At 40.0% G+C, this 68322-nt stretch overlaps 2 protein-coding genes and 2 long non-coding RNA genes across 5 annotated transcripts; 1 reads left to right on the top strand and 3 right to left on the bottom strand.

Annotated features, from left to right (window-relative positions):
- The first annotated feature begins 11266 nt into the window (after nucleotides 1-11266).
- LOC131677469 (delta-1-pyrroline-5-carboxylate dehydrogenase, mitochondrial-like) lies at nucleotides 11267-30698 on the top strand. Its single transcript, XM_058957303.1, has 7 exons — nucleotides 11267-11683; nucleotides 27078-27554; nucleotides 27614-27785; nucleotides 27850-28037; nucleotides 28110-28700; nucleotides 28757-28875; nucleotides 29374-30698. The coding sequence occupies exons 1-7, from the start codon at nucleotides 11634-11636 to the stop codon at nucleotides 29487-29489; spliced, it is 1713 nt and encodes a 570-aa protein (XP_058813286.1). The 5' UTR covers nucleotides 11267-11633; the 3' UTR covers nucleotides 29490-30698.
- Nucleotides 12005-37322, bottom strand: LOC131677471 (uncharacterized). Of its 2 annotated transcripts, none has more exons than XR_009303360.1 (3): nucleotides 37238-37322; nucleotides 37008-37188; nucleotides 12005-12257 (listed from the first exon to the last, which is right to left on the bottom strand). It is a non-coding gene; the product is annotated as an uncharacterized LOC131677471 (long non-coding RNA). The 2 variants fall into 2 exon arrangements; XR_009303359.1 differs by having other exon boundaries at nucleotides 37008-37155; nucleotides 37221-37311.
- A 13363-nt stretch (nucleotides 37323-50685) lies between these two features.
- Nucleotides 50686-54636, bottom strand: LOC131695146 (uncharacterized). The gene has a single exon (XM_058983668.1). It carries the CDS (start codon nucleotides 54634-54636, stop codon nucleotides 50686-50688), a length of 3951 nt encoding a protein of 1316 aa, XP_058839651.1.
- Nucleotides 54637-60627: 5991 nt separating this feature from the next.
- LOC131677470 (uncharacterized) lies at nucleotides 60628-62233 on the bottom strand. Its single transcript, XR_009303358.1, has 3 exons — nucleotides 62069-62233; nucleotides 61784-62009; nucleotides 60628-61724 (listed from the first exon to the last, which is right to left on the bottom strand). It is a non-coding gene; the product is annotated as an uncharacterized LOC131677470 (long non-coding RNA).
- Nucleotides 62234-68322: the final 6089 nt, after the last annotated feature.

Here is a 68322-nt window from a genome sequence, read left to right as displayed (position 1 = left end):
TTTGCAGGGATTTCAAATATCTTTACATGCAACAAAGAAATGTCTTCATTTGTCTTCAACGACCAAGATTCCGAAATGATTATTGATTTTGAGCCAGAATTCTGTCAGAAATCAGTCACTCCTTTGGTCCTTTGGGATGGGACAGTGGTATTTACACCTTGTCATGGCTAAAAGGCCTAGGTTAAAGCGCCTTTACTCGCTCTAAAGTTGTCAGTGCTGACAAACTAAAACATAAACCTATAAATCTAAGCAATTTTTGGAAATAGAAATCACAACCCTTCAGTTATTGATTGCAGAGTTTTTGCTTTCATCTGCCACCAAATTCGCGACAATAGCATTTTTCACTAAATTTATATCTTTGTCGTCTTTCGTTCCTCACTGAGTGCCTATCACAGACGCCAGAGAGGTAAAGATTTTTCCACCACTTGGACCTTAGATAGCTGCCCATCAACGCATGGACCGGGACCAATTGATTCACGTCTTCCAGCCAGAAACGTTTTTAAACCTCAGTGACTTGATTAGAGACGTTTTTCGCCTCAGAAAATTCCAACGACCTCGGGCTGGAATTGAACATAGACTCACTGGGGTGAGAAGTACCCGCATAAATCTGTACCATATGCCAATCATTGTATCAAACGTCGAAAAATTATTCTCAATATGGTTCGTTCAACAATAGATTAACCATTGCCTTGTACAATATCGAACATAACCAGTATCGTTTTTCCATGCTCGACCACACAAACAACGGGTCGTTAAGAACAGTCATGTTAAGCTACAGGTTTTTGGAGCAGCGTGAACAGATACGTGAATAACAAAGCCCACCAGAGCAATATTAACCTCAAGCGCAAAAGTACAATGTAGTATACAAATCTCCGATATAGGATACACGGGAGGTATTGGAAATGGTAACTAAAATGAGTATGGTAGTATAATAGTTGAATTATAATGGTGGAATGTATCAGTAGTATTCCCAATATGGTGAGTATTATATGAATAGTTAGGAAATGGTTCCGAAGATTTCTGGAATGGTATTTATTTATACGGGTAGTGACGAGAGGCACTCAACCACCGGCAGGGATGTTATGCACCTCAGAGCAAACAAAGAGAAAAATAACAAACGCTCTTTGCACTTTTCATGCGAACCACCGCTTTTCTCTTTCACAATAAACCTCTTCACTTCGATGTGTGTTGCTCCCACACGTGTATTCTACTCTATGACTACACACCACAAAGAGTAGAAATAAAGAGGCTCTTTAGTATCTTGATCCCACGCCCACGTAAGTAGAGAAGGCAACCAAAAAACATTTTTAAAACGTTCTTCCAATCAAACTTTATCTGAATTATAGTTTGATTCGCCTTCCTTCCTGCTTTCCAGTGAGGGGAGGCACAAAAAAGTGACTCTTCAAGGTGACTCCTTGAACGAAATTGTGCAGCTCTTGGTGCACAGATCTCACTCTTTTTCGTTTTCAAGTTTGTCTTTGTGCGGTCGTTCTGTACATCGCAGTGTTTTTGTGCTGCTCTATTTTTAATCGGTGAATTTCGCTCATTGTGGCTCATTGTGTGAGCAAATAACAGGCCTGACCACCGGCGCACTAAATGGTAAAATATATGAAAGACCCATCGCTTTTAAGGGGTTACATACCTTCTTGTGCAAAAAATGCCCAGAAAGTTTAAATTTACGTAGGGGCATAAATCAATGATTTCATTACATTAAACTTATAGTATTTTGGTAGTATATTTTTCAGTGCAATAAACAAGCATAAGATTATAAACATATATTGATAATTTGCGGAGTCATTGCTTTTTCCCCGACACCGTTTATTATTTAAGAGGTTTGCGGTGATCACGATTGAAAACCAGTAGATCAACTAAAGTCGTAAAACTCAAAAAATTTCATTAATATATGAGTATTGCTCGTACATTAACGATTAGTTGAATAAATAATAATTTGTGCATGCATTCGAGAACGTTTTTCCTAAAAAAAAATCACTGTTTTAAGCTCTAAAAATTGTATGCGAAAATTCCAATCCACAAAACAAAAATTTATGCATGAAAAAGGAATCGTTAAGGTACGAGATAAATTAGTTACGATTGAGTGGTTTTTCGGCAATCGTGATCACGGAAAACCCGTTGTTGGAAACGACATTTCGATAAAAATCGAGTTTAACATTTCAAGTTAGCACTGCTCTTGGTAGATTTCATTGGGTTTTAGGAGCTATGCTTCTGAGCTATACAGGGAGAACGACGATTCAAACTAAAATTCAGATAAAGTACTGTTTCAACATACTTTTTTATTGAATTTACTGGTTCCGTGCGCATGGAACCAAAATGCACAATAAAGAGCATCTTTATTTTTACTTTTTGTGTGCACATGGGAGCAACACATAAGTCAAGATGTATATTATAAAAGAGAAGAGCGGTGGTTTTGTAAGTTTTTCTGGTGCCAGTAACTGACAATATGAATGCGAATCACCGAAAATGAAAATTTTGGTGGAAATATTTTCATTACAGCGTGCTTGAGTTTCGGACAGAAAATTTTAGACGTATCTTTATAAAATTATAATGAATTTATCTATCAACACTATAGTGTATTTTGCGGTTTCTGTTTTTTTCATGATTTATCCTACCTATTTTTCTGATAAAAATAACGGTAACAAATACATATAACTGTATTTTTCATCTTAATTTTCTTCAGAAAGCTAGGTTTCTCACTTAACCCATTCATGTTTATGGTGTCTGTAGAGCACCGTAATTTTAAACAGTTATAGATGTTGGTTTCCATACGATTTGTTTAGAAAGACAAATAAACTTGATAACTGGGGCTATCACTTTGATTTGAGCACCAGGCATTGCATTTATCGCTCATATGAGTAAATGCGTACAGATAATTTGCCACTACGACAATAAAAACTCACATTTTCACACGAAAAGTTATTGGCATTCACACAACTTCTCCGGATAAATACAACGTGTTATTTTTCCGGATAAATAAAACCGCCGGAGAATGAGTTTATCACGGTATCCTTTTTCACTCGCTGTCTTGTTGCCACTATTCCAAAACACGAAAAAACAAGTCTATCGTACTTCTTTGCCGCCTTTCTTTGAAATTTTATGCATGCAGTCGTGATTCGCTGGTTGGGCCACACCTCTGTCCAACTAACGAATTTGATTCGTTAGTTGGACCGACGGACAGATGTCAAAAACTCTCCGAAGCAGACGTTAGGAGTGTAATTGCATCTATTCACATCTCTGAAAATTGTCAGATTGATTGTCAAAGTAAATTTGACATAAGATATTGACATTCAGATGCTTTTTAGTTGGACAATGGTCCAACTAGCGGAGGTCCAACTAAAAAGCGGTCCAGTTAAAAAGTGCCCAACCAGCGAATCACGACTGTATTTTATTGATTTCCACGAAATTGAAATACTGTCCTTCTCCCGTGAGAAGGAAAAAATTAAATAAATTTTATCCGGAAAATTAGTATTATCGGAATTAGTATTATCAGCAGCATGAAGTTATTACTGTTTATTTTTTTTTTTATCTTAAATACGTTTATTTAGGCCCAAATGCTTTAGCTTAACGAGGCCGATAATTCATTTTTTTTTAATTACATGTCACATGTTAGTGGGGAAAAGGAAAGCCGTATTTAGGGGCGGCTTGCTCCCCTCTTATGTAAGTAAAGGAAAAAGGTAGGAAGTGGGATACATATTGTGTAATTGACATCGTCGTTTGCTGATTGATCATTGTGGCGGATATGCACACTTTGTTGTAGTGTTGTAGTTTCCAGCCTGTAATCGCAGGGGCGAGGGGAGGGTCGATATTTCGGATAATTATTGGCACTCTGATACTGTCATGATGTTCTCTATATCATCTGCATGTGAGGTATGTCATGATGTTCTGGGTAGACGGTTATCAAGAAGGGTATGCACCGAAGACTCGTGAAGCAATGCCATATTGTAGATACAGGGATAGGTTGGTGAGATTCTACTGTGAATGAGAGAGGGGAAAATGTATTAAACTTGGACATCAATGGTTTTCAAAAAGATATAGATAAGAAAAATATAGGGGTGGTCACGGCTTGCCAGGACGTCCCGGACTGGCTCATAGGGTGATCTACCTCGGGCCCGAAGGGAATCTATTAGTTGGGACCTGGCAACACAGTACTCTGCGCACAGCCAAACAACATGCTCGATGTCGTGGTAGCCGTTCTCACAAACACAATGATTACTTTCAGCAAGCCCTATACGACGGAGATGCGCGTCAAACGAGTAATGGTTGGACATGATCCTTGACATCGTACGAATAAAGTCCCGGTTCACATCCAACCCCTTAAACCAAGCATTCGTTGATACCTTCGGGATAATGGAATGTAGCCACCGTCCCAGATGCCCATTGCTCCATGAGGTTTGCCAACTATCGAGCGTCCTCTGACGAGAGATACTGAAAAATTCGTTGAAGCAAATTGGTCTTTCGTAAGTGTCGCCTTCTAATGCGCCCACCTTGGCTAAAGAGTCCGCCTTCTCATTGCCCGCAATAGAACAATGTGACGGGACCCAAACCAAGGTAATCTGGTAAGATTTTTCAGATAAAGCACTCAGATATTCCCGTATTTTCCCCAGGAAATACGGTGAGTGCTTTCCAGGCTTCGCCGCACGGATGGCCTCAATGGAGCTGAGACTATCCGAAACGATGAAGTAATGGTCTGAGGGCAGGGTGTCAATGATCCCGAGAGTATACTGAATGGCAGCTAATTCTGCGACGTAAATTGAAGCAGGATCATTGAGTTTGAATGAGGCAGCAAGATTTTCGTTGAAGATACCGAAGCCTGTGGACCCGTTGAGAATTGATCCGTCAGTGTAGAACATTTTGGCGCAGTCGACTTGATGGTATTTGTTATAGAAAATATTTGGGACCACTTGTGGGCGAATATGATCCGGAATTCCACAAATCTCTTCCTTCATGGATGTATCGAAAAATACAGTGTGATCAGAAGTATCTAAGAGATGAACACGGTTGACGTTATACGTAGATGAATTGATGTTCTGTGCCATGTAATCGAAGTACAAGGACATGAATCGGGTCTGAGAATTAAGCTCGACAAGCCTTTCGCAATTTGCAATCACCAATGGGTTCAGAATATCGCATCGAATGAGTAATCGATATGAGAGGTCCCAAAATCGATTTTTCAGAGGAAGAACGCCCGCCAGCACTTCGAGACTCATCGTATGGGTCGAGTGCATGCAACCCAAGGCAATACGCAAGCAACGATACTGGATTCGCTCCAGTTTGATGAAATGTATGTTCGCAGCGGAGCGAAAGCAGAAACATCCGTACTCCAACACTGATAATATCGTTGTTTGGTACAGCCTGATTAGGTCTCCTGGATGGGCACCCCACCATGTTCCAGTTATTGTACGGAAAAAGTTGATCCTTTGTTGGCACTTCTGTTTCAGATACCTAATGTGACATCCCCAGGTACCTTTAGAGTCGAACCATACCCCGAGATATTTGAATGTTGAAGCCTGAGCAATAGTTTGATCCATTAATTGAAGCTGTAGTTGCGCTGGTTCACGCTTTCTAGAAAATACGACTAGCTCAGTTTTCTCCGTGGAGAACTCGATACCCAGCTGGAGAGCCCAAGCAGACAAATTGTCCAAGGTATCTTGCAGTGGTCCTTGCAAGTCGACGGCTTTAGGACCTGTAATAGAGACCACACCGTCATCTGCAAGCTGCCTTAGCGTGCAGGAATTGACAAGACATTCGTCAATGTCATTCACGTAAAAATTGTAGAGGAGAGGGCTTAGACATGAGCCCTGGGGAAGGCCCATGTAGCTAAATCGTGATGTCGATAAATCGCCATGCGAGAAATGCATTTGTTTTTCAGACAACAGGTTTAGCAAAAAGTTATTTAAAATTGGCGAAAGACCATGCTGGTGCAACTTCTCATAAAGAATGTTGATCGAAACTGAATCGAAAGCCCCCTTAATATCCAAGAATACTGATGCCATCTGCTCTTTCTTAGCATATGCCATTTGAATTTCTGTTGAGAGCAACGCAAGGCAATCGTTCGTCCCTTTGCCTTTGCGGAAGCCAAATTGTGTATCTGACAGTAAGCCATTTGTTTCGACCCAATTATCGAGGCGAAACAAGATCATTTTTTCGAATAACTTCCGGATACAGGACAGCATTGCAATCGGACGATACGAATTATGGTCGGAGGCTGGTTTTCCTGGTTTTTGGATGGCGATGACCCTCACCTGTCTCCAGTCATGTGGGACAATGTTACCCTCAAGAAACCTATTAAATAAATTCAACAAGCGTCTTTTGGCAGAGTCTGGCAGATTCTTCAACAAGTTGAATTTGATTCTATCTGGCCCCGGGGCTTTATTGTTACATTATAAGAGAGCAAGTGAGAACTCCACCATCGCAAACGGTGTTTCGTTCGCGGTATTGTAAGGCGACGCGGCGCGGTAGATTTTCTGTGCCGGGGCGGAATCCGGACAAACTTTCTTGGCGAAATCGAATATCCAACGGTTTGAATATTCCACGCTCTCGTTAGTACTGTTTCGGTTTCGCATACGTCGGGCCGTGCCCCAAAGAGTGCTCATCGATGTTTCTCTTGTTAACCCGTCGACAAACCGGCGCCAGTAACTGCGTTTCTTAGCTTTCATTAAATTTTTCATTCGCTTTTCTAATATCGCGTACACTCGATAACTAGCAACTAACCCGTCGTTCCGGAAGGTTTTATACGCGGCAGCTTTCTCCGCGTACACGTTTGAGCACTCTTTGTCCCACCACGGGTTGGGAGAACGTTTTTGGGTGTTCACGTCGGGTACTCGTTTCGTCTGAGTTTGAATCGCGCTATCGAGAATCGAGTTGGACAAAAACTTATATTCTTCCTCCGGGGGAAGTACCTGTGTTGAATCGATAGTTTTGGATATCGCAGCAGCGTAGCTCTTCCAATCAATGTTTCGTGTGAGGTCATAGGGAACATTGATTGGTACCGATGGTCTTGAACCAGTGGTGATTGCAATTACAATTGGTAAGTGGTCACTACCGTGGGGATCAGATATTACCTTCCACTTGCAATCTAACCGTAGTGATGTCGAGCATAAAGATATGTCCAGTGCACTTGCTTGCGCAGGTGGTCTAGGGATCCGTGTCATTTCTCCTGTGTTCAGAATTGTCATATTGAAGTTGTCACAAAGGTCTTGAATTGTCGAAGATCGATTATCGTCGTATAGACAGCCCCACCCCGTACCGTGAGAGTTAAAGTCTCCAAGAAGCAGGAGGGGCGAGGGAAGGTGTTCAATCACGTTGAAGAATCTTCGATATCCCATCATGGCCCTAGGAGGAATGTAAATAGAAGCAATGCAAAGATCTTTGCCTTTGATTGTTGTTTGACAAGCGACAACTTCAATGCCTGGCGTCGAAGGGAGGTTGATTCGATTGAAGGAGTAGCACTTTTTGATCCCTAAAAGTACCCCCCCATATGAGTCTTCTCGATCCAAGCGGATAATGTTAAAATCGTGGAAGTTGAGGTTTATATTAGAAGTTAGCCATGTTTCACATAAGGAAAATGCATCACAATGATTGTAATTTAGCAAGTGTTTTAATGAATCGATTTTGGGGATAATACTTCTGCAGTTCCACTGTAAAACAGTGATCAGATCCCTGATTCCGTCTAACAAGTTAGCCATCGAAGGATACGATCGCTGTAAGGAGGGGCCATTGTTCAGTCAACTGTTTTAAAAATGTTCTTACTGTTGGTAGAATAGCAACCAGCAAGCTTTTCATAGGATCGGTAATGTTGAAAGCTGTGAATATCCAGTCCACAATGTCAGAAAATTTAAGGAATCCCGTTTTAGGGTAAGTTTCTGACTGTAAAATTGGAGCACTTGGGATTTTTGGTGCCCCGGGGAGTGCTGGGAACTCCTGGTTGTATCTCAATTTCCCAAAACCAGGAGGTATTATCTTCGGATTTGTACCAGCACTTCCAGTTGATGAATTATTTTTATTTTGTACCCTTGTTTGGGACAACCTAGGACCCTTACGAGGAAGTTCAGGTGAGTTTTGATTAGGTCTTTTCCTAGAGTTTCCAAGCGGAGCCAAAGAATGCCCCTCGCAAGGGTCGTTAGAGGCGTTATCGTCAGTTGGCAAGAGAGCGAATGGGTTTTCGGAGATAAGTGGAACAGCTCTTTTAAGCATTTCTGCGTAAGAGCGTCTGGAGCGATCTTTGGCGGATCGCTTCAGTTTATCCGCGCGAAGTTTGTACGTTGGGCATGTCAAAAGTGCATGCGGATTCTCCCCACAGTAAACACACTTCTCAGCGGGGCTACTGCAAGTATCATCCGCATGGCGTTCCCCACATTTACCGCACCGTTGCTTGTTGCTACAGTAGGTGGCCGTGTGACCTAGCTGCTTGCAATTGGAACAATTCATGACCCGCGGTACAAACAGGCGTACAGGTAGACGAGCTCCTCCCACTTCAACGTAGCTCGGAAGTGCAGATCCGGCGAAGGTTACGCGAAACGAGTCTGATGGATAGTAATTACCATCTTCGATGGACTTTGAGTGCAATTGCTTGCACTCCAAAATCTTAACTGATTGAAGGTTAGGGTCCTTAAAGCGGCCAGCCCCATCATTCATCAGATCATCGACAGTTAGACCCGCATCACTTACCACACCGTCGATCTCCACATCACGAGAAGGGATGTAGACGCGATACTCCAGCGTAAAGAGGCTATTGCTAACGATATCATTGGCCTGTTTCAAGTCAGTAACGACTACGCGCAGTTTATCTGACTGAACCTTTTTAATCTCGGTTACGGCCGAGTAACGTTTTGTCAGCTCCCGTGCAACAGTTATGCTGTTTAACGGTTTATTTTTGGGCCGAAAGTATACCACCCAAGGACCAGCGGATCCATCCTGGTAAACCTTGACTCGGGGGGGCTGTGAGACATTGGGGGGAAGTGGATCGATCATAACATTATCTGTCTCAGTATCAGATATATGTTCTTCTTCCCCATAATATTCGTCTTCGGAGGGTGATCCTTCTGTTTGTTCCATTTTGTTGCGGGAGCAACACGCTCGACCGCACTGTTTAACTTAAATCAAAATAAAAAATCAAAAGCAATAAAAAGAAAAAAAAATCGATAAGAAAAGTAAAAAACAAAACACTTCACCAGTTGGTTCCTGACGAGCTGGTAGGTGAATTGATCCTTCGTTTGTTTTATCCGTCACCCGCGTGACCTTCACACAATAGAGCTGATATAGCTCGTCTAAACAAAGCCGTCTTTCAGGCAAGAAAACTGTTTAGTAACTTCACTGCACCGATATCGCAGGTAATAACTATCACTCGCGGGACTGTTTATTACTAATGCTTTACTGCAGCCTCTGCCACAGCAAGCACCTTCGTACCACCGAAAAAACTAAACCACACCGGAGAGAACAAAAAGCACTTGTTTCCCGGTACAAAGTTGGGTTACGAATGTTTTGAGCTTACTGTTTATGTTCGATATTATACCAAGGAGTGGATAAACTATTGTTGAACGAACCATATTGAAAATGGTTTTTAAACGTTTGATGGAATGGTTAGCAAATGGTACACATTTATGCGGGTTTCCGATCGCTTGAATATTGCCTTCTCATTAGCTAATAAAAAACTCATAACAAACGGCAAATCAAATTTATATTTATCATTCCAAGGTGTGCTTATTTATTGGGAAACCTTATAATGATAAAAACTATCTTGAATTTAAGAAATATATACCACAGAGAACAGACGTTCATCTTCAGCATTCAACTTGTGTAAAATCTCTAACGGTTTCGAAGGTAGTTTGGATATCTAAACCAGGTGCGCTACTGTCGTCATGTTTTTTTGTGGCTGAGTTCGACAGAATTGACAGCGGTTATTCCTCTACCCAGTCAAACTAGTCCGGAACCGATTCGGTCTTCCAGCATGAATTCCATCTCAAATGCGTCAACCGATTGAGTCGGAATCGGTTGTTTTCTTTGAGCTAGATTCCATGCTGAATCCATCCAGGATTTCGAACCGGTTCCGGAATCGATTTGACGGATAGTTGGGATAGGTTGGTGTGGCGGCGCTAGTGTTTTTAGTATATTAATTCAAATGTTTACACACGTTTTTTAAATATTTTTGTTCGATCATGGATGTCTGTTCTCTGTGTATATACTATCGGTGGAGCGAAACTAAAACTCATCAAACGTTCCAATTTTCTCCCTACCCAGAGTCAATCCGTTGAACATAGATATCAGTCGCCTTCAAATTGGTATAATCAAATATGACCTCAGCAAAGATAAACTCAAGATAGAGTGGTCAGGGATTTTCCATGTACCAATTCAATGCGACCCCTCGACGAAAACGGTTCACCGTCATATTGACAGTTGAGCAGTTTTTGAAACATCAAACGGCGTCGATATACGCGTCGTTTTTATTATTGCAATGATTATTGTAACCAGCGTCCAAATGAATTATTCCACCTGAAAAGACGTAGCTGAGTAAACCGGTAGGTTTCATGGTTTGCAGTTGATGTATCTAGAACTTCAGTGAAAATTGTTTTAATTTCGACAGACGTGCTTAAACAACGATCGTGTTCAATTTAGGAAATCATTTTTTTTCTTTCATATTGTAAACACTCAATCCGCGTAATTTCTTCTGAAGAATATAACCGAGCTAATTTACATGTGAAAAAAGAACCTACCTGCACTAGTTCTAGCCGTTCTCTAGGCTGGAAAAACGTATTTTCCTTATACATTATAAGTTCTAATCAAATCTGACCAAACTTACATGTTTACATCATGTTTTTCACAGTTTGTTTGATGTGTATCCATGGATTTTTGTTGGCGCGATCGACGCTTGTTAACAAGGGGAGAACAAAAGCATACTATTATTGAGTTCACCGGTTCACGGTTGCTGAACCATATTTTGTCAATTGCTTGTATGGGACGTAGTAATCTTGAGTTTATCTTTGACCTCAGTACTGTATATCAAAGTTCACAGTTATTGATTATATCCGTTAGGTATTAGCTATTAATCTACCTAGAAAGGACAAACCAGACATAATATTATGTTGAAATGGCGACATAAAAAGCTCGGTTTGAGCGGACCACCCCTCGGCAATGCATAGCAAAAATTTTTATCCGTTTTTATCCACGTCGTCTGGCCACACTGATCGCAGTAATCCGCCTACTGTCAAAAGATATCGTTCAATGAACGACGAGTGAAATCAGAGAGGAAGAGAGAAAAATAATAGAAAGAAATTGCATCCACATAGGTAAAAGTCTGTCGGTCGCTCGACTGGTTGGTTCTAGTTGGTCAAGCTTACGTAATTTCAGCGATAGATTCAATACAATTTGAATCTTTAAATATAACATCGACTGGAGATCAAAGTGCCGGGCTAGGTTTTACGAGCAAGGAAGTGCATTCGTTCGGGGAATGAGCGTCGCGAACGGTAGCGTGATTGTTCAGTGCTGTTAATTTAGACGAATCATTTCCTGTCTGTGCCGTGCAAGAATTGCCCTTTAGCGCTATCGATTTTGGTGCTACACTAGCGGTCACGTAATCGGAGAAACATCGGAAACAATCCAGAAGGACCTAACAACCTAGCGAAATGTTTGCAGTTTGCAAAAGCGGTGGAGCGCTGATCACCAGTGTCCAAAGGTAAATTCGTTAAACTAGATATAGGTATATTTCGGGCTGCTTTACGCAGTTGGGTATTTTTAATATACCTCCCACCTAAAGTTGAAATTAAAAACTATAAACCTGCGACAAAAATACATTCATTGTTCCAATTTGGCGAGCAACCTGTATTTTTGCCACACAGTTGCATGAAACACCCTTTTCTCGATAAACTCTTTTACTCTCTTGACAAACGCAGCTCCCAAGCACCACCCACCCCAGCTCTCCGTACATCTGACAGATGGGAGAGCAGAATGAAGAATATTGCATCACCTGCTTTGTGACTCTCTTCCAAATGAAAACAAAAACAAACAGGTGCCTAAATTGATAAACACGATATGCTAGGGTATCGAACCTTTTTATGGGGTGGTACTGTTGATTTTTATACTGTATTGTTATTGCAATAATCGGCTGTTCCCTCGTTGGCGTTCAGCGTAAGCCATTTTTTGTGCAACAAGAGGTTTTTGTCCAGACATCTCTGCTCAATTCATCTGATTCACTGCGCTATTTTTTGAAAACCATGTGTTGATGCCGCCAAAACTTTTTTGGTCTGCGTCTGAAAAGTATAGGATATAAAAAATTAAAGCTTTGATATGTTTTATTTGCGTGCCTTAAAATTAAAGCTTTATTGTCTAATTGACCCCAAGTTGGCGTCAGTTGCTGACGAGGTTGCTTTTGAACTAAACCAGCTACAAGGCATTCCAGTTAAAAAGTCAACGGGTAAATCACGATTCTTTATCATTCTGTAAAATTTGGTTTCTTCGAACATTATGCCTTATTGAAATTTTGATTTTCATTATCTACATTAATATTCTTTACAAGTTGATTACAAATTTTCTTTGACCTGATTTACAGACTTTAGCACACTAAAATAAAAAATAAAAACTTGAACATTAATTCTATAATTTATCATCCCAGAATGTTTTTTGTCAAATTTAAATACCGAATCATTCTAAATATTTAATTACCATTGGAAATCACGTTTTGCATACCTAATTCGGCAAAACAATTCATTCGAGAAAAGAGCAGTCGACGAAATAGCCCAGATCCAAATTAATTCGTTGTCAAATATTTGACACAACGTTGAGAAACGGTTGCAATTTGCCGTCTTTGGTTTTATTTCCTCGTCGAGATTAGGACCATTTATTTCAGGATATCGAAGTAAGCGTGAGAAGTTGAAGAGCAATTAAGAATGCTATTTTAATGCTAGTAACCTTCACTACAGATTTCTTCTAGCCTGCTGGGTGCATCGATTTGGAACAGTGAACAGTGAATGTTTTAGAACATTCAACGCATACAGAATTGACTTTTGACAGTTGATAGATGTGCCGTGAGTTCGTAGTAAGTTGGTAGACGAGGACAGCGTATTTCTGCGTATGGTGGAATTTGGCACGTTGTCAGAAGTTTTCAGTGAATTATGTATTTATTTTTAGAAATTCACTTTGCGATGGTACACGATTTCTTTCTCATCTCATTAGTAAGGGAATACACCATTTGATCAGTTATTCGGCATACAACCAATGTATTGCGTTTGAATATTTATCAATACTTTTACTTCGCTGCCATGATGTAGTATGACAACAAATCTATTGAGCAAAATGGTACATAGTACTATTTGAGTCAATGAATTGAACAGCGGTGTGATGAATAGCGGAGTTAAGGTGCATTAAGTAACAGTCACCCTACCTGTTCAGTTGTGTAAGATTTAATTTTACTTCCCGTTGAAATCACTGATTCAGTTCTAAATTAGGGTTCTATTAAAACCTTTCTGAACTTACCAAATACTGTAATTATTCCTTTCACAATGGGCTGCTCCATAAACAATATGGTATAACAGACTGTAATCCCTACTAGTTTTTACTTTGAGATAATATCTGTATGTCACATATGTGGAGATTGCCACATATCAACTTTACCAGCAAAGCGGCACAACATACTTATCAGAGAGAACAAAACAATTTTGTAATACAATTTCCTAGATTATTGTCAATGTACAAAACGATAAGATTGGTTAGAAACAATAATTGTGAGTGTCTGTCGTTTTCCACAGTACCAAAATAACTGCAACTGTAACCGTATATTTGTCCCATGCTCTGTGGGGTATAATATCTACATATGGCTGAATTGCGATTATATGCTGGGGAACCTAATAGAAGTAATGCACAGCGAAAAGAAAACTCGCGAAAGTTGGCACAGATACAGCGTGTAGTGCGTAGACCGGTTGAACAATTTCATCAACTAAAGTTCAAGGTCCTATCCCGCCTCTATTTGATTAGTGCTATTAATGGTCATCAAGTTTTATTGGCAAAGTACCCAATCTTGTTGATATAGCTATCTATCCCTTTATCTGCTTTCGGGTTGATTTTTTTAAACGAAGCATCATTACAAATGTTTATTTTAAGCAGTGCCTATATTTTACTGTCAATAGTGGACGTTGTACGATCAATCTATTGGAACAAAGACTCGCTGGCAAACTGGGACTGTCTGGACAGGTAGCTCCCCTGTGTTTGAAATGGACTGAAGGCACAAGAATGATAAAGCACTAGTCTTAGAAAATCAGCCTGGTGATTTCATGAGCCTCGAACCAAACGAAGAAGTACGCAATATCCGATATGTCCACGGTACAAACTAGAATTGCATTCACAAACGATGATCATCTGAATTACAGAAGCATTACCGGCACCGGCAAAAAAATCCTATCGAGCCTTATAGTGAGATCTCTCCACGGATACTCATCGGGGTTGACCACATCAAGCGTTGCCATGTTACGAAGACCCGCGAAGGCAAACCAATAGACCCGTTTACGGGTGTATTGCAGAAAGCTCGCTCAGCACCAGTGCTACAAATCATCATATGCTCGACATTTGCTCCAAAAATAAAAAAAAAATGAAAACAGAGACTATATACACAATGCAATGAAAGAATACTTTTTTTCTACTGCTTCTGATGTCCACAGAAGATGAGCATTGGCTGCAGATGCTGAACATACTAATTCATTGGACGGGAGATCAATTTGAATCTGATCTTCTCTAGAAATAAGACATGTACTGCTTCCCAATAGTAAAACGATTGGAGCGCCTAGACCTGTGATCTTGAATGATCCGTTGCTGGGAGAAGTCTTGAATACAAAGATAGCGGACTATCTCAGCAAAGGATACATCCGTAGGCTAACTAATGCCTAATCTACCATCCAACATCTGAGGGTATGGTATTTGCCGGTAGTGCTGGTTGTGAACCCCAACAAACCTACAAAGACAAGACTGGTGTGGGACGCCGCCGCAAAGGCTCACGACGTCCCGCTAAACTCTATGCTTTTCAAAGAACTCGAGTACCTGACGCCACTTCTGAGCGTGTACTCTACGAAGACATGCGGGAAATGTACCAGCAACTATTGATGCAAGAGGGAGACCAGAATGGTTAACGTTTTTCTGGGGGCTCCAAGAGAACCTCGAAGGAACTCAACGTTTATATCACGCAGGTGGTAACATTTGGTGCATGCTGTTCACCAAATACTGTGCAGTACGTAAAAAAAACACGCCAAACTGAACGAGAACAAATTTCCCGCAGCCGTTCGTGCGATAATCAAGCAGCACTACGTCGACGATATGCTATGAAGAATCAGCTTCTGTCGTGCTGCAGATCAAATGGATTCACCACAAAGGCTGGTTAGATATGAGAAATTGGCACAACTGAAAGAAAGCCCGGTGACTTGGAAAAACCAGAACGTGAGCAACGGCTTACCTACCGAAAAAATCTTGGAATTTGGTGGGATACTGAAAAGGATAGCTCCATCTTCAAGCCAGGATGACCTATCCGGCCGACACGACCAACTAAGCGAGAAACCCTTCGAATGTTAATGCTAATATTCAATCCCTGTAGTTGTATCGCATACTTTCCTATGTAGGGGAGACCGGGGCTAGTTGGCGTTTGGGGTAAGTTGGCGGAATCCCTTTTTCTCCGTTTCTATCAGACATGTAGCGCTGTCTCGCGTTGTGGACCTCAAGCTATATGAAACCCATTATCCAATGTATTTTTGTTGCAAAACATTTTGTTTTGTAGAAGTTGTGGGCGATATTGCGCAAACCAAGTAAATTTTCTAAATTTTAAACACTTTGTGTTATTTAGGATGATTTTCAATCTATATCCCAAATGATTGCATTTTTTGGTAGGGCGTAAAAAGAGCTTTCAGTATCCGTACAGATATTACATCTATCCACGACTAAAAGTCATTCTAATATAGTTTTTTTTTTTAAATATGCGGTTGGGGTAAGTTAAGTTTTTTTTTCTGAAATTCACTCTAAAGTAATAAAATCTTTTTCTTGTGTATTTCATCAATGCAAGAGACATTTACATCGGCCAATCCCCTGAAAAATTTTTAAAAATTGCTTTTGAATATCAAGTGCGCGTCTAAGTCAAAATGCCGGGGTATTGAGACCGAAATATATTACCAATTGGCGATTCTACGTTGAAACCGCTCGAAGATAGCGCTGGAAGGAAAGTGTTGCTGATTTTATTCTGTTCTGTCATAGTGCATATATTTTCTGTAAACATTGGTAAAAAATGACTTTTAACCGTTGTGTGTCCGACGCGGTACCCGGGTACCTTTTTAAGTTTCAATTGATTAAATTCCTATGTTTTATCCATAGCTGGAAATTGAAACTTTGTGACATCTTAGAACTTTACTAAGTCAAGCTTTTGGGTTAATAATATTGTTGATATAGTAAGGGTGGGATTGAGGAGGGGCTCCTGAATTTTTTTACTACGTAACAGGCCGACGTGGGTACCCGGGTACCCACATAACTAAAATGCCCATAACTAAGGTAATATCCAACCGATTTCGATACTTTTGGCCGTTTTGGATTCAGGAACTTATCCACTTTTGGACTTGGTAAAAATGAATCGGGTTACTTTATTCGGTTCCCGGGAATCCGGGTTTCTGGAAGCAGGTTCCAGTGCTGGGGTACAATTTGCGAACTTCAATGGAATACTAGCAATATGGGTATCAAAATTCTTGGAATTGCATCAGTAGGCTGTATCTCGTGGTTTTGGAACCATTTGGTGGTTTGACCCCGGAACGGACATTCCGGAGCAGGTTCCCGTGGGGCCGTGAGTGGCCATTTCATTTCAATTCCTTTTTTCAAATTGCCATAGGGTCCCGTAACAATAAAAAACAGACTTCCGAGACAATTTGAAAAATTTTGATACTCATATTGCTAGGACATTATTAAAATTTACAAATCATATCCTAGTACTGGAACATTACTCCGGAAAATCCGGATTACCAAAAACCAGATCAATTATTCCGTTTTTATTGTACAGAATCAAAAAGTGGACGAGTTCCTGAATCCAAAACATCTAAAAGTGTCCAAATCGGTTAAAGGAAGCCATAGTTATGAGCAGGGCTCGATCCTAGGCCCGGTGCTATGGAACCTCATGTATGACGGGGTTCTGAGACTGAAGTTCCCTCCTGGGGTCAAGATCGTCGGCTTTGCTGACGACGTAACCTTGGAGGTCTACGGGGAGTCAATTCCTGAGGTAGAACTAACCGCAGAACACGCGATTAGCACGGTGGAGGAATGGATGAGCGCGAGAGGCCTGGAGCTCGCTCATCATAAGACGGAGGTAGTTATCGTCAACAACCGCAAGTCGGCACAACATGCAGTTATCCATGTGGGAGAAGTCGCGATCACTTCACAGCGAAGTCTGAAGTCTCTCGGAGTCATTATAGACGACAAGCTGACCTTCGGCAGCCATGTCGACTATACGTGCAAGAGAGCGTCGACTGCTGTTGCGGCACTATCGAGAATGATGTCCAACAGCTCAAAGGTGTGCGCCAGTAGACGTAGGTTACTGGCAGGCGTTGCCGTATCTATCCTCAGGTACGGCGGCCCGTCATGGTCAAGAGCACTGAGGGTAACCAGTTACCTACAGAAACTGGAGAGCACCTACCGCGTGATGTGCCTCAGAGTGATATCTGCCTACCGCACGGTATCACACGATGCATCCTGCGTGATAGCGAGCATGATGCCAGTCGGGCTGGTCATTCGGGAAGATGAGGAGTGCTTTGAGCTACGTGGAAATAGGGGAGCCCGCGAGCGCACCAGGGCGACCTCGGTCGCCAGATGGCAGCGTGAGTGGGACAACTCCTCGAAAGGTAGGTGGACTCACCGGCTGATACCTAGCATATCGAGCTGGGTGGGAAGACCCCATGGGGAAGTTCACTTCCACCTGACACAATTCCTGTCAGGCCATGGCTGTTTCCGACAGTACCTCCACAGGTTCGGGCACGCGGAGGTCCCAGTCTGCCCGGACTGCCCAGGTTTAGACGAAACTGCCGAACACATACTGTTCGTATGTCATCGGTTCGACGTCGAAAGAAGAGCAATGCTTGACGTCTGTGGCTGGGACACAACCCCGGATACCCTTATTCAGCGGATGTGTCAAACGGTGGAGAAGTGGAACGCAGTCTCGGCTGCTACCATCCAGATTGCCAGTAGGTTACAGGTAATCTGGCGAACCGAGCAACAGACGACGGGCACGGCTAACTAGTGATTAATTAGCTGGAGCGAAAAAGGCCAAGCGCAAAATAAGAGAGTGAATGGTCTGTTCATGCCGAGGTAGGTTGGCGCAGCGAATGGCAACCGCGTAAGGGGTAAACCCAGCCACCCCGAAGCAAGACAGAAGAGTGAGTGTATAGGCGTATAAGTGGACTGCCTCATGCCAAGACGGGAGGGTCGTAGCGTAGTATGTTGGAACTAAGCTATCGATGCCTCATGGCGTGGCAGAGGAGTGAAAGGGTGAGCATCCAAGTCAGTCTCACACGGCATGTTAAGGGTGAGCATAAAAGTCAGCCTCACAGGTATGGTAGAGGCTAGCACAAAAGTCAGCCTAGCAAGGAATGAAAAAGGTGAGCACAAAAGTCAGCCTCGCATGGTATGTCAGAAGTGGGGCCTAAGAAAAATGTCCCACATGGGATGCCAGAGGGAGTGACAAAGGTACAATAGAGTGGCACGATTGAGAGTGAATCAGGTGATAGGGTGAGCACTAGACTGCCCAGAAAAATAATGAATTTTTGAAAAATCAATCGGCCCACCCCTGAGTCGATTCCTAGTCCCACAAGGAGTACTTGCTCCAAATTTGAAGCAAATTGGACAAGTCTAGCTACCGGACCAACGTGCTTGAAGTTTGTATGGGATTTTTTACATGGAGAAAACCCTATTGCTCACAGTTTCGCCGCTAGGTGGCACTGTATACATCAGATTATCATAAAAAGTGAAACTTAAGAAGATAATTTTATTATCTACAACTTTGTTGAAGACTGCAAAGCGATCCGACTCCAATAGGAAAAGTTATTAAGCTTTTAACGAGGTGATGTCTGAGTCAGTTTTGCATGGGGCCTAGCAGTGCATGATAGTGTATCAGTACTAGGTTCTAACAAACTAAACATTTTTGTGGATTAATGGTTAGATTTAGCTGAATAGTATGTTCGGAAGAATTGCAGTACATAATACGAGTTATGTTTTGGTTAGAAAATTTTAGTTCAATCTGTGACCGCATAGATGGCGCCAACACTAACTTTTCAACGGAGAGAGATAGAATATTGAAATGTTTGGAAGAATTACTGCAATATTCTTGTTCTACAACTTTGTAGAAGACACCTAATTTCTATCTCTCTTCGTTGAAAAGTTAGTGTTGGCGCCATCTATGCGGTTAGATGTGGAACTACAATTTTCTAACCAAAACATAACTCGTATTATGTACTACAATTCTTCCGAACATACTATTCAGCTAAATCTAACCATTTTTCCATAAAAATGTTTAGTTTGTAGAACCTAGTACTGATACACTACCATGCACTGCTATGCCCCATGCAAAACTGACTCAGCCATCACTTCGTTAAAAGTTTAATAACTTTTCCTATTGGAGTCAGATCGCTTTGCAGTCTTCAACAAAGTTATAGATAATAAAATTATCTTCTTAAGTTTCTCTTTTGGTGATAATCTGATGTATACAGTGCCACCTAGCGGCGAAAATGTGAGCAAGTTGGTTTTCTCCATGTAAATTGTCGAAAAATCCCATACAAACTTCAAGCACGTTGGTCCGGTAGCTAGACTTGTTCGATTTGGCTCAAATTTGGAGCAGACACTCCTGGTGGGACTAGGAATCGACTCAGGGGTGGGCCGATGGGGGTCATTTTTTTTCTGTCTCTCTAGTGAGCACCCAAGTCAGCCTCACATGGATGGGTAGGGCGAGCACAAAAGTAAGCCTAGCAAGGAATGAGTAAGGTGAGCACACAAGTCAGCCTCGCATGGAACGTAAAAGGTGAGCACAAAAGTCAGCCTCGCATGGAACGTAAAAGGTGAGCACAAAAGTCAGCCTCATGTGGGAGTGTTTGAGAGTGAATCAAAGTGTGATTGAGAGAGCACCCAAGTAAGCCTCATACAGGATGTATGATCGCGTGAGTGAGAGTGAATGAGTACATTGAGTACAGCCATCCCCCCAGAAGTAATACCGAGAGGTAGTTCCTGGGAGGAATGATGGCGGAGCCCAATGGAGTTTAGTCGGTATTAATGGCTGGTCACCATTCGAGTCCGACACGCCCCCAGTGCACCCCGTGTGGTAGATTGGACCCTACCGTTAGCACGTGTACTGGGCTAGGACATAAAGGTCTTCTCCATTGTAAAAAAAAAAAAAAAAAAAAGCCATAGTTATGAGCATTTCAATTTGTGGGTACCCGGGTACCCTCGTTGGCCTGTTAAAGGTGTTTTTTTTTGTTGGGCACATAACTGTTAAACACCAAATTACCGATCAATTTGTTGATAATTGTTTATGAAAATGAAGGAAAACCATCATTTTATAAGATGATGAGTAAACATCTTGCGAAAAGAGTGTAAAACATAGTGGTTTCTAATATTATTCGCAGAGCTATATGCGCGCTGTTTCGAAATGTAATTTGTTGAGCACCGTAGCCACCGCAACAGCATTTCCCATTCGTCCTAAGTTAAGCTAAACCTTCAGGAGATGGTGTAAATTCATGAAACTCTCCAGATCAGGCGAGGAAAGAATATATCCGGCTAATAGGAAAGTGTCAGCTTTGTATCATGCACAGCCGATCCTTCTCTCCGATAGTCTTCACTGAATCTCCTACGTAGTTCAAAATATGAAGGAGTTTGACATTCGTAGGTACTGATTGGGTCTCGGTTTCGAGTTGGAACTTTATTTATGGAACGATTTTTTATAACCACAATAATACCCCGATTACATTTCGAAGAAATGTATGAGTCAAATAGTTGCAAATGGCTGTAATTTCAGAATAATTGCAAATAAAACTAAATTTCTTACTCGTTTCATTCATATTTTGGCTGTGGTAAGCTTTTTCCGAGAAGATAATGAAGATTTTGTTGTAAGCTACGACTCACTTACGGGTGAAAAAAAGCAAACTGTATCACTTTGCCAGTTCATGAGCTGAATCATAGGTGTCGCATGACTAATTTTGGTTTTGCCGCAAATCGCCAATTGTCGGTTAATATACAGTTTTCTTGTTCAGCACGTTCCAAAAGGGGTTTTATCACATTCGCCCGAATGACATTCGCCCGAAAGTCATTTACCCGAATCATGTTCGCCCGAAAACCATTTACCAGAATGGACCATTTACCCGAATGTCATTAACCCGAATGGACCACTCGCCCGAACGTCATTAACCCGAATACCACATTCACTAATATAATATAATATAAAATCGGTAATTGTCTAGTTTAGTGACTTTAGTGATAGAAGTCCGACGTTAATGCGCTTTTTTGCCAAAAGGATGTATTTTAACCTAAATAAACCAAATCCGAGCGCGAAATGTGAAATCTTTAACCAAAGTTTGATAAACTGAACAATAACAAGTGAGCTTATACAGCGGAGCAAGTGTGATGCAGCTTGGTCGCATATCCCAGGCCAAGGATCCGAAGCGGCGCAAAGCCGCTGAGGTTCCGTAGGACGAGGCGTTGATCCACCCGTCACCGGAGTTATAAGCAAACCTGTGATCCTCTTGTTTGCCCGGTTTACTCAAACATAGGGGCTATAACTAGTTTAAAGCCGACTGAGCGGCAGCGAAGTCGGACAGTGCACCAGAAAGCGATATGACGTAGCCACATTAGTCAACCGTACACTGACAATGTGGCTATGCGACATCACTTTTAGGTGTACTATCCGACGTCACTGAGGTTCTGTTGCCAACGCCACAAATGCTCTTCCGGTGCAAACTGATGCATATAGGACGCAGCTCGAGCGGTGAAATCTTGTGATAAACCGGACAAAATAATAAGAAATCTTTCGGAAACACCATCGATCTAGGTAAATATATATTAAGATGTTCCGTTAACGAATTGAATCAATTAAATTAGTAATTATATCTTGCATGGTGGAAGTCCATTTGGCACAACACCGTTAGTAAATAGTAGCTCATAAATTAATATTATGTGGCGAAGCTAGTGTGATGCGGCTTTGCCACAATTACCGAGGTTAAGGAACCGAAGCGGAGGTCCCTACTCGGCAAACCTGTGATCCATTGGTATGCTTGGTTTACTGAAATATAGAGGTTGATTCCTTCTTTAAATATGAGCAGTTCTTTGAGTTTGTATACCAAATAGCCCTCGCAATCAAACCGGTGATCCACTCGTTTGCCCGGTTTACTCACACTTAGGGATTGATTCCTTCTTTTAAACATGAGCAGCTCTTTTCCCACAATCAGGGGTTGATTGGTTCTTTCAAACATGACAAATCCTTGGATCTGCATGCAAAATAAGTTTGCAAAGAAATTGTTGATCCACTCGTCTGCCCGGTATACTCAAATATAAGAGTTGATTCCTTCTGTCAAAACAGCAATTTCTTGAATCTATATACCAAATAGCTCTCTACGTAATATTGGTTTTCGAGACAGGATGATTCTTCCACCTAATTCACGGATGATTCTTCCATCTAAACCAAAGTTTTTTCAGAAAAATAAAATAACTTGGTCGTCAGACAAAATATTCGGAAGATCACCGAATACAACTAATTTACAAACAAGTTGTTGCCTTGGCTTTCTTGCCCCATCAAGGTATTCCAATGGCACTCGAAGAATTGAGTAAAAGTTGTCCAAAGGCTCTCGACGATTTTTTGTGTTACATTAGTAAAATTGTATTTTTGGTAGGAAGGAAACTAATCAAAAAGTTTCTTGATAACCCTTCTTTGCCCCCCGCTTCGTGGTCAGTTTTCGAAAATGTATCGACAAAGATTCCTAGAACCACCAATAATATGGAAGACTAGCACAATAAATGTAACGGTTTGTTAAACCTTGGAAATTCTATGGTGTGTTGAAGAAGTTGCAGCTTGAAGAGAAAAACCCTAGTACGTATGTTTTACGTACACTACAAGCGGTACCAACAGCTAAAAAATCTAAAAAGAACTCACGAAAGGACCTAAAACTGGAAACCCTAGTTAAATCATACAAACCAGGTGATTGGATTAACTATTTGACTGGTATAGCTTTATTGTTAATTTCTTCATAGCATCAAATGTAATAAAATTTGTATTTCATCTTAATAAATTAAATTTTTTCGATTGACATTTCGATGTTTTTCGGGTATACGGAATTCGGGCGAATGGCATTCGGGTTTACGTTGCATTCGGGCGAATGTCTCTCGGGTTTTCGTGGCATTCGGGTGAATGACATTCGGGTTTATGTGACATTCGGGCAAATGTCCTTCGGGTAAATGGCTTTCGGGCGAATGTCATTCGGGCGAACGTGACAGAATCTCCAAAAGGACCCCTTAAGTAATCGAATCTTCATTTGATTGCTTATTTTTAGTGTATCCATACACACCTCCAACTTACCCCGGGTCCGGGGTATAGTGGCGGTTTTTCTGCGTCCCATATTTTCGTCTCTAAAAATGGAAACAATGCATCAAACATTTTAATAAAATTCAGAGAGGTTGCCAACAGTCTGCTCTTTCATGCCACGTGAAGTTTAAGAAGTGGCTGCTGTGGATGAAGGTCGGTCCCAATGTGGAAGACATCTTAATTTCAAGGTGTTTTCGTCTACTGACTTCCGGTAATCTCTAAGACACAGCTGCATACCTTTGTCGACTCGAGCGAGAACGGAGTTACAACAGCAAGGAACACGTGTTTGCAACAAAAAAACAAGATCGAGTGCGCACTTGTAACCGCTAAGACGAGAGTGGCGCCTCTTCGTGGTTTGTCAATTCTCTGAGTCGAACTTCAAGCAGCTGTGCTAGGAATGCGATTGACGAATACTATCCAGAGTGCTCTGGATCCAAGTCAGCGATTTATTTACACCGATTCCAGAGATTTGTGTGAACTCGGACCACAGAAGATACAGCCGATTTGTCGCCTTTCCAGTCAGTGAAATCTTGGAGAGCACCGAGGCGTCTAAGCGGCATTGGATACCGTCCGTCACAGCAGAACGGCGCAGACCTAGGCACCAAATGGAAAGATTTTCGGGATCTTACTCCGCAATGCCCGTGTTTCTGTGGACCCTCCTTTCTGTGGACACACGATGAACAGTGCCCAATAACGTTGCAGCGGTACGGTACAGCCAACAATGAACTCCGTTCTCATCTGCTAGCTGCGCGAAAAACATTGATTATGCCGGAGCAGTTTTCAAGCTAGATAACGTTGTTGCGCTGAACGACAATGTTCACTTGAAACATGTACATTCAACTGGAAAAGACTGGTGACCACTCAGTGGGCCGCTAAGTACCGAAGAACTCGTTCTAGCTGAAAGCTATTTGTATCGCATCGCTCAAGGAGATGCGTTCACGGACGAACTAGTCATCCTGATTATGAGCATCTCTTCAAAGCACAAGAACCGGAGACCGAAAAGTTGTTGGATTTACTGCGTCTGCCCTACCCCGGATAAGCAGAACCAATTCAAGGCACACCGAGTGGAGATTCAACCCTCCTGCATAGCCACAAAAAATAACCTGAATAGTGGTCGCAGTGGCGAAACATCCCCTAGCAAAAAACCCCTGTTTCCCCAAGTATGGGAGCGTCTCATTAGGACAGTGAAGCAAAACTTAAGCAAAGTGATAACGACGAGAGTGATGTCTACCGAGGTACTTGAGAATGCACTGAATGAGGTAGAAAACATTGTCTGCTACTACTAACTAATATTCCGATAGATGACGACTTATCTCTAGTAGAGATGGTCGGGTTCGGGTTTTTGGACCCGAAAGCCGGACCCGACCCGATCCCGACGGGTTTCGGGTCGGGTTTGGCTTCTACATTTAAATTTCTCGGGTTCGGGTCGGGTTCCGGGTCTTTGAAATGCTTTCGGGTTCGGGTTTTTCGATTTAGGAAATTTTGGATTCGGGTCGGGTTCGGGTTTTTAACAGATCACACGCAACCATCTCTTGACGCTGTTTACGTCTATACACAACATCCAGTCTCTTTTTGTAGTAACTAACTTCATGCTGTCGCAACCGACAGCATGAAGTAACAATTTACAATTTACTTTACGCTTGTCCGGACATGCCGTAGACCCAGGTGATTCGCATTTCTAATACCAAAAGATCCTGACTCCTACGGTAGCAGACAAAGGGTTAAGTCGCCGGTAAACTCTAAGCTTGCTCATATGACCTTTCCACGCTTTTCTAAACTTTCTCCCTTCCACTCCTTGCTCTCTCTCTCTTGAGTACTATGGCTCTTAATATTAAAAAATATACCTTACCTTCCAGTCCCTTGCTAATTAAATGCCGTATCAACAGTTGTCCGTTAACATCTTATTCGTAACTTTTTTTGTACAGCCCTTTAGGAATGTCCTAAAATTCTGAATTCTATTGAAAATCGTTGCTCTCCATAAAAGAGGAAAAGTCAATAATTTCAAAACTTCTTGGTGCAAAATTTAAAAAGTTATCGAAGTTTGAAAGTTTATTTTGGGTCATATTGACCCCAATACCTAAATAAGGTTCAAGAAGATACAGGCGTCCGCACTTGGACCTTAATATACTTCAAAGTTGGAATTTACCCAAAGTTTCGTGATAAAACTTTTAATCCCAGAACATATGGTTGCAAGCCATACTGTTCAGGAATTTGAGGATGCTAAGCTACGTGAAGGAGTGTCGATACTTAGCGCATACAGGAACGCAACACAGTTGGTACTATGGAAGCCCTAGAACACTTGCCGGCCGCAGTTGAGCCCTTGCCGCCAGCGTTCAGCAGTCGTCCTGATCCTGTGTGCTTGGGTGGAGAAGTGGTCTTCTAAGCCGCCATTCTCGGAAACTCAGCGTTTGACTCTCGCCGTCAGCTACGACAGCTCTGTTCCTGTTGTCCACATCGCACCATCAAAGCGATATTCAGTCGCCATGAGGTCCTGTGTGTGGGATGGATAAAAGGGTCTCCCAATCTGCCACAAATAGCAAGTATCCGACATCTCGTGAACAGATGTCAACCATTTTTCTCACCGACGACGGCCGTGGTATTCTGGGGCGCAACGGAGTTGATTCGAGATGTCTCAAATTTCCCGCCATAGTCGCTAAAACTACTATCAGCCGTTCCGATACTGCTCGCGGGGTTACTACACTCTTTGCAGAGACCCCGTGAACATCGAGGTTTACTACCAGAATGTTGGTAGCTTAAATTCATCAACGGACAGCTAGCTAGTTGTTCGCGACGAAGGGCTGCTGTATGGCGTCATCATCTTGGCCGAGGTGTTTGGTTCAGCATTTGATATCTACCGCTGTGATAGAAATGACTTCAACAGCCATAAGGCATGAAGTGGCGGTGTGCTTATCGCTATTCGTTATGGTATAAAAGCAAGGAAGTTATCGCGGCCCAGTAACGCTCAACACTAGAATATTGTTCTGTTGTTTAGAATCCGTACTACCAGAACGGGGCTGTTCAACACTGGTTCATCTCCAGTAGCGAAACAGATTTCAGCAGCCGAGCTACGAAAATCGTTATTAGTTAATACAACTCGACACTCTCAGCATCCGTAGGGACTGTTCTCGAACCCTATTCGTCTCGGATTTTCTGTCTCCCAGAGTAGATTGGTCTACAATTTTCGAACGCCTGAATCTTCAAGCCCGCTTTTGAGCTCGACGTAATAACTCTGCTGCGATTACCTTTTTGGGAGAACCAACTATGGTTGCCAGGGCTCTGTTACCGATCTTCAGCCTATTCTCCACAGTGTGAGCTCGGTATTCGACTTCCACTTGAAGATGAATATATTTATGTAACTAGTCTAAACACCACTATTGTGGCCAAATGGTTTGTTGGTGTAGATACAACAAATAAACATGAATACACCCTATGTGCATTAGGATTGGTTTCTAAACTTTTCCCCACTATCCTTCAACAACATTAAATTTTGTGTTTCCTACCCCTTTAGGTATGGTGTGCGCTGTATCGGCTCGATCGTTCCTGAAAACAAACTGTCGGAGTTCCCACTCATCAATGAGCCGGTACTGAGCTACAAGAAAGGTTCAAAGGAGCGCAAAGAACTCGAAGCAGCATTGAAAAAGACCGCTGACAAAACGGAGGATGTTCCGATTATCATTGGTAGCGAGGAGTTCCGAACGAATTCCGTCCAGCACCAGGTGATGCCGCATAATCACAGCAAAAAGATAGCGAAGTTTTACTGGGCTGATAAGAAGCTGGTGGAGAAGGCCATTAAAACCGCAACGGAAACGCAGGTCAAATGGGATCGAACACCAGTAGCCGAGCGTATCAAAATCTGGCAGAAGGCGGCCGATCTTATGGCTGGCCCATACCGACAGGAACTGAATGCCGCAACCATGCTCGGACAGGCGAAGACTGTGATCCAAGCGGAAATCGATTCCGCTGCAGAACTGATAGATTTTATTAGGTAAAAATGGGTTTTCTTTTATCGATCGAACAATTTACTGGAATTACAATTACTTTTAGAATGAATACATTCTATTTGAAAGAAGCCTCGAAGTACCACCCCATTAGCGAAAATATGAAAGTGACGAAAAACTCCATGCGATTCCGGGGTATTGACGGATTTATAGCAGCCGTCAGTCCGTTCAACTTTACTGCGATCGGTGGCAACCTTGCATACACACCGGCTTTGATGGTTAGCTGTTCTCTGTTTATCAATGTTGCTCTGTCTCTAACGCAATGCTTTTCGTTTCTATCAGGGAAATGGAGTTTTGTGGAAACCATCGGATACCGCACTGCTGTCTAACTACATCATCTTTAAAATTATGCGTGAAGCCGGCGTCCCCCCAGGTGTCGTCAACTTCATTCCAACCGATGGTCCAGTATTTGGTGATACGATTACCGCATCGCCGCACCTTGCCGGTATCAACTTTACTGGCTCAGTACCGTAAGTGTTACCTTTGCCAGAAACGTCTGTTTTTTTATCGGTTCCCAAACAACACTAAGTTCAATTCCACAGCACCTTCAATCGATTGTGGCGTCAAGTAGGGGAAAACATTAACAACTACATCAATTTCCCACGACTGATTGGCGAGTGCGGTGGCAAGAATTACCACTTCATCCATCCATCGGCCGACGTCGAGTCGGTTGTGAATGGAACGATCCGCTCGTCGTTTGAATTTTGTGGTCAGAAATGCTCCGCTTGCTCCCGAATGTACGCCCCGGAGTCGCTGTGGCCTAAAATTAAGGAGGGACTCGTTAAGGTTCGTGATACCTTAAAGATTGGTGATGTTACCGATTTCAGCAGCTTCACATCGGCTGTTATTGACGATAAGGCATTTAAGCGGATCAAATCGTATATTGATCACGCAAAGAGCTCGAAAAACTTGGAAATTATAGCCGGTGGCAAATGTGATGATAGCAAGGGCTACTTTATCGAGCCGACGATTGTCCAATCGAGCGACCCGCTCGATAAGATCATGGTTGAAGAAATTTTCGGCCCGGTGCTGAGTGTATATGTGTACAAAGACAAAGATCTAGATCAGGCGATGAAGCTGGTTGGAGGCTCCACGAAGTTTGCCCTGACTGGAGCAGTTTTCTCGAAGGATGAGTAAGTGCTGTTAGTCGAGTGTTGATTATATTGACTGGAATGTGTTTCATTTTAAGGGCGTTCCTGAAACGTGCTATGGAAGAGTTCAAAATGACTGCTGGTAATTTCTATGTAAATGATAAATCTACCGGTTCGGTTGTAGGTCAGCAACCGTTCGGAGGCGGCCGAATGTCTGGTGAGTATACGTTCGAATGCACACTATTACTTTGATATATTTATAAAAAAACATTTTGATTCCATTCCTTTATAATAACCACTAAGTCGAGGAAAGCATCATTCGTCTTTGATTATTTCCATTGAGGTGTTATTGGGGGACAACTTTGTGTAAATATTTATAAATCCAAAAAGCTACCTTTTATTCTCAATTTTAAAGGGTAGTTTGGTGAGATAGCAAGTCATTGGTTTCAAGGACCGAAATTCATAGTTTCAGTAGGATCGTTACACCACCATTGTAATTTAGCTTGGGTTGTACGCTCAAATTCAGTACTACGAAATGTGTATATTCGTGTGGATACAACGTTAAATGTAAAACAATGAAAAAAGTCCCTGATACTAATATTGTTGCTAATGTATTAAAACATATATCTTTTTCCAGACTTCCAGTGTGTTCAGTATGCTTTATAATAATCTAGCAGTACTGGATTGATAATGACATTGTATTTTCAATCCACAGGAACCAATGACAAGGCCGGCGGTCCGCACTACGTACTGCGATGGTCAACACCACAGTCCATCAAGGAAACCTTTGTCCCACTGAACGAAGTCGACTACCAGTACATGCGCGAATAAGCAGTACCGGTACTACCAGTTGTGAACTTTTGTGATTAATTCATCGGCGTAATACGCCAATCAAGCGTTTCCTACTTTATGGCTTTACCTGATTCAACATTATTAGTTTATTTCAAAAAGGCTTGCCGTTTGATCCATATGTTTCAATTGAAGACCCATTCAAAGAATTTGTCGAATCTTTTTTCGCTTCCCGTCTCGAAGCATCGCGTTCTGTAGCTTTACTCCGTACTAATCTCGTCACCTTTCACAAGCAAAAATCGTATCACCTTTACCCGTTGTGGTAGAAATTGCACCAAATCAATATTAATTCAGGAGGCCAACCAAATGCTACTTTACAGTTTAAGTAGATCTGTTAGTAATAATATTTTAATCTTTATCATTTCCTTGATGCTTGAAGCCCAGCTTGTTGGAAAATATTTGTTGATTTTGTTTTTATTACTAATTGTTTTTTTTCTTAGAAAATAAAACTAAATAGAAACCGAACATGAATAGGCAGACATTATCAAACAACACTAACAATTTTACCATTGACAATATGATGATATGATTAGAAGATCCGATGTACTATGAGTGTGGTTGAGTAAAATCATTTTTGAACAAAAAGAATAAAATATCAAACCATAAACAGGCTATACCAAAATCGCGCAATATATTTGAAACAAACTAGCCATTATAGTAGGGCTGCAATACCATACATGTGTCCCAATTACAACGTAGCTGGTACAGGAATAAAATAGTCAACCGCAACGTACAGTTTACTAATGACGATTAGGTTTGTCTTTTAACCAGCTATATGAAAAATAAAACTTATTAACAATGTACATGAAAGAAACAATAAATAATTCTGTTGCGTACGCAGTGTTTAGAAAGCCACACAAGTTATTTTATGTCATGCTGTATTATTGCATCTCTCACTGAATGCTTAAAGTACGCAAACAATCTGATGAGAACGGTCGAAATTTTTTGAAAATGCTGTAAAATTATAAAAGAAAAAACAGTTTAGTTAACTACTGTGTAGTGGACATATATCGCAGAATTGACCTTTTCTTGGCAAGAAGTTGCTGAATTCATCAAATTGGCTCTAGATATGTCCGCTATTCAACCGATCCTTTGGCGTATGTGAAGGAAACGTGAACAGGTCAAACTGAGATAATTATTAGTAGATAAGATGACACGGAAATCTAGTTAATAAATGTTTAAATTATCCTACTTCTTTCACCAAAATATCTTGTGTACTTTGAGAAATCCTAAAGACAAAATGATTGATGACGTTGAAAAAATAGTGTTGAATTTTTACTTTAATTCGAATGTCCAAACATATATATTTCCATCAGCAGTTTTCATTTTCTTGTTAGCATAATCAGCATTTCCTTAACCATAGATTTATTTTTCGAACGAGTGTGGGTCGATTAAATCTGGCTCATCTGAAATCACTTTCCAGGTTCTTTGCTGACTATAATCTGAACTGGTCTCTCGCCCAGCATTCGTGCTACCGCCCACTCTAGTCTGCAATATGTTATCGGACTTCCCATGTCAGCATGGTTGTGTACATGGTATAGCTCGTGGTTCATGTGGTAGCGCCATTCTCCATTTTCTACTGCCAGCAACAGGGAGTATCAGCGATTATATTCTATAATATATTTTGTGCGTGTCTGTAGGCTACGTGTTTTTAGCTAACTACGCAACCCATAGGAAGTATTTTCAGCTCGAGGCTAAAATCGTTATCACATGTCACTAGTGTTCCAAGCTATTTAAACTCGTCCACTATCTCGTACCGTATCTTATCCATTTCCATCTAAGAACCAACACCGGTCGGACTGCCTCGCTCTCTACCAGCTACCATGCACTTGTGTATTGGTCACTGCACAGTGACGTCATGCATTAAATGTGACAGGTGGTGGTCCTGTTGATTACATTTTGAAGTTAGATTATTCGTATTCTCAAAATGAAGCATTTAAAATATATTGGGAATCATATTTTTAGAAGTATAAAGGTTCTCTAGAGCGCCTTACAATTAAATTGTACTATTCCCTACTGTGCGAAAATGTATATGAAAGATCTAATAAGTGAACTAATTATTTGTTTTTCAATTACTTCTAGTGTTCTCTGAATGGGGGAGTAGTTTTGCGGTTAAATTTCTTGGTAATTAATTATTAGCACTAAGCTTATTTCAATGGAATTCAAATTTGTTAAGTACAAACTGTAAACAAAAGGACCAGCACCTGTCAAAATTGTGAGGTTAAGGCATTTCATACAATGGTCAATAGTCAACCCGATTCTTGCAGCTACATTTTTAAAAACAAAAAAGCCTCTTTCGTTGCTTCGCGATCAACGCCAAAGAGAATAGGGAAAGAGACGAATAGTGTGAAGCCAAAAATACCTTATTGAGCAGACCAATCGTGCAATGTAAATAAACATTACTCATGCCTGAATTGGAGGAGATAAGTATTGTACTTCTATCAAAAAAGAAATTTGAATTTTCGTCAGAATTTAGTTCAATCGTGATTGTAAGGTGCATTCTAGAGTATATGTATGAGTAAAAATAAGCTTTAGAATTATTTCATCTCTTTGTTTCGAAATGCACATCGTTTGATAAACAAATTCATCGATCGACATACGGTTTGTTTTCAAAATATAATAGGAGTCATTTAAAGTGCTGCGTGTAGAAGCGGTTGCCAAAATTCTAGTGTTGAAATCATCATAAAGGGAGTGTTGCCGTTTTGACTGATTTTCACTCTTCGTCTCTTTCACTATTCTCTTTGATCAACGCCAATGATGTCAATGCCAAAGAGAATAGTGAAAGAGACGAAGAGTGAAAATCAATCAAAACGGCAACACTCCCTTTATGATGATTTCAACACTAGAATTTTGGCAACCGCTTCTACACGCAGCACTTTAAATGACTCCTATTATATTTTGAAAACAAACCGTATGTCGATCGATGAATTTGTTTATCAAACGATGTGCATTTCGAAACAAAGAGATGAAATAATTCTAAAGCTTATTTTTACTCATACATATACTCTAGAATGCACCTTACAATCACGATTGAACTAAATTCTGACGAAAATTCAAATTTCTTTTTTGATAGAAGTACAATACTTATCTCCTCCAATTCAGGCATGAGTAATGTTTATTTACATTGCACGATTGGTCTGCTCAATAAGGTATTTTTGGCTTCACACTATTCGTCTCTTTCCCTATTCTCTTTGGTCAATGCCGTTCGCAAAGCCAACCCTGTCAAAAAAATGCGGACGAACATGCCCTGTCAAAAAAAATGCGGACGAACATCGTCAGGCGATTTAAAAAGTTTGACGTTTGACTCAACTCGCCTGTGCTAATTTCCCCTAGGAACAAATGCAATTTGCGAATGCGATTTAAAGGCAATTTTAATACTTAGACAAATTTTCTGGCGGCTGAAATGGACTTGGTTGTTTTTTGCGTTTTTCAAACATAGCAGTTCATGTTTGGGTTACGCGTAATTTTTTTTTAACAAATGGCGTGTTCTCGGTTGTATTTTGTTTGTCTAGTGCACTTCATTTAGCCAACGAATGTAGAAAATTGTGGAATCGTGTGGAAGTATAGTAGAACATGATCTCTGACCTAAAATCTTAATGAACGTCAGATCGTGGTAAGTTTTGGTGTGCAATACCAATTTCACCATTGATTCTTCTTATAGTTTGGTGGTGATTACCCCTAGTATACTGACAAGTTAAGGTGAGTAGATAATGAATCCAAAAATAAGTTTTATTTGTAATTTTCATATTAGGCAACTAAGGGCGATTAAATGGCGCGTTCCGTGGGCGATTTAAAGACAGGTAGGGCGGCAATAAATGACGGCGGCAAATCGCCCAAATGTTGCATTTGAAATAGCCCCCTAATTGCCAGCAATTTGCTTGCAAATTGAAGGCTAATTAGCGCATCCGAGTTGGCAAATAGCTACCCATTAGCCAGCAACTTGCCCTTTTTGACTGGGAAGAAGGGGAATGGAACGCGCCATTTAATCACCCTTAATTGCCTAATATGAAAATTACAATTAATACTTATTTTCGGATTCATTATAAACTCACATAAACTTATCAGTACACTAGGTAATCACCACCAAACTATAGGAAGAATCAATGGTGAAGTTGGTATTGGACACCAAAACTTACCACAATCTGACGATCATTAAGACTTTAGATCAGAGATCTTGTTCTACTATACTTACACACAATTCCACAATTACCCACGTTCCTTGGCTAAATGAAGTGCACTAGACAAACAAAGTACAGGCAAACTGTTTAAATCGCCTGACCATGGTCGTCCGCATTTATTTTGACTGGGTTTGCACATCAGATCTTCGAGTTGTATGTTGAACAATAGACAAGAGACTGAATCGCCCTGCTTCAATCCATCTGATATCACAAATGAGGTGAATGTCTCTCTGGTTACGCCATACGAATCAGCTTAATCAGATTTGTCGGCAAGCCAAGCTCGAACATTATCTGCCACAGTTCATTTAATTTCACTGAATCGCACACCGCATTGAATTTCATAAACAGATGCACAGTGATGCCACTCAGAACAAAAGTTGGCCAAAAATCTCTAAAACTTTCCAAATCACGAAACTAAGTTATTCTGGTTGCAGTTGAAAACTGGAAAATCCAATCAACGACAATCGTATTTTCGCTGGTTCTAAACAATGGCATCACGTCGGAAGTAGTGCGCTGTTTTCGAGTTGTATGTTGAACAATAGACAAGAGACTGAATCGCCCTGCTTCAATCCATCTGATATCACAAATGAGGTGAATGTCTCTCTGGTTACGCCATACGAATCAGCTTAATCAGATTTGTCGGCAAGCCAAGCTCGAACATTATCTGCCACAGTTCATTTAATTTCACTGAATCGCACACCGCATTGAATTTCATAAACAGATGCACAGTGATGCCACTCAGAACAAAAGTTGGCCAAAAATCTCTAAAACTTTCCAAATCACGAAACTAAGTTATTCTGGTTGCAGTTGAAAACTGGAAAATCCAATCAACGACAATCGTATTTTCGCTGGTTCTAAACAATGGAATCACGTCGGAAGTAGTGCGCTGTTTTCGTACAATGATGATCTGTTTTCGTACAACGCGCACTACTTCCGACATCATGGATTAGCACTAAACAGGAGAAAATCCGATTGTCGCTGGATGGATTTTCCAGTTTGCAACTGCAACCATAATATTTTAGTACTCTGCATGCAATTTCGGAATACATGATATCATGAAAATGGCTTTGGATTGATTAGGATGGTCCCAACACACAAATAAAGAAATAAAGAAATTTTATACCAATCTGGCAACCGTCAGTTTTGACTTTAGTGTTGCAATCTTGTTGAACGGTATGTTATTGTAATTTTAAAGTGGCACTGAAACACATTTTTTGTATTGATTAGGCTTTATTTAATCATATTAGTTGTTTTGCAATTAAACAGTAAAGGAAGTGGAAAAGTCTTGCACTTCCTGTGGATATTCTAGTGTATCACTCACTCGCTCACACATCAAAGTGGATATAATAAGGCCGGAAGCTACCATTAATCCAGTGAAAATATCTTCGTTCGTCATTGCATGTGATCATTTCCTCGAGTGATCCTTTCAGTATCTCCAAACTTATTTTTTGGAAGCCTCTTGAGCTTTTTCGGACAAACGATTGGAAGAAAAGACATTTTCATGGTTCCTTTCAATATGTCAACGAACGAAGGGTAAATTTCAAATACCCTTACATTATCACAAACTCGCTCGATTTGCTTCGAAACAATGATTAGTTTCAAAAACAATTATAGGTCATAGATGCGTTTCATCTTCTGTCATTTAATTAGAAAAGATTTCCAAACAAATTTATTTTACGATTTTTCAACATAGTGGAATTTAATACACATAAAAGATTTATGGATACGGTCGGATACTTTACCCTAGGCACATCAAATTTTACTGGTTTCCAATCATTACCGTATCTTTTTTCGCGGAAAAAGTTATATTAAAACTTTTGGCCAGCTTTTTGATTCGAATACTCCTCTGTGCACAATGCGATATTTCTCCCGAAGGGCCTATTTTATCACCTTCGCTTAATGTTATAAGCCAGGTTTAATCGCTCTGTTGAACCTGGTTTAAAACTTAAGCGAGGGTTAAGAATTCGTCCGTAAGGAGAAAAATTTAGTTAAAAACCAATTGTTCTTCACTAAGGAGAACCCTCAACTACGCGTAGCAGAGGGAAGGACGACTGATAGATTTAGCACACAGCTAGAAAACGGTTGCATGTTGTACACTCAGGTTTTTTACGCGGGGGATACATGCCGCGTAAATGAAAACCGCGTAAATTTCAAAATCCGCGTAAATGAAAACCGCGTAAATTTCAAAATCCGCGTAAATGAAAACCGCGTAAATTCCAAAATCCGCGTAAATGAAAACCGCGTAAATTTCAAAAACCGCGTAAATGGAAACCGCGTAAATTTCAAAATCCGCGTAAATGAAAACCACGTAAATTTCAAAATCTGCGTAAAAAAACCGTGTAAAAAATACCGCGCAAAAAAAACCGCGTGAAAAAAAACTTGAGTGTACTGGTATCCGAAAATTTATACGCAGTTATATGAGTATTCCGATATTCTCTTTCTTTATTGTACACATGATCCAGTCGATGTGTTGTTCGTTCAAAACGCAAGCAACGAATGGTGGAAAACAAACAAGCGTGACTTATAACCTCCCGGTATTCTATTGGGTCTCTTAGGTGCTTAGGTCGCTTTTGAAAGATTTCCTTACTTTCTTTCCAAATTTTGAAACGGGGCTCCAATATTAAAAGGTACGTCATAGTCACGAAAAAATAATTCGTGACGTACTAAGGGAAGGGAGAGGGGATAAAGAAGCTTGAGATTAACCCTCTTAATAGAGATGTCTTCCATTTACTTCCACTATAATAATAGATATCTGTCTTAAGAGAGACAATTGTGACATTCCATTAAGTCGCTCAAAAAAATTTTTTTTTTAATTGTAAATTTAAGATATTTGGCGAGATAAGGAGTCAAAATTGGGAAAGTTTATATAACGTAATCTCTGCTCGATCCCGTGGGCTGATTTTGAAAATTTAAATTTATTTCTTGGTCTATTTTCTAGTACGTTGACGTGCTTTTTCTATTTTTCAGCCTAGACTTTAAAAAGCACTCTTCATTAATTTAAATTTGGTTATTATTTTTATTCATTTTCAATATTAACGTGAACAGCAATTCTATGCATTATTATCGTAGATCCTTGCTTAGTGTTTTAGGTCAAAATTCAATATCAGGCCACTCTTATTACATATTATTCTATCATCAACGAAATCACTTTAGAATTGAAACCTTTTTACTGAACTCGTTGGAACAACCTTCGACAAAATAATTCAGACTAGTTGATCAATAAATAAGAGGAAGGCAAATTCTTAACAATTTAAGACTTTAAAATGTTCACCATTTCTAACGAAAAAAAATCTCTTCTACACTACATACAAGTGATACGTACCAATCCTAGATGAATCCAACATGGTTGAACTTGTTCAACCCATTCGTTTCAGTATATCGAACGTTAGAATGATCCTTGATATCTATTCGGTATCCCACAATGTCCCCATTTTTCCACTGACTTCCTGTGAGCTGCATCATTCAAATTCCTATAATCCATCGTATGGTACCATCAGCTAAAACTTTTATTAAACAGTTTGTTAAAAGAAATTACCATTTACGAATTCTCACTTTAAGTTTCATGCTAGCGTACAGTATTGGGCGCCACATTTCAAGCTTTACAAAAAAATGTATAACTACCGATCCGGTTCGGTACTGAAACACAACTGACTTTATTAATTCGATAAATTCTTAATTACTCACTAACTTTTCGTTCGGTTCCTGCCGATTCATCATTGCATCCATACCCGCATCAAACGTGTCACACAGTTGTTGCCGTTGCAGAGCAATCAAATGATTTTAATTTGATGATTTGGCTCTGGTGTTATCTTGCGACAGCTAGAATGGACCGATTTTGTTCATATTTATACCAGATACAGAAGAGTGTTCCTTTTTGTGGAACGGGTTTTGTTCTTCGCTTAGAACTTCTGTTTTGATCATCAGATTTTTATTATTGGAAAATTGGAAAAAGCCGTACTCAATACATAACAATATACAGATACGTAAACAATTGAAACCTCAAGGCAAATACTGAGCTACTCGAGTCAGGTCAGCTTAAATCATCTACTGGATTAATTAGACATACACTCAGGTTTTTTACGCGGTTTTTACGAGGATTTTTTACGCGGATTTTCGAATTAACGCGTTTTTTACGCGGATTTTCAAATTAACGCGATTTTTATTGCGCGGTACGTATCTCCCGCGTAAAAAACCAGGGTGTATATTTACGTTAATTTGGCCATTCTGTACTAGATTCACTGTACTTTCACACAATTTGGTGTTATTTTATACGGATCAGAACAACCCAAAACGATTGGATGTAAACGATGTTACCTATTACCGATAGAGGCGGTACACCACAAGCGGTTTTTAAATAGTATTATAGGATACTTTAATGCTAAATTGCGTTATAAATGCTGACATGAAGACGTATAAACAGCTCATTACGGAAGATTTTTCGTGCTTATTGGTCATCTGCGATTTTTCGTTGAGATCTAGGTACAAGATTTGTTTGAGATTCGGGAAATATTTCGCTGAAAATCACGAAACTGTAACGAGATATCAGCTTAAAATTTTGCTAATTACTCGGCTGGGCAGGAAACTGCCGGTTTTCAAATCATTTCAAAGTTTCTAGTCAAAATCAAAACAAAATATATAAAACTATATTTTTGAAGTTCAAAGAAACCTTTCCGATTTTTTTATCACTTATTTTTCTACACCAATACTGTAGACGAAGGTTGGACGCAATCGTATCTCAGTAACCGTCGTCTAGCTGTCAAGATAAGTGATTGCGTATCCGAACAGTTCATCTGGTAACCCGCAAGGCAGCCATCCAGGTCCTTTTAATTTTTCCTATATTTCAACGACGTTAACATTTGTTTAGTATTTGTTTTGTCAAGTTATACCACAGAATCTGGAATACTGACGTCGCAGCTTTCCTTCGAAGCCAACTAGTAACCTTTTCGGAATGATGCGAAATCCACCGAATGACCTAAAATCCTAAAAAAAATGTACGGCCATCACGTTCTCAAGGAAAAAACGCCAATTTGATTCTAATACTGTCTAGCAGAATCCATGATTGACAGAACGAATTGTATCAAAGATCTCGGAGTTTTTCTCGATCAAACAATAACGTTTAAGCAGCATATCACCTATATTATGGCAAAGGCATCACGCTGTTTGGGGTTCGTAATGATAATATCTCAGTATTTTTCAGATATTTACTGTTTGAAATCTCTCTACTGCTCACTCGTGCGATGAACAGTGTAATATTGCTCAGTTGTGTGGAACCCTCATTATCTCAACGGTATCCATCGAATTGAGATAGCATAGCGTGGATTTTTTTTTCGTTTTGTCCTCTGTCGATTGCCTTGGAACAACCCCCGCCAGCTGCCAAGTTACGAAAGCAGTGGATTGCTTATCGGATTCAATATATCGCTAGTACGACGGGACCTATCCTATAAGGATATAAATAAAAAAATAAACAAATATATTAATAACTAAATAAATAAGTAAATGAATAAATAAATAAATAAATAAATAAATAAATAAATAAATAAAAAAAATAAATAAATAAATAAAATAAATAAACAAATAAATAAATAAATGTACAAATAAATAAATGAAGTTTCACGACGCTAGGTAAAGGAACGCGAATGTTTCACAATCGCCCGCATTCCCCTAATCGTGTTGATACTATGTATCGACTTACGATTGGTATCCGGGCTAGCTGGATTGGCAATAGAAAAAAATTTGATTGGAAGCGATTGCTTTATGAGAAGGCCAAAACATCGCAAAACAAAATGAATCAAAATTAAAGGGGCATTTAATGAACCACATACGAATTATAGAACCACGCCGCCCTGGAAACACGCATGCTCCAGTAATGAACGCGGTTATCGGCTGCGGGCTCCAGCACAAAATGCTCGTGTCGGCTAGAACTCTATACAATTTCCCCGTTCGGATGCTACTCTGAGAAAGTTACCTCTCCAAAAACGGAGATAGTGCACGATGCCAACACGCAGAAGGGAGACGACATCTGTCGGGCGGGCGTAAATCTGAAATTCTCTTTTGCGAGACAGGAATGATTTCTCTCTAAAAACTATTAGATGGATTCGAACGTCTGCCGAATTGGAAGTGTCATGAACATAAGTGAACAACTTAGCAGATGGAGTTTTATTCAAATCGTCGTAGAACGAACTGCATTGTACTCTATACTAGGGTGATACTTTAGAAACATGTAGGGGAACTGGGGGGAAGCCCGACACCCTGGGTAAGCCCGACACCCCACGACTTTTCCCAGATATCAAATTTTAAATCATACAATAATGACAGGATATTATTAGTACCATTATTTTTGGAATTTCGATACATATCGATGCCATATGGGTTCATAAACGTCAACAAAATAAACAAAACAAGCGAAAGCAAAGTTGATGCGCTTTTGGATGTTATTTTTAGTTGATACATTTTAAGGTTTTAATAACACAAAAGCTTTGAAAATGAACAGTTTTTTTGTCACACATTCTATTCTACTCTCCATATCGTTATTTGTATGTATTGAAGATAAGTTTGAGTATTTCAATACTGTTAATTGAGCATTTAACAAAAATGGGCGCTGTTGGGGTAAGACCGACAGTTTTGGGTGGGGTAAGACCGACACGGTGTTTAGATAATTGGGTTCGTTTTTGATTCGATACAAACGACTGGGTATATTTGTTGTGTTCAATAATACTATAATTACGTCATGTTAATAATTGAAATACACGGAAACTATGTTTTTTGCATTTATTTATCAGTATTGTCTCAAGCCGACCAAAAAAATTAAAAATTAATTGAACGTGATTCATAATAATATTACAAAAAGAAACGAAAAGTATAATCTAATATGAGATTTTGAAATGATATTGATGAAAAAATTTCATTGACCGTCGGATTGTTGATCAACAATGTTCCGAAAAATCACAACACGAACCGGATAGCTTACTACGAAGCGTGCGTCACTTCTAAGTGAATGAGTCCTAGTAACAGCGTATATAATCTGCTTGCAGAATAGCTTTTCCTCGTTAGAATGGCTATACAAGTGGCAATAAAGCTCGAAAGAATTACTTGAGAAAACCTGTACCATAATATAAATCATGCGTTAAACATTATTTATTCATAACACCACGCATTCGAATGCTCTTCCTCTTGCTACGCGATGAAACTACAGAAAGTATGCGTTTGCATCACACATACTCATATACACATAATTGCACGTTATCACACATACACAATACATTGGAAACAATTAGACAGAAAGAAAGATCAAAAGGGGGTCGCTCTTGCCCCTTTGGGGTGTCGGTCTTACCCGCAGCGTTTTTAAAATGACATTTTTCTCTATTTTTTGGCAACCAATAATTTTTAATGAATTCAATTTTTTGAAACGCTGAAAAAATTATATTTTGTTAAGAACCATCTAAACAAGGATTATGCACAGAATATACAATTTTAGGAACTTTGTGGAATTTTAGAAAAATTATTGCGCTTAAGGTGTCGGACTTGCCCCGCGTTCCCCTATATACCAGGACAATGTGTTGAGCTTGAAAGTCGTTGTTGGAACCGTTGTTGCAGGGTATAGTAGATACAGAAGACTAGATTAGGACAGTCACTAGTTTTACCGTCTTCTTTCGCTCTCGTAGAGTGCACATTAGTATGACACTGTCAAAATAATGGGCACTCTACGAAAGAGATAGAGAAAGTAGTACAACCAGCGACAATCCTAATCTAGTTTTCTGTATCTACTCAGGGTGTCAATCATATTGCGGTTGCTCATTCCACCGTGAAGCGGCTGATTTGCACATTTCGTGCAACTTGCTTCATTTTTTGCGACTATTCCTAGATGCAGCTCTGTTATTGATCAGGACCAGCTGAAATTGCAGATTATGAAGACATGATAATACCTGGCAGTTGGAAACCATTCTTCCATTACTGGTTTTCCAATGGGGTTAATTAGGTAATGTAATTACTGAGCAGTAATGTCACTTTCAATGATGACAATGTGCAAAACTGGAAATGTCAGTACTTGGTAATGACGCTTTTAATGCCCGTGTTAGAGCCCCTATTGATTATTACTAGGCCCAAATATAAGTCGCGGAAAGAAAATGAGGGATTATTAATCCAACACGTGTTAGTGCTGGCGACCGTATATGCTTCTTCGCGTTCCACAAAGTGAATTCTTTTCATACACAACAAGTCTTAAATAACGATATAGCTGCGTATATTATTAAGAGATACGCCAAGAAAAATACAATTTAACTTTTTTATGCAGCTAGATTTGTGAATTTGTTGTACAATTATATTTAGAAAGAATTTTTAAAAAGCTTTAGAAAAGTTGGATTGTAATATTTCGTGTTCCACTCGTCAGTAACTGACACCAACTTGCTGCGAGTTAGATGATATATCCAAACCAACACCAAATTGGTGCAGTTAGCCAGGAAAAAAGCCAAAGAAATTTGGCAGCGATGGTCGGCTGTTGTCTTTAGATTTTCGCCAGGGGTTAGTAGAGAAAATTAACATGAGCAGGAAGCCTGTTGTCGTATCTTCTCTTAGATACTGATATTCGGAAGCGATTCACGCTTTTCGGAGTCTGCACTCTCTGTAAAGCAGAGAACTCTTAAAGTGGACTGACTTTTCAATTTGAAAAAACTACAAATATTTTCTTCTTTCTCACACAAATATTTTTCTAAAGTTTCTGTGCCACACTTATGTCACTAATAAACACAATTCTAAGACCTTGCTCTACTCAAAAAGTAAACCTTTCAAAAGATAGATTCTTTCATCTTCAATTCAGGTAATTTTGAGAGTTGCGTCTCATTCGCACTTATTAATGTTGTCAAACACAAAACGAGAGGTTTGACTCAGTCGAGCTCTCGTTAAATAAGGTAATTTTGAGATGTTCGAGCTTTACTCAAAATTATGTAAATTCATCTTAAATATACTTAACCCAAGGTTGAGTATAAAAAACCTAGTGCACGCTCATTGATAACAACTCAAATTTGAGTTGCCAGCCACTCAATTTCATAAAAAGTGCACGTAGTCAAAAATTAAGTTTTCCTAGTTTATTCAGTTTTGAGTTTGGGACATAAATGTCAAATTTGAGTACATTTTACTCAAAAGGCAAATACGGAAAATAATCATTCCGCATTTTTAATAAAGCTGCAAAAATATGAATTGGTATTTCAAATGTAATTTACCTGATCCTCCAGTCCGTTGTCCAGGCGTTTACGATGTCCGGAAATTTAATCTGAGGGTCATTTTCTGCATCTATTTCATGCCGATCGGCATCTTGTGGAAACTGCAGAAACTAAAAAAACATAACTGAGAGTTAGATTTGAAAACAAGCGAAACTCAATCAAACTTATCTTCTAGTTTTATGAACAATCAGTGTCTTAAATTGTAAACTCTTTTTTAGTTTATGTCGACGCCTGATTCCACACACTTTTTTGAGAGTAAGTAGTTTTTTCACTCAGCAGTTTGAACATTTTTTTTTTTTCCTTTTTTATTTCGACTATGTTAGTCACATTTTCTTTTTTACGTTTTAACGACATTCAATTAGCTAGAGATTACTGGGTAGGGAAAGTTATGAAACTTAGAGCCATAGTACTCAAGTGAGAGCAAGGATGTGAAGTAAACAGATCGGAAAACTAGAAGTGGCAGGGTCATTAGAACAGGCTTAATATCGTGCGGGCTTAATTTTGCCTTCTGATAATGAGGGTCGAGCTTAGGCAGAATAACTACGAATCACCCGAGTTCACTATCATGTGTCCTTGATAAAGGTAGACGTATCTATCTTTACCGTGACAACCGGCGGTTTTGACATATTGCTATTACTTTTGAAATTGAGTGCTCTGAACTCAAATTTTGAGTAGTTTTGAATGAGCGTGTAATAAGTAATGGTTTTTCCGTAGTTAAATGGAAACTAGAATAAACTTTTCCGAAAAACCTATGTAAACATTTGAATGAAAATATGTTGAAAATCATCATCGTACACAGGTTCGCATACGTGAATCACCATTGTATCTAAGTTTGCATATAAGGTCCGTATAGCGATTGCTGGCCCATCGTAGCGCAGGCTAGTGACTTTTTACTACATATCTATAGCATTTCAAATTGACAGTTTTATCACTGATAACTGACATACAAGTCAAGTTTTCAATGTGTGTAAGAAAAATAACTGTCGTTTTCAAATGACAGCAGCAAGTAGATACTTGCCGCTAGTCGGCGCTACGATCCGTCAGCAGACTTCCAGCAATCGGTATAGGAACCTTGCGTGCAAGCCCCGATACGATGGTTATTCACGTATGCGAAATTGTGTACAATGGTGATTTGTAACGTATTTTTATTCGAATGTTTACACAGGTTTTCCAAAAAAAAAATTGTTCTAGCTTATGTCTGTTCTCTGTGGTTTTATTTCTTACACACATTGAAAACTTTACCTAAATTCGCCTTATTCAACGATACCCCAAAATTGAGTCATAGATCAATTTAAGATAGTTTTTCGTATGCGTCTAGTAATTATGTCATGTATTCGACAATTATCTTTCATTTTCTTTGCTCTTTACACGCATTTCTGTTTCTTGCTAATGTTATCAGTAGATATTCAGGTCATTTGTGTGTGAAAAAAATGACCTGAATATCTACTGATAACATTAGCTTACAATTGGATATAAAACGGAACCGAAATTTCTCTCAACAACTCAATCTTTATTCGAGCACAAACCCAACTCTCACGGAAGGTAAATCCAACACTGTCATTAGAAACTCAAACCAAATGAACTTCAATAAAAACTTTTTTTCAAGCAGAACATTTTGTTAGCTCTGTAATCGAGCCATGGGATAAACTTTCAGCTTCAACGCTCGAGAGGAAGAAATTAGTCACATGAATAATTTATTTACGCTCAACGAGTTATTTCTACTTTCCCAGCTGACTTCCGGTGTGCTGGTCGGGTATCATACCTTGATAGTTAGGAATGTTCTGCTTCTAAGTGCTATTATTGCTATTCCACTTCCAAGATGTTGGAAAATGTACCAGATGGCAGGTATAATGTAGATGCCATTTCTTCTTCGATTTGCACTTGCGAAAGTAATTTTGAACTTAATGCTTATGAGCAATATTCGGATTCGTATGGGGTCACGAACCTATTTTTGCTCTATTCATATTATCACCCTACACCCAAAACAAACCCAGTAAGAATCATTCGAATTAATGAAAAGATCGCTTGCTCAAATTGCAAGTTCTAGTAATGTGCAAAAATTGCAAGAAACTTCCTTGCATGTAACGCAAGAATCAGAAAAATCAGCTTTTGTTTGAATATTAGCGATATATGTGTATTGGTGATCAATACGCGTTTGACAAAAGACGACTGGCATTGAAAAATGAGCCCTCACGGGCAGATTACTAGCCAATACTTTAGCCATCCAACTATCTGCTAACTGCTATCAGATAATTATAAGTGGATTAAAGTCATATATAAACACTTTCACGATTAATGAAAAAAGTAAAAAAAGTAATGGACGTACCCAAATTTGAACTCATGCTCTCGTACACCGTAGCGCTGACCATTAGCACTGTTCCGTTCCTGCACATGAGAACAGAGCGTTAAAACTCATACAATCAGCACCCGCAATACGATGCTGTCTCGTGTATAATGAGTGAGCCACAATATTGTGTTTAATGATGTTGGTGAGGAAATAATAAAAAGCAGACGGTAAATACAGACTTGCCGTGCGTTGCTATAACAACCAGCATGAGACACTGCAAGAAAACGTAATATGAGTAAAAATGCTCGAAAAAATGACAGGCGAATTTGTTTACATGGTGTTAGAATTCGAACCAAGTTTCTTGTACTGGGTGGATTCAAAAATTCAAAGTCCATGTAAACAAGCTCTCTGAGTTGTCAGAAAAATGACGTTATACATTTTCATGCAACGTTCTATAGACACGTGAATGTGGTGGCAATCCTTTGACAGTTGTGTTGAAGAAACGTATGTAGGTATAGCAAGAGATGAAGTGATTTTATATAACTGTAAAATTGCCCGGAGCTTTGACTGAAAATTTGCAAGAGATGCTTATTATTCATTACTATATAACATTACTTGCAAGTGATTGTTGCTTGCAATTATTGCAATAGATTTTTATTTTTTTTAAAAACTAGCGGTGAGTTGTGATTTTTCTTATGGATAAATGGAAACCATCTTCAACACGGTTTACCTAAATTTACCTTGTTCAACGATACCCCAGAATGGAATCAAAGAGAAACTAAATTTTGGATAGTTTTTCGTATGCGTGTAGAATATGCCAAAATCTCTAGTAGGGAAACATTCTCAAATGCGCAGGTAGAGGTTTCTTTAAATTAAATGTTTATACGGCATTGAGCGGTAGCTTAACAGAGCCGGGAGTCTTTTTTATTCAATATCCAAAAATAAAAAAAGCAATTAACAAAATTTAATAAGCGTCCGTCGGATTTCATGCGCGAAATTTTCTATTGCGTGTGTAAACCACATCGCGAAGACTCGATCGCATCGATCAAAATTTGAAGTCAACGACCACGGCGTTGGGTCGGAGCAACGCGTTTTCGTAAATTACTTATGACGGAAAGAATTAATACAATGCTTCCATTGTTCTGGATACAATGCACACTAGATCGAGAGACTGCTAGTTGTCGTTCACTTAGCTCGACTGGTCTGATTCAGGTAGAAGTTAGACTGTGTATGACGTTGTTGGCCTCGTATCATTCATACATGTTTCGAGCATAGGTACAGAACGCAAGATCAGGCCAAAACAGAATTGAATCGTTTCACCACATTCACAAATTGCCTGCCAGATTAGAAATGATTAGGTAAATTTTCATATTTTCTTCTATCAAACATACACTGGAACAGTAATCTTGAACTTGACGATGAAACATTGCTGCCCAAGAAGTTGACGGGAGTCAGCCTGGATGTCTTCAACACCTTTTAAAAATGTCTAAAATACCTTTCCTGTTCTATTTTCACCAGAGATTGACATGTTCGGTTGGTCCTTGAATTATTTGAGTTTCAATGATTTTACATATTTATAGGATTTGTAGCGTCTATTATCTTTCTCTTGTAATTGGTTTTACTTAGAACCTTTCGAAATTTCAATGACTACCTCAAATGGTTCAAATTTATTCTGTTATACCTTAACTTTTGTAAATCCTGGCTGCCAAAGTTCCATCCAATCAAACAGTATTGGGCCATCATCAAGTGGAACTTGAAAAACATACAAAAAATGTCAAAAGCTTATTTTATACTGGAATTTACAAACCAAACCGGGAATTCGCAATTTGAATTTTATTTCCTTTGTACCCAATTAACCACTGCAACCAGTGTTTTGATCTATTGTACTAATTTTAATTAGTTCGTTAAAAAGTTCGCTTCACATTCTTATTACAGTTAGTTTGATCAAATCAGTACATAACATTTAATGAGTTGGATAGGTGTTCACTCATGTTCCAGGTATTCCAAGAGTGTACTGAAGTGAATGTATCAAGATCTACAAACCACCCAACCAACATTAAAAGCTGAACTATAAGACTACTTGCTTGATTTAAAGCAGATTAAAGGCTACGAAAGCTGAATAAAACTTTTTAAGCACTAACAGTTTATTCAGCTTATTTAAACTCCAGTATTCGCCAGTTCAAACTAGGGTGAACTATACTACTAACAAATGTAGCAGCAGCAATATTAATGCTTTTATTCAACCATCCCAATTAGACGGAATTACGAGTTGAATAAGTTGATTCTGTTGCCAATACTATTACCTTTATTCATTAAGCTGCACTACATGTCTTCAGAAGGTTGTTTCTACTTATACATTTGCCTTTATACCACCTTTGACTTTCACCTGAATTATGTGTTTAATAAAGGTAATTGTTCCTACTCTAAAAATTGATACGATAAGCAAACCATGACTATTGGTAACCGACCTGGGTTCGAGTCCCAATACACGCACATTATTTTTTTTACTTTTAAGTGAAGAACTTCTCAAATTAGCACATTTAGAACCCTTTTCTTATTCTATTTGTTGCTTCAACGGTTTGCTCTTATAACATTTATACAGTTTTTTTATAATTTCATGTAGTGGTTTACAATTTTAATTTCGTCCTGAAAAAATGTCATTGCTAACAAAAAATAGTTATCAAGTTGGTTCGATGCATTAGCAAACCTAAAAAAATTCATTCCAATGACTTGCATATACTTACACACTTAGTTAAACTCAGCTAAATACACGCACAGCCGAGTAATAAGTAAATTTTTCAATGCACAAGCTTACCAAATCACACGCGCCCTTGTGTAATTGATATGAATATTTAAACTATTGAATTCGAATAGCGACTTCCGCTTACCAAAAAAAAATCACATTGAAAAGAAAATTATTTGGCAGGGAGTGGTAAATAAATCGAGGAGATTGCCACCTTAGAATTTTAAATGGCTTCAATCCATCATTTAGTTACCACCTCATTCATATGACACCCATTTTTACTTATCTAAATGATTTGTGACAACCGTAAGTCCTCATGTTGAATACAAAAACATCTACAATCATCAGTTTTCGAAACTAGTTTTATCAAATAAAAAAATTACCGAATAAAAAAAATTATCATAGGTTGGGATTCGAACCCAAGCCGACTAGATTCACTCAAATCTATAAAAGGCTACCGTAGCCTTTGTACAGACTCTATTCAGCAGCCTAGACTTTTCGGTACATCGGTGAAATCTTAGGCATTCGATGTATGCAAGATTGGTGCAGACAGTAAGGGGCCATGCATAAATAACGTAGCATTTTGGGGAGTAGTGAGGGTATACCAAATTTGTGACGAAGTGTGACGAGGGGGAGGGTAGGGTGAAAAGTTGTGCGACGTAGCATTAAGTTTAAAACCTAGGGACAGATCACTTGTGATGCATTTTTAAAAATCAGCTAAATTAAATGCATTTCTTTCCATCAAAATAGAAATTCATAATGTATTTTGCGTTGCGTGCAATATATTTTACGTTGCGTGTAAGACGTCAAAACCCTACAAAAAATTAGCCCTACATTCAACAAAACGTCGAACAAAGTGAATCAGCATAGGACGTTTGTTAAACAAACTTTGCTGCGAGGGAGTGCAAAGTTCATGCAAAAATGGAAATTAAATGCATTTTTTCTAATTTGATGCAAATTTGTTATACATTCCTAGAGTGATCTGCCCCTAGTTTAAAACCCATTGTTTACAGACAACAATTTAATGATACTCCATTCCCAAGAGAAATAAATTTAAATTCAAACAAGTTACTTTTGATGCGGTTTTTCATGAGGTAAATTACGATTCGCGGAATAACAAGTTCGCAAAAATGCGAAAATATTTTGTATGCGGATTTAACTAGCTGCATTAGTTAGCTAATGTTGCTAACTGGTAGACTCAGTTTGGAAGCTGAATTAAATTTTCACTTCGGATTCAACCAAACAAAATTTAGTAATTTAGATGAACGTATGCTTCATTAGCAGCTGCAGGATTGGGAACTGAGAGAACTTCTCTTCATGCTCCCCTTGACATAAAATTCAAAACAAAACTATCAACACTATATTTGTCATGAAATGGGCTTATTTTGGAGGGGGTAGGTAAATGCTACGTTATTTGCGAGGGGGAGGTTAGAATTTTTGTGACCAAATGCTACGAGGGGGGGGGGGAGGAGTCAAAAATCGCCAAAAAAGCTACGTCATTTGTGTACGGCCCCTAAGGTAAGTGCTTAGTATTCAATAGGTTGCGGGTTCGAATCAAGGTACGTCATATGATATCCAAGTTAATGCAATTTTTCTCTAACTGTAACGTAACATTCATAAAAAAAAGGATAGCTTCCAAAGAGATTGATGGCGTGTATAACTTGAAATTAAATATGTTTTTTTTAATATTTTCCTATTATAGTTCTCTCAGCTGAATAACAGTAACGAAAAGGATATTGATAAAGCTGAACTGTGGTTTTCTTCAGGCTGTATACATGCTGAAGAATTGTTCTTTAATGTGTCTTAATCAGACAAGCTGAATAAATTCTCCAAATCCAGATGCTTAAGGGTGAAATAAACGATATATGATTACGCGTCTACTTCCCATATTCAGCTAGAGCTGAATAAAGCAACTGTTAAAACATTTATAAAACCGACTTTTATATGTATAAGTTAGCTGTAAAGTTTTTTTTAGTTTCATTATATAAAACAAAATAATATTGAAATGTGTAACCCCCTAGTTTTAAGAAATCCAAAATGTAAAACAATGAAAAAATGGCACCTTTAAGCTAACGCATACGTGCCTTATCAAATAAACAAATCGAAAAAAAAAAATTTTATAAAACCACGAAATGTTTGTTGGGCAGTTATCTTCCGGCATATTATGGATGCGATACACACTCATAGAGGGTCATAATGCAAAGTAGAAATATTGAGGAATACATTTTGATATCCAAGATGGTGACTTCCGGTTGTGCGAAATTCTATATCAATCTAAGAATAAGGCTATTTTATAATGGTCATAACAAGTAGATGACGAAACTCAATGATTGAAGTCATTTAGACGGTCAAGATACTAGCGACTTCTATTTGGGAAAAAATAATATAACCATATCATCACTACATCTATCCCTATTATGGTGGCAATTATTTTTGCGAAATTGGAATTTTGTCCATCGTTGGTCGAAAAATGAATCAAGGTGCCAAAAAAATTCAGCGATTTAGACCATTTTAACTCGTGCTCAAAGCGATTGAAGTTTTATATGGGAAACACATGTATTTTTCATATGTTTTCTATGAAAAATCAAAACTTTTTTCAAAGTAATCGTGAATTTTGAAACTTTATAGAGTTCGAACAAAAAAACAATATAAAATGAACATATTTATCAAAAAAATAATATTTTAAGAAAAGTTTTTAATCTGAAAATTGTTGTAAACAATATTATAATTTTTTTAAAGAATCTGTTGGGGCGACTTACGTCTCACGTTGGGCAATTCGGCACAATGCTAGATCAGCATCGCGTAGATCAGGTGTGGAAAGAGACTCAAACGGCTCTGGTTTGGTCTTCTGGACGGCAGCTCGTAGAGAGCGAAAATATCGCATCCAATACGCGATGGAACGTCGTAGCTTCGTAAAGCTGGAGTAGCGACTGAAAAGTCGAGCGGAGAAAGATGGTTCGGCAACCGCTATCGACATCATGGCGACGTTGCCTTTGATCTCTGGCATTGTGGACAAATCGCACGCTGGCAGCACAGTGCGTGGCCAGTGGTGTGATGAAACCGATAGCCATTGCGGTCCTATCCACCAAAACTCGAGGTTCACGATATCGGCCGGATTGACACCTCGGGATATAAGGTCTGCAGGGTTGGATTCTCCGGGAACGTGCTGCCAGGAGCAAGATCCGGTAGTGGATTGTATTGTGGACACTCGGTTTGCCACGAACGTTTTCCAGCGCGATGGGCACGATTGCAGCCAGTAGAGGACTATCGTCGAATCAACCCAGAAGAACACTTCGCACGCTGTCTTAAGGGACTTCATCACCTTCTCATATAGACTAGCCGACAACACGGCGGCACATAACTCTAGGCGCGCAATCGATTGGTAGGTGGCTAACGGTGCGACCTTGGATTTTGACGTTAGCAGCTGAACACGAATTCTTGCAGCGGATTCAGACCGGACGTAGCAGCATGCGCCATATGCCTTCTCTGAAGCATCGGAGAAAAAATGGAGCTGGATGGTTTCGGTCTTGACCTGCGACACGAATCTGGGAATGCGGATTGTGGAGATTGCGTCTAGCGTACCATGGAACTCCTTCCATTCGCCTTGGAAATGCGGAGGTAGCGGACGATCCCACTCGTAGGAATCTCCTGCGTCGGTCTTCAATGCCCACAGACGCTGCATGAACAGTTTCGCTACGGTGATTGTCGGGCCAACTAGTCCTAGTGGGTCGAAGATCTGCGCAATGTAGGACATGACCTTCCTTTTGGTCAGAACGGGTGCTGGTAGAGGCAACTGGACCTTGAAGCGCATCGTATCAGACTTAGGCTCCCACACGAGTCCTAGGGTGGATACGGATTGTTCGTCCTGAAGATCATGCAGTGGCAGTAGAGCGAGATCTTCTTGCGGGACTTGCGCAAGGACTTCGGAGGAATTGGATGCCCACTTCTTTAACGGAAGGCCAGCTGACGTAAGCATGGCGGAAACTTCTTGGCGAAGGCGGATTGCGGATTGGACATCGTCAGCTCCCGATAAAAAGTCATCGACGTAAAAATCCTGTTTCACAGCATCTGCGGAGGCGGGATACTTGTCGCCTTCGTCCTGTGCAACTTGTAGGAGGGTGCGAGTTGCTAGGAATGGCGCGGATGCAAACCCGTACGTAACGGTTTGGAGCTCGTACGCTATGAGCGGATCGTCGCGGTTGGAACGCCAGAGAATGCGTTGAAGTGGTCGGTCTTCGGGATGCAGCTGAATCTGTCGGTACATCTTCTCGATGTCGGCTACAATGGCAATCGGGTGTGTGCGGAACCTCATGACGATAGATAACAGGTCTTCCTGGACGACAGGTCCAATGAGCTGCTTATTGTTGACGGAAAATCCTGACGATGTTTTGCACGATGCGTCGAAAACAACTCGGACCTTCGTGGTTGTGCTGGATTCTTTGAACACAGGGTGGTGCGGGAGGTAGCAGTGCGGGTTCGCATCGTCTACTGGATCGACGAGCTTCTTCATGTGCGCCATTCGTGCGTATTCGTCCATGAACTTGCAGTATGCATCCTTGGTGGGTGGATCACGCTCTAGTCGCTTCTCAAGGCTCAGAAAACGACGTTCGGCGATGGCTCTGGATTCGCCGAGGTTGACTAGCGGATCACGGGTGAGTGGCAAACGAACGAGATAACGACCGGACGAATCGCGAGTGGTGGTAGTAGCGTAAAGTTCTTCACACTGTTTTTCTTCTACGGAATACACAGAACACGGCTCAACAGCTTCTAGTTCCCAGAACTTCTGTAACGCTTGTTCTAAGCTGCGATCGACAGTGGTTAGATGACAGACGCGGGGAATAGTGGGATGATTGATGGATATCTTCCCGGAAACAGTCCATCCGAACACCGTCTCTATTAGCAGCGGTAATCCCTCTCCCAGGGAACGCTTGCTGCCAGGATGCAGCTCATGGTACGCTTCACCACCGACAACCATGTCAATGTCGGATGGGATATGGAATCTGGGGTCTGCCAACGACAACTTGGGAAGATTCCACGCGGAAATGTCGACCGGAACGGTCGGAAGGTTGACCGTCGGTCTCTTGAGGATCAGGAACTCAAGCTTGGTAGAGTACGGTGTCGACTTCGACTGGATCATAGCAGTCAATTGGCACTTAATCTGCTTGGTGGCTTCACCTATACCAGCTACTGCGATATCCACCTTGGTGCGATGAAGGTTCAGGGAATTTGCAAGCTTCTTGGTGATGAAGTTGCACATGGATCCGGAATCTAGAAGTGCGCGTGCGGGGACCTTCTTGCCATTCTGATCTACGACGAAGAGGGAAACAGTTTCCAGTAAAACTGTACTGTGCTCAGCCTGAACCGATAGGCTTACTTGGCTGTTCGGCTTCACCGAGGTGGAAGGGTCAGCGATGGCGGACGTCGAGGGAATCGGCTGACTTTCCTCGATAATACGAGTCGATAGCATCTTCGGCGGTTCTGACTCGTGCAGCAGGGAGTGGTGTTTTTCGTGACAGTAACGGCAAGAGAACTTGGAGGTACAATTCCTGGCTTGGTGTCCAGTACGGAAACAATTCCAGCATAAGCGCTTTTGGGAAACCAGCTCACGGCGCTGGCGGACGGACACCTCGGAAAATGCAGGACATTGGAAGAGGAAATGCTTGTCTGGACAAGCGAGGCACGACGGAGCACTGTAGTTCGGTTCAACGGTAGCTGCCTTGTACGCCACCTTGAACGGCTTTGGGGTTGGAATCGGACCGGCCACCTTGGCTGTAACCGGTTGTTGGGACCGATATTGCAGGTCAGTTACGACAGATGTCAGCATTCGGGCACGCTGGTAGAGGAACTCGATCAGCATATCATAGGTAACGTCGTCGTTATTGCTGGTTTTCTCCTCCCAAGCACGTAGCGTAGTTGGATCCAACTTGTAGGAAAGGAGATTGACCAACGGGGTGTCCCAACAATGGACTGGCTCGCCTAACTTTGCCAAAGCCCGCACATGCCGATGGAAATCGTCAGCCAATCCTTGGATTTCTGGAGGGTTTTCTCGCTTGACCGGTGGGAGGTCGTACAATGCTCGGAAGAGCTGACGCTTCAGGAATCGCTTGTTGTCATACCGCTTTAGCAATGCTTCCCAAGTCGATGCGTAGTTGTCCGCTTCAATGTCTACGGACTCGAAAGGTTTCCGGGCTTCTCCCTCCAGCGACTGCAGCAAGTACTGCAGCTTCGCAACCGTCGGAATATCTGCATTGCTGTGGATCATCGACGTATACGTGTCACGGAAAGCGAGCCAACGTGAGAAGTCACCGCTAAACTTGGGAAGGTCGATCTTAGGTAATCGTAGATGAAACGAGGACGAAGCATGGGCAGGTGCCGCCATAGTGCTGTTCAGCATGGTTGGGTTGAGGTCCGCAGCACGATTGGACAGCAGAAATCCTTTGACCGTACAATAACGCGTCTCGAAATCCATTCTCTCTTGCAGATGGGTATCCAACATCTCCGGTTTATCGTACAACTCGATCTGTCCTTGTACCTCCAGGTACTCCTTGTAGATCCGGTCCAGTGAATCAAGGCGAATTGGAATTTGGCACGCATCCCGATCGCAATCGAAATTCTCCGCGAACTTTTCCACTGCCTTCTGCACTACAAGAATCCCTTTCCGCTGGATCACGTACTCTGACAGCTTCTTTTCTGTCTTGGTTGCCATTATTGTACCACTTCACTGGTCTTCACTACCACCACTTCAAATATCGGAAACGAAAAAAAACGGTACAAATCGAAAAATCGGACTCCTTCCCGGCGCGGGTACCGTTCCTACACGACACGGAATCGAAAATGGCACAATTCGAACGAAAAAATCCTTCCCGTCGCGATATGCCAATTTTTCGCGGAACGACCGAGAATGATACGCAAATCGAACGAAATTATCCTTCCCGACGCGAGCGTACCAATCTACGCGAATTTGCCACTCTCCACCACCTCAGCAAAAAACATGCAAATTTTCTCGCAAACAGAAAATTATCAAAAAATCCTGTTCCGAGTTGGCGCAAATCAGCTGCGATGACAAAAGTTCACAATGAACTGCAGAGATAGCGTCCAAAATGGCCTTAACGGTAGGCACCTTCGGGGCTGGGACGGGCAGTATCTTTGCCGTAGCGTCGCGTCAGCAGCAATTTGTAATGGCGTACTCACCGTACCGATCCTTTCTGGTTGGGGTTTCCTCCGTATCCGGCTCGAAGGACCAAATGTTGGGGCGACTTACGTTGGTGGTTCCGTATTCGGAGGATTTTCTTCCGTCTATCTCCTGAGACGGCCCAGTTGATCGTCGATGAGCCGCAAATTAACAGCTGACTCCGCGCACTATTTATCTTTGTCGTCACACCTTTCGCTTCTTCACAGGGTTTTGCCACGCAGATTTTTTCACTCACAAATTAATTTCTTCGCTAGCAAACTATCTACTAGCTAGCAATAATCGTCACTGCTTTCGGGGTTTATTGTGGGGAAAATGTTCGCAGTAGTCTATAATTCATCAAATTATCACTCGCGACGACGGACTTATATTTGGTGTACACACGCACTGTACTGACTCGACCGGGATATTGTTTTCGACTGTCGCTGGGTTTTACGCATTCCGTCTTCCACAGCTGACCCGTATATCATGATCGCTTGGTTGTATTGTGCGATCACTGTTTGGTGCACTCTCGTTCTGCGATCGCTCATTATGATGATCGGTAAACATAGTGGATTCGTAGTGTGGTTCATCAATTTGGTTTGGGGTTTTTGGTGGTAGTTTTTTTGCATTTAATTAGGTTTGATTCAATATGGTTTATAATTAAAAGTTTAGATTTAATTCATTTAGGTTTAGATTAATTTAAATTTAGGCTTAGTTTAGGTAGTTCTTTTTAATTTAAGTTCACGCATCAACAGAATCCAAAAACTTTCCGTTTCAAACCTTTCATAGTGTTATTGGACTCTACAACATTTCGATATTTTTCGATAACTTTGAAAAAAAATTTTACTCATTCCGAATATACTCATATTATTGGGATTACAGATGATATATCTAACTCGGAAGTCGCAATCTTCGATTTTGAAATGGCTTCCGACATCGATATCCGTCATTTACTCATCAGTCCCATTCTGAAAATACACACAGTTTTGATGTTATAGAGAATTCATCAAAACCAGTAGCAGCCATCTCGGATTTCAAAATGGCTTCAGGCATCGATTTTAGTCATCTACTCATCAACCCAAGTCCAAGCTTTTAATAGTAACCGTTAGCTATGAATGTGTTTAATTGTATATAACCCCATAGTGTACTGTACGTATGCAAACTTCTTTATTAATTTTTTTCGCAAAAATGTGGTCGTTGTTTCGAATTTAGCTCGAAAAAAAATTTACGTGAACCGAACATTGTGTTAAAGGAGTTCGTAAATGGAAGCTTCAGTGTGCTGCCTTTTGGTGTAAAACGAAACGTCCAGTAATCCGCATTCGGTTAACTGGAATCATAGATGAATAGTCTATGTATAGTTCATGTATTTTATACTAATTGAAGTTGAAAAAGAAAGATAATTAATTTGTATTGTGTATTCTACTTTGACTAAATTCTGATCGTGACACCCTTTACTGCACCATAATTGAGCAATCAAACAGAATAACATTAACGGAACAAATAAGTCACAATTTCTTTCATTCGTTACCGAAAAGTTGGGTGTCACATCACGAAAAGTTCATTAAAATTATCCTCACAGTGGAAAATTGTTATAGCCAGGGCTGCTGCTGGTGACGCACTAAGTTGGTGGGTAGTTTCTATCACTACTAGCCATGCAGTACCAGAGTGAAGCTAGCTCGCGACGTGTCAGGATCTGCTTTATTGCAAAACTTTACCAATTAAGTTCCTTTGTTTTTTATCACCCTTATGCTTTTTGTTACACACATTTTTTACTTCCCTTGCATTGAGATCTAAATGGTGTTTTTTCTATAATCTTACTGTTCTCTTATCAGTAAGAACAACTACTTTCCCTAATAACATTCATATTTTTGTTAGTTGATTGAAAGCATCTATAGTACTATGTGGTTGAACATGATTTGTAATCTCATGAAATGCTATCAGAACGAAAAACACCATCATAAACATTTCAAGCAAGGTTCATAATTTCTTTTTTTTTTTTGATTATAGAGATTTCAACCTTAAGGTTATTCCTCTTTTTTGAGTTAGAAAAATGTCTTCAGAAAAATCTCTAGCCTTACGAGCGGGATTAGGAATTGAACCCAGGTGAGCTACGTACAAGGCAATCGATTTACCAAATACGCTATGCTCGCCCTTTAAACTAATGTTACTAAACATAACTTTCCATAAATTACCTCACAAAGTATGAGAAAGCCTGTCATCGTACTACTATGTGGCTCGAACCGGATATCCGACACTGCTTTCAGGCGACTCACGGTTGATTGCAATGTTGCCTTCGCTCTAGCTGATGGTATTAACTCACCCTAGACTTGCAACTAACTGCAACTGATTCGTTTGTGCGCATTAGTACATATTTCCTTTTAAAACGAGAGCTGCAAAGGCTTCCAAGCAGCTCACCCGACCAACTATCAAAGGGCACTGTGAAACCAGAATTGGAGAGGGAAAATACTTTTTACAACTGAGATAATTTTCATTCCGTTATGATTGCGACGAGACTAGCAACCTCAAACTGAAATGCTATGTAACAAGTGGACTAAAAAATTAAACCTTTTAGCTTTCTGGTAAAAAAGCGATATGCAGTCAGTTCAAAAGTTGACTCTTTTTCAGTTTAGATCTTTGTTGATAGGACTAAAGATACCTTTTGTTTGTTTACTATCAACTTTTCTGGTAGGGCTCAAAATCCTGTAACTTCTGTTTAAACGAAATCTTCTCTGTATGGGTGTGCAATGCAACCTGTGCATATTATTGAAGTAGAAATTCAGTTGGAATGTTAGTTCAAATTTCAGTCCTGTCTTTTTTATTTAAAAAAAAACTAATAACGAATGTACATATTTTTAACAATACTTTTGGTATCGTATCAAATATGATATGCTCCAGAGACTCCACAAGAATTAAAAACAGTTATAAAGGGAACTGATATATTTAAAGGGGCTAAACAATTAGTTTACTAGGACTGTTATAAACCAACATGTATAACCAACGTTTATAATTACACAGCATCATAGTACCATTCCAATTGCTCATTGTTTAGTACACAACAATAGACCTTTCTCGTCCGACCTAACCCCCTTTTTTCTTATTTTTGGTGGAAAGATTACACTTTTTTAAGAATATCTCCGTTAAAGTAAGACTTTTAAGAGCTATCGTGATTTTTTAATGATTTTTTAAAATTTGAAAATTGCAAGAATGTTGAATATTTTTTTCACCATAGCAAGAATGGTGGGACTCAAAATGTGTGTTTGGGCAGCACTGTTTTGTAAATTCCCGATTGAGTTCTTGGCAACGCGGTAAATGAAGTGGTGAGTCGCGATGCAAAATTCATTGGTAATGTAAACAAACTAAAGTGAACCTCTCGCTGTAGAATATTGTGTGATGAAAAAGTTTAACCTCACTTTTTTGACAGTTTAGAGAGCTTGTTTACATGGGCTTGGATTTTTTTTTATTCGATCGTAGTATGAAAAATTTCGGTTCGCTGTTAAATGTTAACACCTTGTAAACAAGCGCGCTCAGCTGTCATTTTTTATTTGATGTCGTCTTCATGTAATGTTCCGTAAAATATAAGATTTTGACTTCTAAACGATTCTTTGAAGCAAATACAGATATGCTAAGATGGAATGCTCCGACGATTTTTCTAGGACACGTTTTACACAACCCAGTATACCAGTAAGGCACAACGTCAAAGTGACAGTGTACTTTGATGGAATATTGCTAAAACTGGTTATCCTGTAATATTTATTTTTAATTTTCTGACGCTTTCATATGTTATGATCATTTGTTGATGGCGCCTGTGGTTGAGTGGTAAGCGTGACCGCCACTCATTCCAATTTGCCTGGGTTCAATTCCATCCGACGTCGTTGACATTTTTCTGAGGTGAAAAAATCTGTGGTCACGTCTTCCTTCGGAAGGGAAGTAAAGCCGTTAGTCCCCGGTCTATGAGTTTGGTGGATCGATGTCTAGTCCAGATAGTGAAGTCACCTCTCTGGCGTCAGTAAAGAAGAAGTGATCCAACTTCTATACTCTTACAAAAATATCCTCCTCCTGTAATACTTGTGGAGTACGCAGTAGTATATACGGCCTCTAGCAAAAGCAAGTATCGGACTAACCATTCCTTCACTTTCCTTCACGATCTACGTTCGGGCCTGGCCGGCGCCGGTATTGATCAATAAACACTTTAGGATTATGAGGAGTTGCACATTAACAGATGTTTTGCTACTCCCAAGCATAATTATCGATAACGGAGTAGCAGCCAGGGGTGTTCGCACAAGCTCATACGTTATGATTATTTGCTTGAAGATAGTGAAATCTTTGAACAAATGCCGCTGTTGAAGCGCCTTTTAATAGTGTTCGATGTTCAGTAGCACCGCAGTCATACCTTGTACCCAGCAACTTAGTTTTCATCGTTGTTGATTGAACCTAGTTTTCAAAACTATTCCGATTAATCCGGGTGTTCCGAATTATTCAGGTTGTTCAATCATTGGTCGCCAGTTGCCTGTCTCATTGCACTCCCACCGCCTGCGCAGCTGTTTTGGCCGTGATTGCAAATAACTTTTATCTTATTTAGATTAGATAATTGCATTATATAAAATATCAAGCAATGCTTTGAATTCGCACAAAGTTATAAAGTCACCGAGCAGTCATTGAGAGGAAAACAATTTAGAGATGGCAGTCCAGATTTTCTTAGGAGTGGGATAGAAACTTCGAATTAGTTTGAATTTCTACACCCAAAACGTACCCGGTAAGATTCGCTTACATTAATGCAATAAATACGAGCAAAAATTGCAAGCGTTCTGGTAATGTGCGAAAATTGCAAGAAGCTTCCTTGCATGCAATGCAAGAAACAGAAAAAACGAATTTTGCCTATGTATTAGCGATGTATGTGTATAGGTGACCAATATGCGTTATAAAAAAAGACTGTTGGCATTGAAACATGAACCCCGCACAAACAGATCGCTAAGCAATACTTTATCCACCCAACCATACTACCAGATAGTAATAAGTGGATAAAAGTCATATATAAACACTTGGATGATTTTACGATTAATGAAAAAAGTGAAACACCCCCCCAGATTTGAACTCAGGCTCTTGCGCATCGTAGCTCTAACTATAAGTACTGATCTGTTCTTACACGTAAGAACAGGACGTTAAAACTCGTACAATTGTCACATCCGCCATTTGATGCCGTCTCGTGTGTAATGAATAAACCACAAAACTGCGTTTGATGATGTTGGTGAGGAATGAATAAAAAGTAGACGGAAAATAAAAACTCGCCATGCGTTGCTATACCAACCAGCATAGGCACGTGAATGTGGTGATAATCCTTTGACAGTGTGTTGAAGAAAAGTATGTACGTATAGAGAGAGAGAGATGAAGTGGTTTTATCTGCTTGCAACAATTGCCAGCGGCTTTCACTGCAAAATTGCAAGCGATGCTAACATTATTTGCAAGTGATTGTCGCTTGCAATTATTGCAAGAGATTTTTGTTTTGGGTGTAGAAATATCTTTGCTTTTATTAGGGCATTGAATTCCCAACTAAATTTTATTCAACATTGCATATAAGTTCTGTTACATGTTTTTGAAAAGAAACACCAATCTACGTTGTCTTAAACCGACTTCGTTGGTCATGCCGCCTGGCCCAGGCGGGACTTCCCATACTGTACATGAAAGCAATTCTTTCCCATAGGCAGAACTCATGAGCACCGCCGTTACTCGCATTTTTGCTCCATGAGACAATTATACACAAAACTATCAGTAACATTACATTTTTAGAAACAAATAGTTGATTCAATCTATCTATCTATATCTATCTATCTATATCTATCTATATATATAAAAGTCAATGCTTGTATGTATATGATTTATGGACTCCCAAACGGCTTGATCGATTGACGTTACAAATTCTACATAGTAGGCATTTGTTATGGAGCGTGTTTGTGTGCTATTGATTGGGGATTATTTGCCCGCCAGATGGCGCTTCGGAACAAATTGTGTTTTCCTCCTATTTTGATGAAAGTCGCAGCAACGCGCGATGGGTATCAGCTAGTTAATTATACGTAAGACGCAAAACTAACTGTATCAATAGACGAAGAGCTGAGATGCTGAGCTGCTGAAGCGGCATGTAACACATCGACGTCCACTGGAAATGGCAACTCTTGAGCACGAACGTTAGTCGTTGATGTGGTCGCTGTTGTTTTTTCTCACACCATGCATTCCAGCTCGGTGAACGTAGCAGCCTGGATCATATAAATTATGTACCAAGATACTATCTGGGACATTCCTCAAATTACTGCTCATTTCATCCCATGCCGTAGGTTGTAAAGCAATCACAATTCGCAACGTTCATCGTTCCGTTTGCTGTGCATCTCAAAACGACCAAATAGAATGAATCTGTAAACGGGGAATTCTGCCATCTGCCCTACAATTAAGCCAGTGTTTATTATCACAGCGTATTATCATCTGTTTCTCAGAACGCTCAACAGTAGTCAGCCGTTTTTAGAAAATAAGCAGTAATTTAGTATTCTACTAGTCATGCGTGACATTGTCAATTGTATCTAGCTGAAGCATCCTGGTCGGGCCGTAAACTGTTGCGAGACTATTTTTACGAGTTCCTGGAGGTTAATCAAATAAAGGATCTTAAAACAATTTCGTCGAATACATCCAACCGAACCTGCGTTTGGAACTGGATATCTCCGCTAGTGTCCGAGCATCGATTGCTGTTTGATAAACGCGTAGACTCTGAGCAACACTTGCCACGAAACATGCCGAGGGTCAATTGCTCAAGTTACCCAGTTTTGTACTTGGTAGCAATACGAGAATCCATTTCACATTACTAAAAGCAGGAGTTTCTGGTGAAGTTATTTGAGCCAGTTCACTAACGCCTCGGCCGCACAACTCTAAAAGTGATAAAATACATAAACAAGCGAGCGAGAAATTTACCAAAAAGAATTCATACCATGTCCTAAACACATATGCCACCGTGTTTTCTATCCAGAGCCGTTTGATCAATGTATGTGCCAGGTTCCTAATGTTACCATCGTCATCCCTCTTGCAAGTGAAAAATAATGCTTTTGACAGGTATATGAATGAATTATTTTAGCATCAGTGATGCCAGGTCTATTTAAACAATAGCCTGCAGTAAAAATATAAAAGTCTGCAGATTGTCACAAAAATCTTTAATAAATTTGACATAGAAATGTAGTGTGTTAATATTTTCAATGATCAAAAACGTTGAAGGCTGGTTAAAATTTACTGGCATAGGCTTTGTTCTGCTAAATATTTATAATCTGCAAAAAATCTGCAGCGAAAATGCAGAATCTGCAGACTTCTTAATATACATGCAGATCTGGCATCCTTTTAGTATTCCCCACAGGAAATTCATTCAAATGGTGTAAAAATACGGGGAAACAAGGCAAGATAGGTATTCAGAATATGGGGTTAAATGAGCAGCTCGCGCTATTTTTCATTTTTTCAATAGTTAGAGGTACCAAATCATCGCGGCAATATGGGCTAACGAATCGGGAATAAAAAAGGAAGCATTCTAGCATATAAAATTTTTTGACAAGAAAGGTCTATTGGAATATCCTCAACAGTATTCCCCAAAACTTTGCCAGTAGGATAGTTCAGGTAATTTGCACCTAATGATTTCCTTTAGTTGCAACACTCTATGAATCCATCTGAAAATCGTAACTAACAAGAGAAGAGCCGAAGAGCGGAAACTAGTTAGGACGTGCTTTTGTTGTCGAGAAGTCTTTTTCCGCTGGCCGTCTCCATCAGCACTAACATTCGAAGCGCGAAATGTCAGCCAACGCCATGTGCCGAGAAAAAGTCGAAATCAGCATGATACATGCATGGACGTATCCTAGACGACGTGATGCAATTATTCCTCTTTGGGTTTCCGACAGGAACAACCGCCAACGCTGACCGGTGTAGGTGTATCCCACTAAGTGCAGCTTCAAAACTAGGCAAGGCCCCAACGGGGTTTCCTGTTGGTGTTGTTTTCTTTTTTGTCCGTGTTTCTCTTTTTTGTTACAGTACTGAGCTAGTAAGCGAAATAAAAGCTTTGTGAGGCTCGTGAGTAGCTAATTTGTGTACAACAAGATGTCGCTATAAGTTTTCCACGTGTTCTACAACTAGTGCTGATTAATTACACAGTCAAAGAATAAGAAAAAAGAGAAACATTTGTTTTGTTACCGGTCCCTTAACCACAGACAAACAGACGTAACAGCTTGAAAAAAATTCTAACAAAAGCATCGCCCACGGTATGCTAGCGACATCTGTTGAATACATTGCACAAAATGTGGTTCTGGCAACCATGGCAAATACATTTTTTTCAACCGAAGTCCTGGCCACAATGCCCACACCGCTTGTCAAATGCAAGATGATAAATGAAAGGTGGGAGCATTGTTGCAGTTGTTAAATTTGAAGAGCGAAATAGAAAAATCGCCCATGTCACGTACTTCAATTTTCCATCGGATAATGATTGCAATTGGCAAATTTAAAGAATGCAGAGTTACGATTGCGTTTTAGCAACCCAACACAACCATTTATTGTTACGGGAAATTAAGCAATGCCACAATGGTTGTCTTTTCGTGTGAAGAAATCAATTCTTGTTCATTTGTAGTACCAATGATTTTTGTCTCTATTTACTCTTATTTATCGTTGCTTTTTAGAATCACTTAAACATCAGGTACTTTTTATTTTATTTTTCATGCTGACGTTTACTTTTACTTTTTATAAGTACAAGACTGGGTAACATATTTTTAAAGAGTTGGCTGTACTATCGAAACCACCATTGGATCGCGGAGACTGCATCCTGACGCAACCTAAATATGTAGATATTATCATACATAATAATTTCGCGACTTGAAATTTTACCCTCCTATTAGATTTTAACGGATCCTCAAATTTATCTAGAATTAAGATGGTCTGAGCGTATCTTTAGTTTTCGCAGCTTCAGCACCCCGTCAACAGTGAATTTCTGCATCAGTTCCAGGGACCGACAAATTCGAATCCATTGCCATTGTCTCCCTAAGTGTTCGAATCGGAAGATTCGAAGTGAAGCTCGGCCTTTTCTCTCTTTTCATCGTGCGACAAAGAATCAGGATGCTCATTCGATCTTTTTGTTTATTTCCATGGTTGCGGGCGCCGGGCTTAATTTTGAATGTTAAAACTAATACACTCAAAATTAACTAATATTCCCACCTTTCTTTCCCTTCATCTTGGTTTTCGGATGCGTGCCGAAATGAAGTGACGCATTACGGGTATGTGCCAGAATCGCTTCACTAGCGCCACGCTCGGTGAGATGGCGCATTTTTCATCATTACACTAAACACTAAAACGCATACGACAGAAATTTCCAATTGAAATTTAATTTTAAATCAAATCCTAGAAACGATTTAAAAAAATATGTCTCAAATAACGTTATCTTGAAGAAAACGAACAACCAAAAACTGTCGATTCTAAAACAATGCTCAGTACTTACTCTGCACAATCAGCAGAAGCTTTGTACCCCATTTATTATTTCTGATTCGATTCAAAATGCCAATCAATTATATTTAAATGTTTTTACTTCCACCATTCTTAATTGGCTGTTAAACAGGTTTTTAATTAAATTAAGCACCAAAAACCGTAGAGGAAAAATCCAGCCACCGATTTAATTACCACGGACTTCCAATATATACCCTTGCCCGGCGCTTAATGCAATAGGGTAATTTACATGTGCCAAACGTACAGGCAGTGGCATAAATGGAGGCAGGCTGCATCGATTCGATTCGATCAGTTGGTTTTAATGGTTTCGATAATTCTGTTAACAACGTGATCTCACTTGCTTCTTTTTGACACCAGCGGCAAAAGTTTCGCCACCACATTTGCACGTGATACCTGTCCGCAAGCATCATTTATGAACCCATCGACCACCTACCACCCACCAACCCATCAGCATGATAAAATGTGTTCGAAATTGGTCGACCCCGAGTGAACTGCTGCGAGAGCTGCCAGGGGACAAATAGTCGCACCACACACCTTTCCAATTTACCGAATGTCGTCGGACCGGCAACGAATGGTGGCGCTTCATAAATCATTAATTGAAATATAATTTTATCTCGACTGCACCGACATAATTGTTGCAATTAACCCATTCATCTTGCGTGATTTCAAGCAATTTTGCCTAGCGACCGTTACCAACGTGTAGAGGTAGAGTTGAATAGCGTTGGTAGTAGCAAATACATATTTAAATTCGGTAGTAGGTTGGTGGCATTCACATATGCATACATTTTAGAAGTAAATCTTCCTGCTTGACAGCTAACGCTGGTCTGGTAAACGAGACCAATCAAGGACTTGTATCAAATTATGGACACTTTCTCTGTAATTTATTAACTGTTAAAATTCAGTTTGCTAAAATATCTCATACAATTTTTTGCCCCTGAACATTTTGGCAAAAAACAGGAATATAAAAAATGGGTCATTAAACCATATGATCTGATTTTGGGTTTTTCCGATGCAGCTGATGTTAAAGATGCATAGACTTTTGACGTAGGACTACGTCTTTGTTTTCGATATAGGGGTGCACGTTGCAAATTCTACATAAATGGTATGTAACGAAAAGTGGTCCAATTTTAAAAACATATAATTCAGCCATCTCACGATAAATTTTAAAATTTTTTGCGCATATCGCCCCGAAATACTTCTAAGAATAGATTCCAATAGATAAACCCAAAGATTTTTGATTTCATGGCATTAAAAATTTAAATAATGAACAACCTAGTCAAAATATCGCGCATTTACACACAGAAAATAGCGCTTCCCTAGTCCAGCACGACAGATTTGTGTACCTAGCGCGCTACGCTTCTATGGATGACGTCATCATCGACTATTTAAACGGACCGATTTCGCCGAGCCAGCTCAGTTGCTTGTTGAACGGCGGGCGAAGCAGATCACTGTGCTGTGTGTTTTCACAGCCAGTGTAGCTGAGTTAGAAGTCCGTGGCTGTGGAGGTACGCTACCCTGTGCCGTCCAATAGGCAACCGCTCCAACTGCTTCCTAAATGCCGCTGTAATGTTGCCAGTAAATTTTTGGTTTAACAAGCACATGTATTTGCTATTTGCGCTTGAAATTAAGTAATGTAGTGGTAGTAATAAGCTTCCCATTTTGGTTTAAACGCAAGGACAGTTTTTAAAACAGGATTTGATTAATTAGTTTAGCTCATTTAAGCAATTTTATCAATTCTGTAATTTAAAGGGAATTTTACGGAACTTGGTGAATTTGGCACCACTTGCAACTGGTATAATCAACCTGGACAAAGTGTTGCATAACGCAGGGCTGTTTTTGGAACAAAATGTGTTATCATTCAGCCCTTCGCTATGCAAAATCACGATATTATGACAGATGGGCTAAGCGCGGCGTTTCGGGAAAGGCCGCGTGGAATTTTGGTGAAATGCGCTAATAGTGTCGTGGTGGTTTGGTGGCGCTTGGGATCAATGTTTGGGGCGAATGTGTTGGTAGGTAGGGGAACTGGCGGTAAAATGAACACGTTGAGCAAAGTCATTATTTTCTAACTAATAATAGAATGAGATATTACGATCACCTTATATGTTTCTTGTTATGTTTTGTACATATCTGGTAAAAATACTTCGTCATAAACACATTTTTTCAAACATGATTCTTGATTTCTAAACATGTCCAGAAATGACACATGTTTATAGCGAGTGGGTAAAATGAACATGTGAACAGCTTCTGGTGACCTGCAAAATGTCCTATATGTATGCAATGCGCAGCGTTGGAAAGCATTTGCCGATCAATGCTGATATTCCAGCAAATCATGAGCTTGCTGGGATATCAGCATTGAGTTTGGCTACACACAGGGCATTTTGCAGGCAAAAAAATTGTCACGGAAGAATTAAATTTTCATGACGTAATATTAACCATTTTACAATCCTGTGGCATCGAAACACATCTACAAACTTGGGGTTATCCATGGGTGTTTGAACTTTTAGGATCTGTTTGAGAGCAACTAGAAAGCTTGGTCTATACATGAGATGTGATTATATTGTCTAAAATTTGATTTTTCTTCACCGGTCCGGGTGTTTTTTCCCACAAACTAAGTACTAAGAAAATAAATATTTTACATTAAGTAGTATAGTCCTACGTCTACAGTTCGTGCAACCCCATAGGGCTGACCCTTGTAGTTTTTATTCCATTTTTTGTAGGAATAATGGAAAATAACAATTATTTTATAATATTGAATTAGGGGCTAGATCACTTGTGATGCATTTTGAAAAATCAGCGAAATTAAATACATTTCTTTCCATCAAAATTGAAATTCAAAATGTATTTTGCGTTGCGTGCAATGTATTTTGCGTTGCGTGTAAGACGTCAAAACCCTACAAAAAACTAGCCCTATATTCAACACAACGTCGAACAAAGTGGATCAGCGTAGGACGATTGTTAAACAAACTTTTGTGCGAGGGAGTGCAAAGTTGATGAAAAAATGGATATTAAATGCATTTTTTCTAATTTGATGCAAATTTGTTATACATTCCTAGAGTGATCTGCCCCTATGGGCTACACCTTCCATTGAATTCCTTGACTCCTATCCTTTTGCTGGGTTAACTGCCAAAACGAATCCATGTTGCTAAAATTATTGTTAACCTAGTCTGCTAGTTTCAAACCACGAGGTGTTTATATTTTTGTAGAAAATCAATTATAGGTCTTTCTGAAGCACTAAGAGATGGACATAAAAATGGTTACATGAGAAAGTTGAGATATATCGATTTATGTACTAAGAACTAAGTATGAAGGACTTTAGCGACTCATCGAAGCTAAAGAAGAATTTGCGGTGGTCAACTATTTTCGTTCGTGTCTCTTATCACCTATTTTTATAGAGTGGTTCATCAACGGTGCTGTTTTTGAAAATGAATCACCTCGGTTGTGCAACTAATTTTTTTCCCGATCTTATTCTAGTGCAAATAATTAAGTGGTCTTCATTTTGTTATATTCATATAATTGCACATATTTGGTCGAATGTAATTTTGGGTGTTCTTTGGTTTGATGGCATTGTAACGGAACACGTATCCGCGGTTGATGCCAATCGAGCTGTCATTTTTTTAGACTGGGAAAACTAATGTCTTTGTTTGTTTAATGTTTATTTGACCAACTAGGAAACTAATTCACTGGGTATTTAATGCGCGTGGGGAATGCGCATGGTCTTGT

The sequence above is a fragment of the Topomyia yanbarensis genome, chromosome 1 (genome assembly GCF_030247195.1).
Source record: "Topomyia yanbarensis strain Yona2022 chromosome 1, ASM3024719v1, whole genome shotgun sequence".
NCBI lineage: Eukaryota > Metazoa > Arthropoda > Insecta > Diptera > Culicidae > Topomyia > Topomyia yanbarensis.
Note: the sequence above shows the minus strand (reverse complement) of the source record. Positions and strands in the feature narration are given on the sequence as shown.

Bases quoted from the DNA above. Each gene is read 5' to 3' on its own strand.
- LOC131677469 (XM_058957303.1), top strand. From the start codon at position 11,634: ATGTTTGCAGTTTGCAAAAGCGGTGGAGCGCTGATCACCAGTGTCCAA. The intron at 28,701-28,756 runs GTAAGTGCTGTT...TTTCATTTTAAG, and splicing joins GCAGTTTTCTCGAAGGATGA to GGCGTTCCTGAAACGTGCTA. The intron at 28,876-29,373 runs GTGAGTATACGT...TTCAATCCACAG, and splicing joins CGGAGGCGGCCGAATGTCTG to GAACCAATGACAAGGCCGGC.
- LOC131695146 (XM_058983668.1), bottom strand. From the start codon at position 54,636: ATGGCAACCAAGACAGAAAAGAAGCTGTCAGAGTACGTGATCCAGCGG.